The sequence below is a fragment of the Chlamydotis macqueenii genome, chromosome 9, assembly GCF_036417535.1.
Source record: "Chlamydotis macqueenii isolate bChlMac1 chromosome 9, bChlMac1.mat, whole genome shotgun sequence".
Lineage (NCBI taxonomy): Eukaryota > Metazoa > Chordata > Aves > Otidiformes > Otididae > Chlamydotis > Chlamydotis macqueenii.
In genome coordinates this window covers 2,300,276-2,371,130 of record NC_141564.1, presented here as the reverse complement: position 1 = coordinate 2,371,130, position 70,855 = coordinate 2,300,276, and the positions used below count along the sequence as shown (strand labels likewise).

General features: G+C 45.2%; 2 protein-coding genes across 6 annotated transcripts; both read right to left on the bottom strand.

Moving 5' to 3' along the window:
• Positions 1–5,649: 5,649 nt before the first annotated feature.
• On the bottom strand, positions 5,650–29,153 carry WDFY1 (WD repeat and FYVE domain containing 1). The gene is made up of 12 exons (XM_086754925.1): positions 28,927–29,153; positions 22,713–22,780; positions 21,178–21,251; positions 19,923–19,977; positions 18,309–18,459; positions 16,624–16,736; positions 14,188–14,314; positions 12,681–12,786; positions 11,210–11,311; positions 10,336–10,466; positions 9,218–9,326; positions 5,650–8,531 (listed from the first exon to the last, which is right to left on the bottom strand). Exons 1-12 carry the CDS (start codon positions 29,100–29,102, stop codon positions 8,472–8,474), a joined length of 1,272 nt encoding a protein of 423 aa, XP_086611051.1. The 5' UTR covers positions 29,103–29,153; the 3' UTR covers positions 5,650–8,471.
• Positions 29,154–36,371: 7,218 nt separating this feature from the next.
• On the bottom strand, positions 36,372–60,687 carry SERPINE2 (serpin family E member 2). 5 transcript variants are annotated; one of them, XM_086754644.1, is made up of 11 exons: positions 60,623–60,687; positions 46,463–46,739; positions 45,735–45,755; positions 45,154–45,273; positions 43,775–44,002; positions 42,505–42,702; positions 39,600–39,798; positions 39,338–39,438; positions 38,501–38,587; positions 37,897–37,980; positions 36,372–37,053 (listed from the first exon to the last, which is right to left on the bottom strand). In XM_086754644.1, the coding sequence occupies exons 2-11, from the start codon at positions 46,716–46,718 to the stop codon at positions 37,016–37,018; spliced, it is 1,332 nt and encodes a 443-aa protein (XP_086610770.1). In that variant the 5' UTR covers positions 46,719–46,739; positions 60,623–60,687; the 3' UTR covers positions 36,372–37,015. The 5 variants fall into 5 exon arrangements, with proteins under 5 accessions (XP_086610770.1, XP_086610771.1, XP_086610773.1 ...); XM_086754645.1 differs by lacking the exon at positions 60,623–60,687 and adding an exon at positions 56,716–56,844 and having other exon boundaries at positions 46,463–46,737; XM_086754647.1 differs by lacking the exon at positions 45,154–45,273.
• Between the last annotated feature and the right edge of the window lie 10,168 nt (positions 60,688–70,855).

Here is a 70,855-nt window from a genome sequence, read left to right as displayed (position 1 = left end):
AACGGGAACTCCGCGGGCGATCCCTCCTCCTCCTCCTCCTCCCAGCCAGGCGAACCCCGGGCTGGGGTGAGGGTAGCGGGGTGCCCACCGGGACCCTGCGGCCTGTACCCGGCCGCGGCCTGTGCTGAGGGCCTGCCCCTCCCTCCCGCCCCTGGGAGAGCAGCAGAACAAGGGCAAAAGGGTTTGGGGTTTGGTTTTTTTTTTTTTGGGGTTTTTTTTTTTTTTTTTTTTTTTTAGAGAGACGGTACAGTGGCAGCGTGACCTCCCCCGGGGGGGCTGAAGGGTTTCTGGGAGCCCGAGGGCAGGCGGGGGCTGCAAGGGACCCCATCCACACAAGGGGGGTGAGCCCAGCTGTCAGCCTGTACCTGCCGCTCAAAGGGCTCCTGTCTCCCCACGCTGAAACTGGAATTTAATTAAAAAAAAAAAAAAAAAGATCCACTTTACGTTCTGCTCTAGCTCTAGCTACTCCCCTCCCAGGCACTCTGGTAGAGTGATTGCAGCCTGCCTCCATCTGGATGAAGCTCGGATGGTTTAAATACCCGACACGGCTGGGCTCTGCGAACCTGCGCTTTCGGAAGGAGCTGGATGAGACAGCCAAGATGTTGAGCGGCTCTGCCAGCAGACCAGCAAATCCCCGTAACCTCTGGCAGGGATTTGCTGATAAGCAGCCGGTGCCAAAAGAATGTGCAACATCCACAGACTCAGCGCTCCAAGCAAAAGCTCTAAATCCAGGCCTAAGGCTCCTCCAGCTCTCACCAGGAGTCTGATCCAAATGCAAGCTACCACATGAGCATAAAATGAGAAAACTTGTGACGTTTAAGTCTCATGTTTGCAGTCTAGAGGACAGACATCCATCAGCGCACAGCATGCGGCTAGCCCCGAGCGCGGCGTGTCTGGATTCAGGATATGGTTCCCATCTGCTCCAGGTCCACGCCGTACGCTTGCGTCGCTAGATGCATCCGAGTCATCAGTGAGAAAGGGAAATCGGGAAGAGCTCACGGTGGTGTCAACGGCTGACACCAGCGGAACCCCTCTTCCGCCTCTGGCTTCAGCAAAGAGGGAAAGGTCCCTCGGTCAAAAGCACACATGGCTCAGAGCGCAACGGGGCTGAAATCCACTCCCAGTTGGAGATGCTCACTTCCCGAGTACGCATCCCAGGCCGATAAAACAGCACCGTCTAAAACCTCACAAACGTGCTCGCTCTTTACCACACAGCTGTGATGCAACACACACCACACCACGCTGCCGAACAGCGCTGGCCTCGCTGGTTTTGCTGGGGCACCATCTCTGCCTTCAGTGAGGCCGTCAAATACCTGCTCACTGCTATCAGCACCTGAGAAGACGACCAAAACCTTCTACTAGATTCTCCGAGATGGCTGGGATGAGGAAACAGGCCACACCAAGTACTGCAGCAGCCTACATCTTACCTAGCTGTGTCATTTATTCTGATGATGGACAATTACATTTTTTTTGCTTAACAATCTTTTCCCAACCATCTCACTTTTCTATGCAAAGTCCTTTCTTAATTAAGCCCATGAACTCAGGAGGACTAGCCTGCTGCTTTTGTGGTTTTACACGTACATCAGGAAAAAGAAAAAAAAAAAAAAAGAGGCAGCAGCAGTGGCCAACATCAACCCATGAGGGCCAGTCTTGCAGGTTAGCAGGGAGAATTTTGCTGTCCTACAGAAACAAGGCTGCAGATACAGGATCACGCCCAAATTAGATGCTTTCCAGCACAGGAAGCCAGGCTGTGGTCAATGACTGGTTAACTAGAAGCGGAAAGGAGTTGGAATTCCCCCCTCCCCGCCTCTCTGCCACCAGCACAATGTGCTGCATAATGTGGTGATGGAGCAGATAGCTCAGACGTCCCAGGCAGGAATTACTGATGGCTATCAGTGTCAAAGAGCGCTGGGAGCGGGTGGGGGAGCCTGCCGTGGCACATGGTTGTGCCAGGGGAAGCGCTGGGGTGATCTCATGCCAGAAAAATGCCATACCATGGACTCCTTCAGGTCCTTCCCTTAGGCCCAGTTACTTAATCCGAACACAAAAGCTTGCAAAGTAATGCAAATTTCTTTCTCTAGCTCCAAACAGGCTGCAAAAGGCTTTGAGATCTTTCTCTTTTGGCTTCTGTCTCTGCCTGCAGGAAAAGGCAGAGACAGAAGCCTTTCCTGAAATTCCTTTCTTGAGGGCCCTTTGAAAAGGCTTTTAAGTGAGGCAAGCAGCATTTACTGCTACTGGTTATTGCATCCTCTTTGCTTATATCCCACTCTTCTAGCAGCCTGTCACATTCAGAAGCAGAAAATGTTCACACCGAGAGTTCCAGTGGTTTCAGTGAGCCTTGTGTGCCTACAGCTGCTGGTAAGAGCTCCTCTACCTCCTAGGTGTGAGTTTGGACATTATTTATTTCAACTAAGATGTCAGATGCCATGGACTGATGGAGTCCTAAACCAAACGCTTGCCATGTACACTGATTCTAAAGCCAGCACGCTCTCCAGTTTTCATTTTTCAGCACCTGAGCTGAGCTGCTGCCAGGCACACAGAGCCACAGACGACTTCAGGTAGGTAGCCCTGTGCGAACCGAGGAGCTCAGGCTGATGCACGCTCCGCTCGGTGATTTAACAGCAGACCTGCTGTGCAGGTTTTTTTTTTCCACTTGATCCTAGGTCTGTAGGGGGAAAGACAAAACTATAAAAGCCCAGTCTAATTTCAGCTGCAGGAGGTAGCTTTTAATTGCACTTTGGATCAATAGAGAAGCAATCTAACACTTGCTCTCGGTGACTATGCAGGGCTTTGTAATTTTCCAGACAATTTTCCCTTGCTTTTTATATGCTTCCTTTGCCTTATTTGCTCACACAATCTGGATTCTCCACAATTTAAGTGCAGAACAAAACATTCCTATCACCAGAGAACATATCAAACTGTGTATCTGTGCCGCAGATTTTGATACCTTATCAGCAGCAATAGCATGTTGAGTAAGTAGTTCCAACATTTGAGTAGTTTAAAGTACTAGAAAAGCGTCAGAAATAGCAGCTGGACTGAAGTGATAGGTGTACATAAGTACTTACAGGCTGTCAAGTAGCATTTTATTTCATTTCCCAGCTGTATAAAACTAAGAGGAGGCCAACAGGTGGACAGATATTAAAGCTCCATCCAGAATTCTCCTTCTACCAAGAGAAAAATGTGTCATTGTAGCCCTCTTGTGTCCAGTTGGATTAACGGCTACTGGATCCACAGCCTCCTTCCTTACAGCCCGGTAATCAAGGCTTGTACAATTTAAGCATACTGCCATTCAGTTCTTTGCCCTCTCCACCTTCCCTGAGTTTCTTTCACATTTCTCCATCCTGGTTGTAAAATCTAGGCGTATTCAGACCATGCTCTGAAGCTGGTGCATGCAGACTGTAAAAGAAGAAAACTGCTGTTTCAGAGTAGGAGGACTAAAACCTCCCTCATTGCCTGTAAGCATGCTTATATTCCCAGCATTTCTCCTCCGTAAAAGCGCTGTAAAGAACGTCATTTACAGCCTCTTTCAGATAAGTTTTTAACTGCATATCCCACAGACACCATTTAGACATCTGCAACAACATTTCTCTGCCCTTAGGGAAATCGCCCTGACATTCTCCAAAACCAAGTGCTATTGACAGTCCTACTGATATTCCCCAGATATTCCCTACCGATCACCAAGATTAAAACTCTGGCATCCCCCGCTTAGCTGGGACACCGCACAATCAGGATTGTAAGAGGGAGTGGCTTTTACAATATTCTTTTGCAACCTGCAAGGGCTATAGCAAACAGAAGAGCAAGTTACGACCGCATTGCTATGGGTGCTTAATGGAACAGAGTCTTCTAACTGAGGATGAGGGAATGGGTTGCTTCCTAAAAGCTACTCACCTTCCGCGTCTGCTGCCTCAGTCATCCCTAATTCAGCCACCGCAAGACCAGCTCAAACTCTTACAGATCAGGAGGCTCAGGCAAGCAGTTCAGTTGTGCTTCCAGAGCTGCTATTACCTGTCTCAAGGAGCTGAACTCCAACACAGCCGTGCTGCTGCAGAGGAAACCTGGAGAAGGAGCCATAAACTAAGAGAGAAAGAAGGAGAAATGAATGAGAACAGAGAAAAGACAAAAGGGCGGTAGCAGAACAGAAAAACAGCCATGGCTTAGCAGCAACATCATCAAGGAGTATTAGTAAGCAGTGCCCACTCTTGATCAGCAACACAGGAGTGCACTTCAGTTCCCGAAAACTTAAACACGTGCACATAGGTTTTGAGAGCAGCTGAAACCATGAGGAAAACAGGCTTCAGAAAGAAAAAAATCAGTATAAATAGTGAGGGTCATGGGGTCTTTGTTATTTAAAAGACAGCTATCGTAGCAAAGCTAGGAGCAAGTTAAACCTTAATCTGTGTCTTTCCCTATAAACAAGGTAAAGGGGAGAAAAGCATGCACATCCATAACATTTGTTATTGCAAGCCAGTTTGCTGAATAGCAGGGTAATAGAAAGCATTTCAGCGGAAAATTGGAAAGCCCACCTATAAAAATACAGATGGGAAATCCTACAGTCAACCTGCATTCCTACATACATTTATCTTGGTTTGGAGCTGGTTAAATGCTGAGATACCCGAGCCTCTGGGTGTCCCACAGAAAGCCATAGCACACCAGGGCCTCTGTAAACAAAATTGACAAGACTCAAGTAGTAACTCAGTTGTAACAGCTAGATGTAAGGCAACCCGCGTATCTTAAGCAGATAGAAATTCATCATTTTCTGTAGCGTTTGATCACGGTATTTCACTGTTAGCCACATCATTCAGAACTGAGGACTTAATCTACAGAGACAAAAAGCCTCAGAGCGCTTTCCTTCTGCAGTACATAGTAGTAAATCAGATTAACCCGAAAATCTGTCCCTTTCCTGCATCTAGCATATTCTAAATCTCTCCAATGAGTAAAGTCAGCACCATACCAAAAAAAACTCCTTGCCAAGACCTGCAACACAGCTTATCTGACACTTAAATGAAGTTTGCGACATAAGGAACGTGAAAAATGATCAACTATGCGTTCTCATTTAGAAAAATCAGTACATCTACGTCAGTGCTTTCACTACAAGGACACCATTTGCAGTTCTCAAACATTTTCAAACTTAACTTATTTAGAATTCATATGCCTTATTTAAAACATTCTATAAGATGGTCTACAGAGATTCTAACCAGGCTTTTCTGACTACAGAGCAGCAACAGCTTCATTATTCCCAGTCAGTTTTTGTTGGAACTAGCATGACCAAGTATTTCTCCAATACCTCAGACAGGTCCAAGGGATCTCGGGGAAGGGGCTGATCCTCTCATACTCTCTGTTGTGAGAACCTTTGCAGACCTCTGAAGGGGAACGAGATGAACCAGAGGTGTAGACGAGCCGGCAAGCAGGACACAGGACAAGGTTATACATCCCTAGCTGGGACCACACAGCAGGCATTTCGTCTCTCAGCTGAGGGGTTCATTACAGGCCTTTAACCCCACTGCTCCAGCTCATTCAGTTCCAATAAAACACATCTGATAAGCTCTCTCTCCAGCCTAGAATTTGGACATGGGCCACGTACAGGAGCATACAATGGGGGTTGTGCATTCACAGAATGGAAGAAAAGATGGATCATCCAAATAGACTAAGTGAATATCAAGAAATATTTTATTGTACATGTAATCAAAGTTTAAAAAACAGACAAGGAGGAGCAAGGGACAGATTTATCTGGCATCTCTTAACTATGCAGGGTACAGAAATACAACTGGTAAAGAATTAGCACATATCAGTACCCTTTGCTCCCCTTCCCTGCCCCAACGAAGGAGGTTACACAAGCGAGATTAGTAATGCTTCAAATCAAGCCTTCTCAGTAATTGCACGCTTGAGTTGACACAGCTGAAGTATGTTCAGTTTCAGGAGAGAGTAGGTGCCTTCAAAATAGTTGTTTATAAACAAAAACACTACCTCTTTAGTGGTTTGTAAGCATTACTCATTCAACACTAAGAGTATACGTAAATGAATAATGATTTAGCAGCCATAATTGTCTTGTTATATCTGAACTGACACTATCTTTAAGTATATCAAGTATAGAAAATAGATTCCTTAGGTTTAACAATATGTAGTAGAGAATATATCATCTAGTGGCAAAACCGTAACATAATAAGTGGCTGTCAGGAAGCAGAGGAAGTATTCACAGGGAAGCAGCGGAGCTGCATGCTGAGCAGGGGGCACATTGACTGGTCAGAACTAAACCAGCTGAAGCTCAGAAGTGCTAGCTGCAAAAAGAGTTACACCTTGGCATCACTGGCGTAAGTTCCAGAACGTCTAGTTTGAAAAATATGCTATTCATCCCACATCTACATCAATCTCATGTTCTGCCTTACGCGCTGTGAGGAGGAAGGCTTCCGTTCTCTTCCACAGCCAGGTAGGAAGAAGTCTGAAAGTGAATGCAGAGCATTATCAGGGCTTATTTACCCCTTGAACCACTCAGTTTCCTTCCTAATTTACAAGGGTGAAGGCCTTCAGAGCAGAAAGCTGCAACTTTTTTTCCAGTACAAGCCAATTTTCTCTCAACAACTTAGAAATAAGCCTTCACAAAAAACATCAGCTACACAGCATGTAGCAAGGGACAAATCAAATCAGTGTGAGAAGTGCTAAATCTGGAACTGAAGGGAAGACAAGTTTGGGGATTCTGACAAGAGGGATTTGTTTATTCTCCAGTGGCCCAATAAGCCTAGCAAATTAAAAGATTCTTGGCAAAACTTCCAGAGAAGGCCCATGGAAAGGTAGACAAAACCAGATCCAGAATAACAGTACCTAAGATATTCTGGATCCTAATGCCCTTTGGAGACTATCAGGTTTTTGGCTTAAAATGCAAGTGAATCATGACATATTAACGATACCACAATTTGCGCCTATTCCAGTCTACAGCGTGGTCCAGTGCAGATTATTAGTGCCAAGTTACACAACCTAGGACTCGAATTCACTAACACCCCTAGCACTGCTTGATTGTTGCTGTAAATAAAGACAGTCCAACCCTTAAGCCCTCTGCCAGAAAGAGCCTGTTACCTTCGACAGTTGTGCAACACCACCTGTTCTGGGCCAGCTGACCTACCCACATTTTTTTTTGTCCTCACAGATATGTATCTATTTTCAGAAAAATCCCAATAGCTCCAAGCTTAAACTCGGTGACATACTACCTCAACTTTCAAAGTTTCAGAATAAGTTCTCCTTACAATGTTCCAATGTAGGAAATTCACACAGCTGACAGACCAATTTATTGACAATATCTCACTGGTTATTTCCTCTACGTGCCAGCTGCACAGTCATAAAAGCCTCCCAGCTCTCCTTCGTGCTTCTCAGCTTTGAAACAGGAAAGGATCAATACAGGTATCTCAGGATAAACAGACCTAGGTGCAGGGGGGGGAAAAAAAAAAACAAAACAAAAAAACCACAAACCAAACAGCTGTTCGGTACCTCAGGAATTATTGCTCAGTACTTATCCGTTTTAAACCACACCAAGGCAGTATTTGAATTTATGCTGCACTTCAGCAGAGACAGATTCCCTACCATTAAAGAAACATCAGCATTTCCACAGGAAAAAGTCTCTAAAATTTAGCTGTCTATTTTTTTCTTAGCCATTACACTTAACAAGGCAGATTTGCTTAGCTTCCGTTCTAACAGCGTTATAGAGTTGTCAAAGTCTACGGCTCATACCTAGGGCCTGTCTTTAAAGTAGAGCAGCTGGGCTGCACGTTCTCATAAGCGCTACAGAAGTTTATTAGCTATGCTAAAACACTACTTAGCCTAGAACTGTTCTTAGAGTCACCAGCTACCTAAACAGTTGTCCCACAAAAGTGATTTCAATAATAACTGAACTTGAAGACAAACAGTACAAGAACGCCAATAAAGGAAGTCTTGTGTGACCAAAGGTTCTCTTACCATCTCATCCACAAGAAGCTACCTGCCATCTCCTCCTTCCATAGGAATAACCAACATACCTTTTGGAGGCAGTTTAGACAGTGACTGCTCAAAAGTATTTCTACAGAACTGCTTTTTGGAAGAGAAAATAAGTTATTTTACTATTTGCACAAGCTGAATTTACTACACTCATTTTACTGGGATAATGTTTTACCTACAAGGTATCTGTACAAGATATATCAGCAGAGATAGCACATTGTTAACACGACATATGTAAACAGAGAAACAACAGGTCCTTTCATCAGGGTGTCATATTGCAGGTAAGCCATTTTTCGTTCGTCCAGAGGCTGCGAAACTGCACTTCCACACCAAGGAGATTTCCCGGTGAGCCCAACAGAAAAGCCGTGCTTTACAAAGGTGACTGTCCATCCCGGAACAGCAGCAGGAGAAGAATCAAGCAACCAGTGTTTGCAGTAATATTCTTAAGGAGGATTCCATTCGTTCGGTGCATATTGCTGTACATAAGGTGCATAAACCTGTCAGGTATGAGATCAGCGTGAAGAGAAGCCAGTCGCAAGGCTGCAACCAACTACTGGCGTCATGTCCCAGATCTGGAAGAAAATATTGTGGAGAATTACAGAGCATCATTATAAAACCTAAGACGTATTTCTATCAGAGGCATAGAAGCAAATAAAGATCTCCCTGAACACAAGGTAACAAATCCTGTTTCAAGTATACTTGAGGAAAACGTCGCAAAAAGATGAACCAGCCTTACAAACCAGAGGCCAAACTTAGGGGTCTAGAGAATCTTCTACTAGTTCTCTGTAGGTCTGTTTTAAATGTGCTATGCAGTTTGTTACAAACTTGTTCACAGAAGAGCAGGGACAGACTGGAGCAGTCTCAGTTCTGACATGGATGGAGGATGTATAGCTTAACAACAGCAAGATTCTACATCAGTCTGATTGCCACGTCACTGTCACAACCAGGGCTTTTAGTAGCAATGCTCCAAGCCAGGGGGCTCAGAGGAAAGGAAGCCTGCACGTTTCATCATGTCTGCATCTTTAAGGCCGCTGGCAGATTCTCCTGCTGCTAATGCCTGCTTTGTTTGTCCAGGGGACACCAACAGTAACCAGTTCTGGAAGCTAGACTCCATGCACTGGAGTTACAGGTCATTTCCCCATTCAGCTGCAGAAAGAACAGTCTGCAACAGCTGTCAGAAAGGAAAAAAAAAAATAGACAACTAATGTTTGTTGATACAAGTATCTCTAAGAAATGCAGGAAAGAGGTACATGAATACCTTCACAATCCGGTCGCTCCCACAAGTCACCATCAGCCCTCTGGAGATGTCCATGGACATGTGTGAAATGTTGTGTTTTCCTTCATGAAAGGTTGCCAAGGAAGTACGGCTGCAAGAGAACAATTCAAATGAGAGCCAGCTGTCAGATGAAGCTTGATGGCATCATTACAGTAGCGCAAAATAAACGCACAAGAAAATTAAGTTGCTCAAGTACTAATAAATCAGTCCCGAGAACTGCGGTGCCATACTAAAGGGGCCAGAATTAAATTAGCACGTCATGCTAAGGCATTGCTTGTATAGTTATACAGGTGTGACATTTCCTGGCCTTCTGCAGCCTGAGTATTGTTAATAGCAGAGCAGAAGTATGACACTGCATTAGTAGATAATTCTGCTCCTGATTATAAAGTGATTTTTTTTTCCTGCTGGCTATAGTGAGGCAAATAGGGCACAGCACCTCCCTTTTTCAAAAAAAACCAACCAAACAAACAAACCCCAAGCAAAAAAACCCCAAAAAACAACAACAAAAGAAAAAACCTCAAACACCCTAAAATTGGCATCTGATTACTTTGGTCCTTTAGCACTCCAGGTGTCCAAGGAGGTGACAAGACAGTGAAGAGTGAAGTGCAAGTGAAGTTTAAAAGGAGGTTCCTTCATTGCTAAGGAGAGTTTAATGAGACAGCATATGATCTTTAACTCAATTTGCTTGCATGGGGAAAATAATGTCGGGCTGTGAAGAATATTCCTGTAGAAACAATCTACAGGAATATTCTTCACGCATGAAGAACTAACGCGTACACGTCCTGGCAGCGGTGGTGCCTTGTCAGACACCCATTCAGCAATTTTAAGTACAATCAGTAGCCTTTACCTGAACAGAAATCTTGAGACAAATGTTTCAACTCTACATCTAGACTCAAGGAAAAGAAGAAATAAAACGGATAAGAGACATCTGATGCAAATCAGCTTGCAGAGCCAGTTGAGAGATCTCTGCCATTGCAGTGCTTTGAGTGCCCAAGGCAAAGATGGCCTGTTAGCAGTCAGCTTGGTGTATTTGTGTAGCAAGCAGAAGTGTTTCTGCATCTCCACAGTATTACTTTAATTTCTTACTCCTTAATACTCACTCCTCATCCTTGATTGACTCAAAACAGGAATCACAGACGCGGACCTGGAACTCAAATCCCATGATGGGGTAACTTGACCGTTTGGTACTGCACTTGCCACACACGGCTTGCCCACATTTTCTGCAGTGATGCTTCACGAAGAAAGAAGAAAAACACACACATCACTATATTGTGCCTCTTGACCAGCTTATCAAGTGTTCACTGAACAACAACAACAAAGGTTCTCATTCGTAACCTGTTAGGAAGCAACCTCTTACTTCAAGCAAAGACCAAGGACTCAGTCTTCTTGGCCGTTCATGGATTTACCTCCATATTCTCCTCTCCTTTTGCAAGCTCCTTCTGGGAGCAGCGGAAAAAGAGGGCTGAAACAAGCAACCAAGGAAATAACAGTCTAAGAAAGCCAGGAACAGATTAGTGTCTTGGTGCCTGTTCAGTCCCTCCAAAAAAGAAAGCTATCTGGAAAGCTTTCCCATTCCAGCCCAGTAAGAACAGGGCCACCACTGCTTCACTGAACTGAGTACCTGACAACGCGTTAGGCTACAATTTGCTCAGTTACGGGGCATTGTGTGCCGCCTCACACAACACTTGAGGATTAGCTGTCCACAGCTCCAGCATATAAAAATATTCCGAGAAATCCAACAGAGCACTCCCAGTACAGCCTGCTTTGCCCTGTGACTGAAGTTTGATGCAACATTTTCCATAGAATTTGGAAATTTCTTAGTGCTGCCTAGAAGCTATGACCTCTCAATAAACCCTCACTTCAAAGCAGAATAAAAATACCAACAGTTTAAAAGATCTAACCGATTTAGTGGTTTTCTGTTTGCACTTTACTTAAGTGCTGACAGACAGCTAAGCACTCAAACCATGATCTCACCTGTCTCAACCCTAACGTCTTTGTGTCCCACATTTGCTTTATATTCCAGAAGAAAGGTTGTTCACACTTCTGACAGGAATCACTTTCTAGCCATTGAGGAGCCTACAAAAGGGCAAGAGATGCAAACAATCAGAATTATTTTTCCTCATACAACAGCCAAGGAAGGTTGTTTTGAGAACCTAAAGTAAAGTTTTACTTGGAAAGATGCCCTGTCTCAGCTCTGGATATTACAACAACGGATTGCCTACGGTAGAGCACACAGGAAGTGCAAAAAAAAAAAAAAATCCAAACCCAAGACTACAGTTATTTGTTACCTACACATCTCCTAGACTTTTTAAGCCCAGAGCAGTATGTTATGTTACTGCCTTAATAAGAAAACTAATTCAAACATCTAAGTTACTAAACTTGCTGCAGGCGTTCAAAGACTGCTGCTCCGCTTGCCTAGATGATTTAAGGACTAGTGTAATTAAAACTGTAGAAGCTATAAGGCAGTCACCCCCTTTTGCAGTTTGAAATAATTAAGAACTCATCTGCACTTTCCATCCTGCCCACATCTTCATTAAGCATCCCTTCTCCCACAGTTGTATATTCTGTACAACTTTATGCATCTGATGGGGGAGTCTCCCTGAAACTCAACAAAAGCTGGGGGAAAAAAAAAAAAAAAAGAGGAAAGCTGGAACAACAAAGAAGCTTTCTTCTCAATTCACTTACATCTATTGCTGATAGTAATAAAACAATAGTATTGTCAGTTGCATAAAACTGTATCACTATGAATATTTATTAATACCAAATGTCCAGTTCATACCTCTTCAGCCTTGATTGCATCCCCTTCCTTCCCCCATGCTAGTGGAAACATATCATGTAGGGCAGTAACAAGTCCAGCATGGGTGGTGGGGAGGAGAGTAGAGGAAATGAGTTGCCTCTCCACCAAGTGAGATATCCCATGTTGCTTCTTTCAGTTACTTACAATAGTACTTTTCACTTAATAGCATTTTTGAGAAGACAATCCACTTTCTAACTCCCTCTAACAGAAAAACGGGATATCTTCTATTCTTTTCATCTTAATTCCAGGCATTAAACACGAGGTAAAACCTGCCAACACTACCAATACTATTACCAACATACAGTTGGAACTGCTCAAGATCAATAGTACAGCAGTCAGTGGAGTTACCATTCCTTTTAATCAAAAAAGTCTGTCTTCTAGTCTTATGTGTGTTAGCGCGTATTTGAAGACACCTTATAACATGACTGGCTAGCTAATACTTCTGAGGCAGTATGTTCATAATTCTTCAAACATTTAGTTTCCTTGCTTTCGGATTGGGTTTGATTATGTTTTTCCAATCAGTTTTGAGACACCACAGTTGTTCTTAGTTAACCAGAGAGAGAACTGATTAAGCAAAGCCACAACAGCTTCTGAAAAGAGGAAAAAAAAAAAAAAATTAAAAAAATTCAACCCAGGACGTGATCTTACCTCTTCTCGGCTGATATCCATGTTCCAAACAGCAATTCCCCCATCAGCTGAACAAGACACCAGCTGCCGTGTCAGCTGGAGGTAACAGATAGCCTGCACCTTGTCACTGCAAACAAAGTAGACGCTATTTACCCACAGGTATTTAAACAAAGCTTAGTTTCCCAGTAAACACCAGTTTATGCTTGTAAAGCATCCTAGGAAGCCAAAACTGATTTCCAGACATTTTGCTAAGCCTACCAAGTAGAGCTATGGAGATGAGCAAGCAGATGTTGTCACCTAAGCACTACCCCAGCATCAGGACGTTGCCTAGAACAGCGTTGACCAGAATACCAGAGGTACAGTTCCACGACAACATTAGCTGCCAGTAAGTGTGACAGTGAGCCGAGTGTCAACTGACTCAGAGTGTGCGTGGCAAATGCTCTTCTGTGTTGGCAAGGAGAGACAGTTATCAAAACAGAGACAACTGGAGAAAATAAAGAGAAATATTTGGTTTGGGATATAGCTAGGAAGCAGACAGAGCTTCCACCTTTGCTAACAAATCATGGTAAGTCAGTCTGTAGCTGCAAAGCAAGGCATGCATTCACAAGTAAGACCGTTTCATCCTAAATAAAAAAGAGTCATGGCAAAATATGCCTACCCTAAAAACTAAACAAAGGATCTCAACAGTATTAGACTGCTCTGCAACATCTAAGTTGAACTTTAAAAAAGCCATTCTGCTTCTCAGAACTTACTTTCCCATTCAGTATGAAGTTTGATGCTAAGTGTGATGTTTGAAGAGAAACTAACAGTGTTTTAAGTCTTCACCAGGACACATGATGCAGCAGTAACAGCAGTATAAAGTCATCCAGTCACTGACTTCAGTTACTTTTTTATACCCAGTACTCTATTCTTAGTTCTTTAGCCATAAAACTAATCCTCAAGGTTTAACAAGAGTTCTAGGGCTAAGGCTATCAGTCTTGATCAAAGGTGGATGGAGGCATCTATGGAATTAGACAAGAGGAGAATGCACTATACAAATACATCTTTACACATAAACAAGATCTCTACTACCACTGTGTTTCTAAGGAGGATACATCTCCAGTGGTGAACTGCCTGTCAGGCTGAATTAAGGCTCTAGATTTTAAAATGGCATTATCCACCTAGTTTCTAGCCCCACCCACACAGGCCACTCCGTGAAGTATTTACAATACAGAAGCATGCAACTTTTACATAAAGTCCAAGCAAAGTGATTTAGGATGTTTACCCATCTCTTCCTATAATCTACTTTTATGTTATCTTCTTATTACCCATGGTTTAGAAGTATCAAATCTTTTTTTTTCCTCATGTTTCTCTGTAATGCTTTCCTAGTACTGATTATCACTCCTCCCCCTCAAAGTCCTCAGGGTTCTGCACAAGTTATTTTCTCCATTATTCACAAACATTCAAATATCTTGCCATGCTCTTTAGTCTTCCTGAGACTCTGCGTTCATTACAGAAGACTTAGGAAAAATAAGACACTGTTACATACTGATGTCCCTGGAGCAGCAGTGTTCGCCCCTTCCTTCCACCGATATCCCACATGATAATGCTGTGATCAGAGGCACCAGAGAAGAGCAGTCGTTGAACGGGATCCCACCACAGGGAAGTAATACTTCCTAGGAAAGAAAATTCAGTTAGATCTGAGGGACACAACGATGCTCTTCTGGGCTATAAAGTGAAACTTGAGGTAGTCCCTTACTACAGTAACAGATATTGAAGGCCTTAAGGCACAGGACAGCATGCCACAGCAAGATATAGTCCTGCTGGAGAGGCAAAGAACATTTGACAACAGAATAAAACACCCCTAAGATGAAAGTTTAATGCAAAGAATAAACTTGCCAAGCAGATACTAGTATCTACAGTAACGTCCTCGGTCAGTGGTTGCAGGACAGCACGCAGCGTTCACAGGTAAACCAACTCCCTTACATCACCATTTACAACCTTAAAATGGTTGGAGTAAGAAATAAGCAGCAGTTTCATTGCTGTTAGCAAATCTGGCCACTACTATCTGTACTAAATCACAAAACTGTATTTCAGAAGGCCCAACCTGGCTGTGCACCTCATTAGTCAGACAGAGAAAGAAACGAGCCATCTGACAGTGCTTGTCTTTCTTATACTAAACCCATATGCATGGTAATGTAGACAGGAGACTAAAGAAGTAGTTTTGTCACTCATGCTGAGTGCATGAGTTGCAGGAACATTTTATTCCCTTGCAGACACCCTTCACTTTAAAGCATCCTCCCATTGCTCAGTTCTTATCAAAAGCCTTGTTAGTCTGAAAGCAAGACGAAGGTAATTACAGCCCAAATCAGTCCTTTCCAGCTCGCATGAGCAAAACCTTTTTATTGCCTCTTTCAGGGCTACACTGTTTCCAGAGTGACCCACTGGGGAACAGTTGTTGCTGAGAGAACAGTGACCATCCGCACCGTAAGAGGCAGTTTGAGTATTATCTCAGCATTGCACAGAGCAGGCTGTTCAACATGGAGAATTTTGGAAGCTGCTGGTGAAGGACAAGTTCTGAAACTGCAAATCAAACCCTGCTTGCTTCTGAAGTCACTATCAGGCAAGAGCTAGAAAGGAAACAAGATGAAGTCAGACTTTTGAAGTCTGGCAAACACAGCTCCACTCAGAGAAGAACTAGATACCATTTAAGTTTAGAGTTACGAGGCCTTGAGAATATTATGCATATACTGTACAGGAAAAAAAGGTTACACGTAACCTGTTTTGATTTAAAAACAAAAGAAAAAGGTGAAGGAGCTACTATTACATCAATTGAAGAAAAATCTGTTTCTGCCCCTCAAATTTAATCAACTTCTATAGCAGATCAATTCTTGCTTTAAGGATCACAATTCCCTTCGGGAACTTGCATATAAGCAAAGCTGTCTGCTATGTGGACAGCACTGCTGAAGCTGGTGCCTGGAAACCCACCGCAACTCCACAGATGGAGGCATCTCTTGTTTGAAAATCTCAACTTGCCTCTCATTCAAAGCCAGCTTTATCATTTTACAGTCATCTGTACATCGAGTCCACCCAGCTTTAACAAAGTCTGCTCTATACTTACAGCTACGAAACAAGGCAGCCTTTTCCAGCGGGTCAGAGACTTATGACCCAGTAATTAATCTCTACCCAAATGCAAACTATTCTGCTGATTTGAAAGTTGCCAGTGCCACATGGGAAGAGACATGAAGTCTTGTTTATTTCTGTCAGCATATTATTAAATTACATACTCTTCTGTGATTTGCATTCTTGCCTGACTTGTTACAGCAGAGAGCAGCTCCATGTCAGCTTACAGACTATTTGGTTCTTCATCTGATAAGGACTTCAACTGCTCTACTCAGGATGAGACATCTGTCTTTGACTAGACAGTTTTGATTCTAAAAGGCTCCCTAGATTTCCGGCATATAGCTTAGTTTCAGCTAAACATAGGAAATTGAACTAGAGTCTCATAAAGACTGATCAGAACATCAGTCTGCATTGGGAAGAACTAAGTGGCTTTTTAGAATCTAGATTGGGGGTCGTTAGAGCTGCTTTAGGTATTATTGTAGTACTACAAGGTCTCTAGAAAAAAAAAAAGGAACACATTCTAGTCCTTTCTTTCCAATGTTAAGGAGACTAAAGTTTATAAAGGTGGCCATCTAGTGGCTAATTTGTGCTTAATTGAATGTATATGTTTACCTTCATTTTCCATCTAGAATAGAAATATCTGTCAGTATTTATAAGGCTAAGATTTCCCCTCAGCAAGAACGTGTCTGTTCTTTAAGAGATGGTCATATGTACAGCTTTGAACAGCTTTTGATAACTACTACTATTTTTTTATCCAATATCTGTCCTTAAGAGGTAGATATCCAACTGAATGCCTCATCCTGATTTACAAAAGGGTACTATAATCCGGGTCAGGTGGAACGAAGAGGAAGAGTTACTTTACCTTCATGCCCTTTGAGTGTTGTGATAACCGAGCATGTATTCTGCTCAAGCTTCAGGAGAGTGATCTGTCCAGAATAATCACCAACAAATGCATGCCGAGTTTCATAATCATACCTGAACATCAGTGAAGGAGAAGTCTCATTTGCTTTTAAGGGTATTTTATGGGTTGGAAACAGATAGCACAACTGTCAGCTACAGAGTCTAAACAAATTGGAAAAGAACATTTCAATATACCAGATAAACATGCACATAACTACTTCTAAAGGGGCTGGAGACTAATTGTTAAACCTTTTCCATTCCTCTCTTCTCCTCTCCCTTCCCTACATGTGCAAGTAAGACAGTACAGAAAATAAGAAACATTTTAGAAAGCTACACCTCTCTCTGCACTTTCATGTTTACTGATGCAGACCCTTGAGCATGGTATCAAAGGCTGAACAGTATTTCAGAAAGGGTTTTGTCATTTAACATCGACATAAAAGCCACACCACATCCTAACACGGGATCTACTGACAAGGTGGCATTTTTGGCAAAAGCATTATACATCATAACGATTTTCTGATATTCAGTTTTTGTCACTATGCAACTACTGTCTCCAGAAACTCAAGCATAGAGAGCTCAACGGGACCAGATCATCTGCCACCTTTAGAAGGCTTTTGCTATTCAGCATATAAGGAAGAGCTACAAAAAACCCGTACAGCTGACACCACATAACCCAAGAGCTGTGTATCAGCTCACCTGTCCTCCTGGAGCCACAGGAAAACACAAGCAGCAGCTAGCAAAGTAGCCTATTTCTACACAACAGAAAAGACTAACTTTAAAAAGTCAGTGTACCAAAAAGCAGAGGTTTAGCCGTCTGATGACATTCTGAAATCTTTTAAGCCTTCAGAATCTTCAGATAAACAATTCACTTTCAACAGATCCATTAAGTCCCTGAATATGTGATCCTTTTGTCATCTTGGAAGTTCAGGCTAGCATTATCTCCACTAATCCAGTAAAGAACAGGCACTCCGCTGGGATTTTTCGAAGCTTACACATAGGATCATTAACAAATAACTCCTAAGGAACCTCTTGATAGGGAGATAGGGAGAGCAAGCACCTAGTGCATACACCAGAAAGCTAGTTCTTCCAAACACAAGCCCAAAGGCAGGATCAATTACAATGACACACACACCAGTATTAACCCAGTTTTACGCTGCATTCAGCTGAGGCGAGCTGAACATGAAATATTTTGTGGGACACAAGGCCCCTGAACTCTAAAACAAGGACAGCAAAAAAGAGCAACAGTACAACAACACAAACCTGCCCGCTCTTCAGTCAGATGGGAGACCTCAGAAGGCTAGACGTGCTGCTGGCAACCAGTTAGCCTTCTTCCTAGTTTTAGCACCGCACAGGCATATAGCAATTCTTCTTTTTCTTTTTCAAGAGATGTAGTTGACCTCTTTCAGCTTTTGAATCATGCGACTTCTACAACATGACTGCCATTAACCCTCATACACCAACCAGTACCTCCAACTACTGTTGGGCCACATCAAAACTGGTAGGTGCCACATCTAATCAGAATAAGGGTTTGCAGGCTTGCAAGAGATTTAATTCCAGCTTTTTACATTAAAAAGAGGGAACAAATTCAGCTGAAGGAACAAAGTACTCATCCAGTTTCAGGGTACCGATGATTTTTTCAAAGGATACTGTAGACACGAAGCCCAGGAGGTGAAGTAATGCCTCCCCAGCATACTGCCGCTCCTGGTGCACATCCAGCTGATACACTTGTCATGGCCAGTGCTGATAACCCACTCTGATGTCAGGCAGAAAGTAATAGCAGACACTCGATTCTGATGAGCTGTGGGAAGAAAAAGATTCTGTCTTGTTTCTCCTAAAAAAATCAAAGTGATGTGTTCTTATGTTCTAATTCAGAGAGACATAGGTTGAAGATGGTACCTAAGCAAAGCCCCAGAGAGACATTTCTACCATCCTATTATGCTCGCCCCTAGGCTGAATTAAAAGGTTAGCATTGTTCTGTTTGGTATTTGCCTTCTGAATAGCGTTAAGTGAACCAAACATGTCAGGCAGCTAATTTAAGCTTTTCTCCCACAGAGAGAGAGGCTGAGTTCAGCCCAGATACCCAAGACGCTCTGGTTAAGAAGCAGGCAAACCCTCAGCTTCCTCTAGTTAGGCCAGGACTTCTGGGGAGAACGTAACACACCTAAAAACCTTAATTGCTTTCTTTAAGAGCCTCTTTTCCTGACCCCAGGGGAGCTATGCTAGATGAGCAACCTGATCTAGTCAGCGATGTCCCTGCTCCTTGCAGGGGGGTTGGACTAGATGACCTTTGAAGGTCCCTTCCAACTCTATCCATTCTGTGATTCTATGCTCAGATTCACACTTTTAAGCACCTGAGAGTGTATCTAGTCCAGGGCATTCAAACTGCTGCCTGTGACAGCAACAAAATCCCACCAGCCTTGTTTAGAATGCTGCCACTAAACAAGAAGCTACATGAGCATTAGCAAGCAGTCCCTTCTACCCCCCAAGATGCATTACTTCCCTCGACTGATCTGTCGAGTCATCTTCCTTAGGATAAAGGGGGTTTTGTTGCTTTAAGAACAGGGTCTTTTTCTCCTAAGCAAGAACATTGCTTCTATCAGTGTCAGGGAGTCACAAAACAAACTGTACTTTGTTTCGCTGCATGATCTGCAGTCTTTAAGAGCTTCCTTCAGGCCTTTCACATTAATATTCCAATTTTAACCAGCAATCGAGTTTTGTATTTCTTTTAAACATGTGCAGACAAATGCTGAAATTACCATCTCCATTAAACATTAGAACAATCCCTATTCCCCATGTACCAGAAAAATAAGATCAACCCTATTGCTCTCCTAAGATGACAGAGAAGACAAGGACTCTTGTCTTCAGCTAGAAGCAAGCAAGCCCAGTGATTACAGAAAGTAAGGATGGAAATTGCAACTACCAAACTACCTTTAGAAAGCTCTTACCCCAACGTTCATGCAGTATAACTACTCCACTTGAAGAGCAAAATCTGAACTCACTAGTTCTGGCTCATCACGCTCACAGGCTAATGACGTCCTGAACTTAATGATGACTACAACCTAGACTCGGCTGACTGGGTATTACGCAATAACAGAACATGTATCTTCTGGCAGTTAGCCCCATCCAAGTGACAACTAGAAGGTCAGTCAGATTTAAAGCGTATTTGGACTTGATTAATCTGTGACAGTGGCCAGTTTCCCAGGCATTTTAGATGCCTCCCCTTCACACAAACGTTAGTGTAGAGACTGGTTAACAGTTTACCTGGGTAGGTCTTCACAAAGTTCATCTTATTAAAGTCCTCTGAAATATGAAACTCCTAAAAGCAAAGTGGAACCGTTAGAAAAGATACCACAGTGACATAAGCAGTATTGATACCCAAAAGAGAGCAGTAGCCTCAAAGGCCAAAATTTGCATAGCAGCAATGTATCTCACAAAAAAACCTAGCAGTTTCTCAGGCTGGAGCATAGCACACTGACACACCAGCTGTAAAAATTAAGGTTATTAGTGAATTTTCAACAGGGAGCATCCTTTCAGAACAGAGATTGCTGAAGAGAGATTAGAGGAAGAGGTAGGATCTCATTTGTCCCCAGCAGGAACAAACAAGACTGTATCTTGTAGAATTTAAGTATCTGAGACGTCACAACGGACAGATTTAAATGAGAGTATTCTCTATTTGATCCATTAGGCTTACTGAAGTCTTAAAAGTCTCAGCTTACAATTTTCAAGTAGTTATCACTCGAATCATTGTTCTATGCAGTTCTGTGCATGCTATTCACAGTAGTTATCAGTAGAATCTTATGACACTCATGCAATACCCTGGCTCCTGACAGGAGGGTTATTATTTTTACCTTATTTTCATCAAGAAAAGAAGCCATTAAAGCATCTGAAAGTCACAAGATTCCCCTCCTTTGCCAAGAAAAGAGGGAAAGAATACAGACTCACTTTCTGTTCTGCTGTACATATCTGCTCTTCAGGAAAGGAAGAACAATTACAGCAAAAGTATAGAAAGACAGAAGGAAGACTTCCCAGAAAAGAAACAAAATGAACCCTGCCTCTCGTAATTTTAGAGCTGGTGTTGAAATTTCCACGTCGTAAAAAGATCTCCAGCAAGAAAATTCAGAGACATGTGCATGGCGAGATACAGTCAGATCCACACTTCTAGCCAGATGCAAGCCAGTTCATAACCCCTGTTAGTGCACCACCACGGCACTCTGCCCAGCTTAACGTACTCCTCAAAATAATTCCTTGACGAAGTGCAATAGTTTGGGCCCACTGCTACGCTAATGGTTCAATGACTTCCTGAGGCTAGTTGGCTCTCACCTAGCCAGAACCCTTGTTTATTTGCAGTCCTCCCATGTACATCTCGGATGAACTGCCAAAAAGTTCAGCCACTTAGCAGTAGCTGCATTCCAAACAGAAGGGAAAGAAAAATTATCAGCTGCTAGCAACACCTGGTGCTCACAGACAATCTAAGCAATTCTAATCTGCATTCTGAAGGAAAGGCACAGCAACTTACCATGATAGCTCCGTTATCCTGGCCTACAAATATTCGTCTGCTGTCATGATGATAAGCCATGGCTGAACATGGTGCTGTCAGAAAAAGCAAGCACATTACAATGATTGAAATAGAGGCATTAGGACACACATGACTTATTAAAACCAATTCTTTCACTCAGGACAAAAGCTGTTTAAGTAGCTTGATAGAAATTAGTCTGCATAGATAATATCCCTTGGTAAGACAGCTAAATTCCTTTGTGCGAAGCTGAGGAAAGGTACAGTACTACAGTAACTCAGATATACCGCTAGGAACCATATGCATACGGAGTCATGTCTCAACATCTGCGATTTCAAGGAGACTTACCTTTTTGAGATTACATACAATCTCTTTTAAAAGAAAATTTCAAAGAGGAAAGTAGCTCTGTAGAGGCTAAGAGCTACAAATAGATGTGAAAAGCAACGACAACAAGATTACAATAAAGTGTCTTAATGAAAATTTTGCAAAAAAATTTCACTGAAGAATGTCCTCGTTAAGCCAGCAAATTACAAACACGAGAAGCATACAGCGTTCTAAACTAACACCTTCTTCTCCAAGACACTCAGAAAATGTGGCCTTGAAGGTGTTTTTAGAAACTTAAAGCCAGACAAGACAGTCTGGAGCATTACAGCAGTCATACTGCATAGGGACAAGTCCATCCCTTGGAAGTACCCACAGGCACACTTTATGTTGTATGAACCCTTTCAGAGCACAGTCTGAAAGGTCTATTTAAAAATTGATAAATGAAGTAATTGCTGTAATTCAGACCAACTGTTAGGAAAAAAAGATTACAGTTGGCATTCTAATCTAGATCCTAGGCTACTGAGCTTGCAGCTGAAGTGCCACAGAACATCAAGGATTCCAATGCTTTGGTCTTCATTTAAGATTTGTGTACAAATTACTTCAGAAATTGTCATTCCAAAGACTATACTTTGTATGACATTTAATTTTGTCATTGTATTTCCTCTTTTTGTATGTGGTATGTGTCTAGGCAGCAACTCTACATTAAAGAAGTTACAGCAAGGCAACCAGGCTGAATGATTTTTCAAAATCAAAGTACACTGACACTCAAGATCTACGCAGCACTGAAGCTGCTACTCAGTGTTGCTTCTTTAGTAATCTTTATGTTTAAAAAAAAAGAAAAAAAAATAGATGCACACCTTGGAAAGCAGAGACTATTCTTATGTCTGAACTTTCAGCCAGTGGTTTGAAAAACTCATTTATTCCGCAGGTGAGTTATTTGCCAGCATTTGAGACATCTTCAGCTGCAGATCCACACAGCGATTTACTTGGTGAAGGATCTGACTCCCGACAGAATGCTGCCTTAGATCTCGCTCGCTATGCGGCTAGTTTGAAATTAAAGTCTGAGCTAGAGTTGCTGCAAAGTTCCCAAATTCAAGATCATCGAGTGAATCTGGCACTTGGGGAAACGGGAAGGAGGTGTTCCCACACACAGCACAGGTACAAAACCCATAGTGTGCCTGGCCATCGCTTACCATCTCCAGCATCGTACTTACATGACATGGTGTGGTAGATGCTGGGCCAGTATTGTCCACTGTCTCTCTTCAGCCATACTCGTATCGTCCTGTGTCGTGGGAAGAGTGGGGAGAAGAGACTTGTAAGCGCGCGCAGCGTCCCTTGCGTCTGAACCAGTTCCTCACTTATACGCCAGCCCCAATCCTCTTAGCTTTTGTGCCACTCAAGCATAGCAGTTAGAGGAACAACACAGTACAAATAACAGTACTCCAACAGCCCTCTAACGTAACAAGAATAACAGTACTAAGGATAGGCACCCTCGGATTCGGAAGAGTCTTCTTCAAAACTATTTATATATTGAGTTTCAGTAAGCATGAAGCAGCAATACCATTTCAGCTCACCTCAGAAATTGCTACATATCATATGCCTTGAATTCCTTCTCCTTCTCCAGCTGATTTAAGTCAAATTCAGGTTGCAGGAACTTTCCTGCTTTGGCAGAGCAAACCACAGCTTGTTTTATAGCAGAATAAGTGTTTGATACATTTCAAAATATATATATAATCGCAAATAATTTCATTATGGAGGCCTGAAGTTTTGAGTTTTTATTATTTCCTCTAAGCCATGCCTCTACTCCCTCATGTACAAACACAAAGGACAGTACCACCACTCCTCCAACCTAAATCAGAACAGGATTGATTAGCCAGTCAAATGGGAATTGAAAGAAGTTGACAAGATGACTTGGACAGCATGCTAAGGCTCTGCATAAAATTGGTTTTAGTTTGTAACCTCTCAGAATCAGGCCTTAGAAGGAAAGGAAAAATGGTCTTGGGAACATTCAGCATTATACTGCTGTCATGACTCTCAAATCCTGGGAGGAGGGATATGAGAGAAACAGCAAGGAAGTGGAAAGTTACCGTCAATTAAAAACATTCCTACAATAGGCACATCTGAAGGGAATCTACACCAAGAAGCTAAGAGCACACATGTAAGGTTATTGAAGTCCACTTGAAAGTTCCTCTCCAAACCATTGTTTGCCTTCTTACTGTTTAAATCCAGCTTCCTCATTCCTAAATGGAAACCGAAATGGTCTATAAAAACGTGTATCTGGAAACACTGTCAAGAGACTTCAAGGAGATGAGTTGTTTATTATTTTTTTTTAAGCTAAAAGTAAAGACCTGGTATATAGAATTTTTAATAAAAAACTAGGAGATAGATTTGCTAAATATCATATAGGATTTCCAGTGAGAGTTTCACAAGAAGAACGCAGGAGGGGACTGGTATCTTGCTATCTTGCAACACGACTAGAACTTTTCAGGTTGAAGATATGAAGGCAGCATTTTAATTTTGAAATCCATTTAAGGGCTTTTCATTAAAAGACCACTCAAAAATAAAGCAGACAGTGCCCACCCATAACATACCACTTTTCTAAAACTTGAAATCGAGACAGCTGAGTACACACTGCCTCAAAACAATGATTTTCAGCTTTTGAATCAAGTCACTTTTCCACCAGTCCAGTGGCAAATGCACATTATTCCAGCCCATTAAATATTTTGCATTAAGACTGTCTCTTAAAAGCTATCAGTTCCTCTTTACAATAATCCACACCCTGCCCCACGGTCAGAAAGTTAACGCTTCAGAAGAGCGGCTTGAACTAATTCACCTCTTTCATTTCTAGCCAAACTCATGTCATTATTTTTGATACAAAAAGACTAGGAGTTATGATAGGGATTGAGATCACGCATGGCTCATTTTCCCAAAGCGGACTTTGTTTCCTCTCAGTATTCTGGTCAATTACTCCAAACTGGGAATTAATATAAAGGAAGCAAGGATTTGCTTTTTCTAAGCAAACTGATCATCAACAACAGAGTGCCTCACTGAAGTGGAGAGCCTAAGCAAATAGCTGCAAGAGTTAGCAAAATTAACTTCTAAAAGCTTCTTATTATTCTTATTATCTCACTTCTCCTCGATTCTCTCTCCTACAGAACCGTTCTGGTGGTGCATCTCCTTCTGTTAGGACAAATTAATTAGTGAAATACCAGTTCTAGCTTAAAGCGCTAGAGTCCTCCAGTAGTGTCGCTTCCACAGTCTCCTACCACAAAACCGTTTTATTACGAGAACCACCAACCCCAGAGTCTTTAGAACTCTTCTCAAAACGTGGTCTTTATTTAACGAGGAGGCCTGTGCTCAGAGCCTGAGAAGAGCTGGCTACGACTCACCGTTCTTTAAGCAGTGCCTATGAAGGGCCTAGAAAGACGCAGGTTTGTTTGATGGCACTCTCAGTAAGGATGTAAAAATGTTAAAACTCATTAAGGAGCATCCAGAGATAGACATATATATTTAAATTACAGTAGACTCCGATATCTGAAAGTAGCAGGAGGAAGTAAAACAACATTTAAGACGACCTCCAAACTTCCCTAGCATTGAGTATTGAACCAGAAGTTGCTTTCAGCTGGAAAGTGTGCACATTTATAGAAGAGTAATTCAAAGGGTTTTTTTTTTAATTTGGTTGGGTTTTTTAATGTAATATAAAGGAACACACACAAAAGGCATCTTTAAACAATACAAAGTGTGACCTTGGCAATTTATAAGGATTTTCATTGTCCTCAAGTGCTGTTTCTTTTACAGAGTGAGTAAGCACCCAACAGGGCAGGATAAAAAAAAAAAAAACAAACAAAAAAGGGGGTTGAGAGGAGAGAAAATCCTTCAGCATTCTGATAGTATTTGTGCTCCCGCCACATAAGATGCTCCCTAAAAGCCAAACACTTCTATGTCAGGGAGAAAGAAGTGATGAAAGATTAGCAGGCAAATCCAAACTTGTTACAACACAAGCACTACTGTGAGTACTACGCAGCTACATTAGGCGCGTTCCAAGCACTGCATCTTCCAAACACCTTCAAACCACCAACAATTGCTTTCCTATCTGAAATCAATCACTAACAATTCTTTTCTTAGCAAGAAGAGAAGACGGCATTTTTCTGGTAGTCAAAATAAACCAGAAGTATTTAAACTGCTATTGACTGTGTTCCCAAAACAGCATCAGGAATCCGGTTTAATCACAGCACGCTGCAAGCTCAAGGACACAGCTTGCTTTTCATCAATGTTCTGCTCACTAAAACACTTGTTTTGACCAGTATTTAAGTTCCATAATTTAAAAAAAAACCCAATACTGCAATTTAAGCAGCAGTTCCAATGCAACAGCAGCTGCTGACAGTGACAAAACACCAGGATTCAGATGCGCTAGTGACTCTCGAGATCCTGTTAGCCTGTGGTAAGCCTTCATCTCGCATTTAGCGTTTGTATACCAGCTTATCATCCCCAGCTACGGCTGGGAAGTGCTCATCTTGCCTTCCGTTATTTGTCTGCTGAGAACAAGGATAATAAGGCAAAGTCCTGGGATTTGACTGTGTCACAGATCCGTGCAGCCCGCACTGACCCATCTCAGCTCCGAGAAATCACGAGCCAGCCTCGAGCAGATGGATCTGACTCATAGCTGGTACCCGAGCTGGCTGCCCAGGCTGAAGGGACACACGGCAACAATTCCAAGCGTTGCCTTGGAGCCAGGGTCAGGCAAGGTGCCCATAGGGACACAGAGTTAATCATCCTTTCTAGGTAAGTTCTGAGAAAGCTTCACAGATAGCAAGGATCCTGCCAAAAATTAGATTAGGAAAGCGAACCATTTAACTCCTGCAGGTACTCTTGCGTCAAAACTTCTTTAAAAAAGAGCTAGATTTTAATTGGTATTCACAGATCTACTATGGCATCTTTTGTACCCGGAAAAAAAAAATAGAACCGTTACTTCTCATTCTAAGAAACATAATTTAAAACAGAAAGAACTAGAGCTCCTCGAAGGAGAGGATAATCTACACCATTCCTGGAGAATGTTTGTGCACCAATGTTTTCCTCACTCCTTAACTTGTAAACACATTCCTCTGACTGGTTATTATTAAATACTTGACAGATTTAATAAAAAATATTTGGCCCTACTCTTTTGATACACTGTTCAAAGGGGTTGTACACAGCAGCTCTTTCGCTTCTTGAACTCTGTACCTCGCTTGCTGCTAGCGGCATAATTGGTTATGCAGTATTAACACCTACGCTCCATTTTTAGCGAACAAACAGGAGAGCAAGAAGTTTGGCAACACGTTAAACTGTAGGCGATGGATACGTGAGTGAGTAGGCTTTGATCTAGAGTAGGAGGTATCCCAGATTAGAGGTAATACAAGTGCAACACTTTCTGATAGTTTAAAGACCATCAAAGCTATAAAACACACCTAACACATCCAAGTGTCACTGCTTGCAGCAAGCCAGGTACAATTAGTGCCACGGCACAGCAAGGAGCCGTATGTGCTACTGCTTCAAGGGTCAGGGTTTAAATCCTGCTGCTTTTACACAGGCTTTACTGTAGTACAGGAAGTCGTTTACCTCTTTGCCAGGCAGGAAATTGCATTTTAAACTTTCAGAAGTTCTACTAAGTTGCAAAATCAAGCTCTGAAGAGGCAGGTGCTGTTCTGTGGAGTTAAAACATTCCATTTCCCTTACATACCCACCTTTCAGCGCACACATTGCACAGCATGACGTCCTGCAATCTGAGAGTATAAAAATATTTAGTACTTCAGTATCTAATTGTACAGTTTGAGAAGCACATATGCCTTGTATCCTCTGATCCTGCTAACGCTGTGCTGAATGCTTCCAGCACCCAAAACTCCAGCATTCTGGAAGCTGGGGAGAGACCACCAAGTTATCTAGCACATGCTAGAAGTTGGTAGCGTAACCCTAACGCTAATATTAACGCACTTAAGAGCACTTCTTTGACAGCCTATTACCCAATCTGGCAGCTGAAAAAAATATTTCTGAGTGCTTCAGAAAAATGTTTTCAAACAGCCTTTAAACAACATAAGGAAATCTTTGTCTTCGGTTACCCCAAACTTAGAGCATTTGTACTTCAGGCTTTTAGAATTCAGTGAGTTTATATCCTTTGCACTTGATCTGTTCCCCTTCCCCCTAAATCCTGAATGCCTTGGCTAACAGTAACCTTATAAAGTTAGCATGTTCTGTTGCTAGCCAGTCTGTTTGCTCTTTTTGACCTAATAACAAATGACAAAAAAAAAAAATAGTTTACCAGTTCAGGTAACACACCATGGCTGGGCTGACTTTCAGCACTCATACCCTACTGTTTCTCACACAGTCAGGCTTTTCAAATGAGGACTGATGCAAAAATTAATGCAAAATCAGTTTTAAAAGCTTTATATTACAACAGTAAAGTTATCCCTCCACCAAGCTACCACTCAAAGAATGCACCTTCACTTAACACGCTCCTTTCAAACACTGCTGCAGTTTCTGGACAGGAGCTCTCAAGAAGCATCTCCTACTCCACATTTAGAAGTCACCTTCCACCTAGCACTGGGGAAATACCCACTCTCACCACTACACTGCAGACTTCTCACCTCTGTCTTAGTCAACAACCCTCTGTGCTCTTTGCTTCCTCGTTTCCACTTTCATTTGGTCTGAATAACTGCTTAATGACTTCACCAGCTTTTGCGACCGATGTTTCACACGCCATGCCAGCCAGTGCCGAGGATCAGGATTAGACTCTGATTTTCCCTTCCAACCAGAAACCATTGTTCTCAGCAGCCCATCACCACCTCTCCCTCGGATCTGCCAACTCACTCCCCGAACTGTTTCGGCCAGAACAAAGCAGGTTTGAGACCTTCGGACTGAGCCATCAGAATTGGGCTTGTTTTGACAGAAGCAGCTCGAGAAGCTCCAACTCTCCTTACAGAAGAAGCAGCAACATACCTACAAGTAATTCAGCCAGGGAGAAGGAAAACATATTCCCACATTTTTGGTTCTGCTCATACCCATTGCAGAACCCTGCAGGACACGAACGAGCTGTGCTTTTCCATCTGCTTTGTTCCTAAAAGCCGGGAAGCCGGTTGATGTTATTTCCCTTCCCTCGAACTGCAGCTCCGGCGATTTCCTCACGCCTCCAGGCAAAAAGTCATGGCTGCCTGCCTCCTAGCAAACTTATAGCGTACAAAACTGATTTTTTTATTCCCCTCCCCCCCCCCGCCCCAACGCTACGCTTCCCCAGCTCAGGCCTTCCCCTGGGACCGGTTCCGGGGGGCTCCGGGATCGGGGAGCCCCGCACCGAGCGAAGACAGGGAAGGGGAAGGGAGCGGACCCGACCCTCCGCCGAGGGGCCCGCCCGCCCGCCTCCACCGCCCCGGCGGGGAGCGGCCCGCGGCCTCCGCTCACCGGTCCTCGCTGGCCGTGATGACCCCGTCTTCCTTGGGAATGAGGAGAGCGGCGCTGACCACGTCCTGGTGCCCTTCCACCTTGCTGAGGAGCACGGGCCGGCTGCTCTGCGGCCGGGAGTGGATCTCGGCCGCCATGTTGCCGCGGGACGGGACCGGCCCGGCCCGGCCGCCCATCAGCTGACGGCGCGGGGAAAGCCCGCCGGGCCCCGCCGTAACGCTGCGTGTAGCGGCGCCGCGCCGAGGTGCCCCGTGTAGCGGCGCAGCAGCGGCAGGCTGACGGCGCCCCCGGCGTAGGGCGGGCCGGCGGCAGGCGTATTCTCTAGAATAGCAGAGTCGCCGCGGCCGTATTTCGTAGAAGAGCCGGGAAAGATGATCTGGCTCCCAGCCTGCCCGGTTTTGGGGAAACGCCACTTGGGGCCTCCCCAGGAGGAGAAGGCGGCCTTGGGCTCAAAAGTGTTTTCCGTGGGGCTGGCCGTGCTCTCCTCAGGGGGGAAAAACGCGACTGTTCCACAATTACTGCCATGGCCCCGAGGAGCCCAGCGCTCACTGCCCCTGCCCCGCTGGCCTGGGGCCACCATAAGGCAGCGAAGAAAGGGATATTCCCACCGGAGTCATCCACGGGCTGAGGAAGGATGTGTGGTCACAGGAAACGTGTTAACTGGTTTCTTTATGTCCTGTAAACTAGAAGCAGCTGTAAGCCTTTATCCTTTAAGTTCTTAACCAGCTGGATTGTGTTGGTCCTTGCCTTCGCGTCCCATGCATGGGAGCGTTGTCCGCGTAGCTGGTTAACCAACAGCAGAACTCCTCCCCTTGGTGCTAGTTTTTCGACCATGGCACTGGTGGTGCTCACACCTTTGAGTCTGACCTTGAACCTGAGCTCCTGCTTGTCAAGACCAGCCAGGGACTGGCGGAGCGGTTACTGGAGCTGGCCAGGACCCTCCTCTGCGAGCAGGGATGTAGTTTCTAATCCCAGGTCTAGCAAATACGTAAATATTTCAACAACAACATGTCTGGATATAACCAACACACACCCCGAGCTTGTCCACAGGGAAATGTTTTCAAGAACAACTATCCAAAGACTCTATTTGATGACTGGTGGTTTTAAAAATCTTCCTCTTTTTTTTTTTAACCTTCCTTTCTCATAATGTAAGACATTCCCTCTGGCCTCATCATCTGGTACTCATCATCCTGCTGACCTTGACTTGGGATTGTGGTGGGAATGCATTTTGGCTCGGAGGTACATCCTCCTTACCAGCTCTTCCATCTCCTTCTGAGCTCCTCCGCAGGAGCAGGGGATATGAAAATACCGCGGGTTTTCCACCTCCAGAATCACAAACTACTGGATCCTCCTTGCTAAACCCTTCCACTTCCTACCCCCATTCTCCAGCTTGCCTCCTATACAGTCACAAAATGCAGCACTGTCCTTTCTCCCCACCCTACAGAGCTCCACACATCTCTCTTGTGGTGGCATGCCGCGATGGTCAGTCTAGTTTTTGAGGGTTTTTTTAACCTCTTGTTCCAGGTAAGTAACGCCACAGCCACATGGCACCTGGCACTGCAGCAGCAAGATTCTCCTTTGTTGCTCACAACACTTGGAAAGGTTCTGTGCAGACCCATTTCTTCGGCTGGATCGTGTCAGCTCTTCTCCCCACAGCAGGAACCTAGCAAAAGACGTTATTTTGTTAGTAAAGCTTCCCTGAAAAAAACATGTTTGTATTGCTCCTTACCTGTGCCGGCCCTCGCTCCTCCTCCTGCTTCTGCCTCTCCGGAGGAACGCAGCACAGCACACTTCATCCATCAGCACCTGGGAAGGGCAACGATGCCCAGCCCTTCAGGGAAAGCGAGCAGGCGAGGGCTTTCCCGGGGGATCCCGGCCATCGGCACCCCGCTGCGGGGCTCCTCGCTCGAAATGGCGGCCTTGGGGTGAGGGAGCCCTGCTCTGAGCTGGGAGGAGGAGGAGGCCCTCCCAAAACGGCTGGAGAAGCAGCCTCCCGGCCTGGGAAGAGCAAGAGGTGAAGGAATCGGTGGGGAGCGTCGCCTGTGCCCCCCGCAGGTGGGCTTGGCCGTTCTGGGGGAAATAAAGGGGGTTTTGGTAAAAAAGGCGGGAGGCGCGCGCGGCCTCAGGCCTCGGCCGCCAGAGGGCAGCGCGGGGCCGGGCCCTGCCGAGACAGCGAGGCCCAGCGGGGAGACGTAACGGGGAAAAAACGGCACAAAATATCCAAATTCCATCATTTCCCCCCTCGCAGATTTAATTTTTTTTTTATCTCCCCTCACAAATTTATTTTTTTTATTACAAAGAGCAGCGTTGAGAGTGGCACTGCTTCTCAAAGGGGCACGCGCTGCCCGCTGGGGACGGCAGCCAGCCCAGGGCCGGGGGCATTTTGCAAACTTTTGGGAAGGTGGAAGAGCAAGAGAGATAGGGCTGGCTTCTCCAGTCTGCACCACCAGCCAGCGAAAATGGGTCTGGAGGTGAAAAAATGGTGCCTGTGACCCAGGCAGGCATCCCCACCCCTTGGGTCTGGAGTCAGGTGACCCACAGCCAGTGTAATTAATAGATGGCCACAGGCTCTGGGTGCTCTGTGCCCCAAAGGAAAAGCATCGGATTCCCTCTTCCTTGTTGCACAAATCCCTTCGGGAAGCTGGCAAGCTTAATTACAGGGAACTTTGGAGCCCAGATCCAGCATTCAAAGGAGATGCCATGGCCTTAGCAGCAAGGAAAGGCTTGGGGAAGGTGATCCTTGGCTAATCGTGCATTGGAGGTACATTGGAATGGAAATGTCAGCATGTTAACACACATGCATGTTACACACATCCCAGACAGCGTCCAGTCTTCCAGACTGTATTAGTTATCACCATCTCAGCCCTGGAAGCAAAAATGGCATCCCTGAGAACAACGTGATCTGAAGGACGGAGGGCTGAAGGCAGCGCAGCACTGAGGTGGCGGTGTTACCATGAGCTAACAGTATCCACCCAGCGTGACTCCACGTCCCCACAGCACACAAAAAGCATCGTTAGTCAGGAACTCACAGAAAACAGTCATCTGGTAAGTGAACGGTGCCCGCTTTTCTGCGGCAGCAAGCCTAGCAAACTGAGAGCAAGGAGATCTGCAGTCTGGCATCAGCTTCAGCACCAGGCTCCTGGGGAAGAGGGAGGACTGCATCACCTTCAGGTGCCTCTCCTGCCTTTGGCAGGGGCTCGTCTCCTCCTGAGTGTCACATCCAGCACACGAGACTATCACAGCCTCCTGGCACCACAGTAATCGTGGAAATTATTCATGTTAGACAGGTTTCAACCACTGCAGGTAGCAGTAGCATTACTAATACATGCAGTTTAAATTGACGGGGCTAAGCTAAAGGGCTTTCTCTCTCTTTGAAGCACAAGGGAGAGTTTTTACAACATTGCTTGCAAAGATTTATTTGAATTTCTTTCTCAGCTTTATTAACCTGCTTTGCTGCTAGGAGGCAATGCAGCCATGGTTTTAAAGGCAAGGCTGCTGTCAGAAGAGGGCTGCCGGCAGGGAATTCAGTGTGATGTCAAGGGATAAACAGCAGTTATCCCTTTACGTGGGCTGAGGGTCTGCCCCCTCCCTACTCTGTCCCACAAACAACATTTAAAAACCTACAAAGGGTTAATGAAATGTGGAAATTGTAAAAGAAAAATCAGCTTTAGAGCTCTCTGAAGTTACAAAAACAAAGTTGAGACACCGTTTAGCAGATTAATAGCCTGCTATTTTTCCTGTTAATTACTTCATAAATAACCACTGTCTTCATTACAAATCTGGCTCAGGAAACATATGGCAAGCTTTACCAAACTCTTCCTCCCTACTTAGTCTCCCTACCACTAAAGCAATTGTGACCACAAGCATTTTCCATGATCATTCCCTACCCAGGGCTTCAGTCTCATGTTACTGAAGAGCTAGCAGTCTCTCTGGGCTTTCCACCTCAGAAAAGCTTACGAAGGCTGTGTTAGCTCCACTTTTAAAAGATGGAGAAACTGAGGCTGACCCAGGGAAAGCAGCCAGTAACAGCAGATAGCGAATGAGATCTGAGCTGCAGTTATCGTCCTGCTTGAAGTTACCAATCTATCATTAAGTTATGAGCTTTACACATTCAGTCTCCGTTCCTCCTCGATGATAGTTCCTCCCCAGCCCTCCTCCTGCCCTCAAGCAGGGTGCAGGGCTGCCTGCCTAACAGGGGCTCAGGAGCCCAAAATCACCTCAGCTTTTCTGTGGCGCGAAGACAAAGCTCAACTGCGAAGCAGTGGAGAGTAAAGGAGGAACAGATCAAAGCAGACCCAAGCAGCGCGAGCCTTCTCCTTAGACTTGATATTCCTGGAGACAAAGATTAAAAAAAAAAAAGTTAACAGACAACCTCTGCAGATTGCAGGCAGATTCCCCAAAGCCTTTCAAGAGCAGCTAACAGAGTGCTATGGTAAGGGTTAATAAGACTACAGCAAGCACAGGCCCAGCACTAAAACATCACACTGAACTCTAGTTACTCCGCTGAGCGGGACTGGAAATCTGATATGAATCAACTCCCAGGACTGAAGAGCACAGACTGTTTTTACAGCATTACTAAAAAGGAAGTTTTTAGCAGCTAACCCAGCCCTCTCCTTCCCAGGCTCTTGTTTCACTTCCCTTCATCTTGATCTCCTTTACCCAGCTTGTAGGCAAATACCAGCAGCATCTTTGTTCAAATCTGTTTTTGTTAAACTTTTCTTTCCCAGCACTGAAAACAAACAAACAAACAAAAAATACTGCTTCAAAGCATCAGAGCTGAAAACCCCTTTTTCTGGGCAGTAACATATTTCACCCACATACTGCAGAACCCTGAAGCTCCCAAGTAGCCGCTGCGTGTGACATTCCCCACCAGTTTGCTCAGAGTCCAGCTTGGCCAGGTAGTTCCAATGCCATCAGGCTGAATAAATCGGCTCCCGCCTACCAAGCCGCGCTCTTCGTCATCCAGTTTTGGCCTGGTTAGGTGAAAAAGAAAATACCCACAGTTACTCTTTGTTCAGTGCTCTAAGCAATCATCTTATTTCGCAAGTTACTTCAGAATGAACAGAAGGGACCAACAATTGTTTACAGAGAGACTGTGCTAAGGCAAACCTGAAAGCTTATGCCACTGCATTTTAGTTTTTTTTCTTGCCCAAATCCAACCCCAAACCTGCTTGCTGCGCAGAGCACACGCTGCTGCTGTGTGCAAGTCGTGTGGGAGTTCAGTCTGCATGCCAGCCCCTTTATATTTGAATTCTTACCACCACCATCAACTAGAAGCAACTGGAAAAGTAATTCTCATTAGAATTTTATTTTGATATCAAAATAGCAATACTATTACTCTGAAATGCAATCCCAGATTTTTCCAGAGCCCTAAGAAGGCACCTTGCACCCCAGCAGTCACTCCTCACATACATCATGCTTCCTGGAGGCCAGCTCAGGTCCTGGCTATATAGTTTCCATCAGGGAACATCTCTCCATTTTTGCAGGAGAAACCACACCCAAACGATACCCAAGCCAAGCCAGTGCAAGTGTTATGAGTTTTGTACAATCACAGTGACAATTCTGTTATTACTTCTGCTCCTTACCTCCATGAGATGTAAGGAGTTGAAGGCCAGCCTGGCTAGGCTCACCAGGACAGCTTTCCTGCTCAGCACCAGAATCTTTAGTCACACACTGAGGAGGTTTGTTTGGGTTTTGTTTTTTTTTTTTGTTCATTTTCCCTGCCTGCATGGTTCACTTTCTCTTCAATGGGACAGGAAGAAAAGTAGATCACGCTAGTTTCTCCATTCACCTCTGAGTTGAGTGCTGGAGACCAGTACCACAAAAAAAAGCATGCAGCAGGAGCCCTTCTCTTCCTCCTTAGGAGGATTGGGTGGTAGGCAGCTAATACATCCCATAAACGCCAGCGCCAGTTCCTGTGCTATTATATTATCTGTGGCAGATCCTGGGTTTATGTACTGGGTTAGGACTGGACATCCGTGACAAATTCAGGTCTTTTCTGCTGGAAGCATTTTCACTGTGTCTTGTATTCTTACCTGACAGAAAGGATCAATGCTTACTCCCCTTCAGCTTCTGGATCCATGCAAGAGTCATCTACTTACAGCAGGGCTGAGTCTGTCAAACACAGCGGGACTTTCTCCCCACAGACCACCCTCATCCAGCCTCCTCTCACTGCAGGGGTGCCCTTAAGAGAAGCAGCTGATATCAAAGATTTACCTTCCTCATCCAAATCCCTCGGCTGCCGCAGGAGCAGTAAAACATCCTTGCAAAACAAAGAGCCATCTGTGATAAGCCAAAGGGATTTACTGCTTATCTTTTGAAGTTTTGCACTTGAGAGTCCTGCAAGGGGCTGAAGATACGCAAATGTGCATACAATCTGCACCATAGGGAGCAGGAGGAAAGGGCCAAAGGTGCATCAAGATGTCCTCCCATGGCACTTGTAGCAGTTGTTTTGGCACAGCAAATACAGAGTTTGCTCTTCAGATACTGAGCCTATGGATAATTCATCAACAGCAGAATGACTTCAGCAGAGAAAGTAAGCAGCAGCAGGCAGTAAAAAAAAAACCAAAACAAAACAAAACCAAAAAACAACCAACCGTAAAACACCTACAAAACATCACCACAACAATAAAAAAAATCTCACAAAACTACTCTTTACAGAATCGTTAGGGTGGAATCTGTACTTACGCAGCCCATTACTGAAGAGTTAATACCCTGCACCTTATTAATGATAGAATCACAGAATGGTTTGGGTTGGAAGGGACCTTCAAAGCCCATCCACTCCAACCCCCTGCCAGGAGCAGGGACATCTCCAACCAGATCAGGTTGCTCAGAGCCCCATCCAACCTGACCTGGAATGTTTCCAGGGATGGGGCATCCACCACCTCTCTGGGCAACCTGGGCTCCACCACCCTCAGTGGAAAAAAATGTCTTGCTTATGTCCAGTCTGAATTTGCCTCCCTCTATTTTAAAACCATTACCTCTCGTCCTGTCACACCAGGCCCTGCTGAAGAGTCTCTCCCCACCTTTCCTGCAGCCCCCTTTAGGCACTGGGAGGCCACTATCAGGTCTCCCTGGAGCCTCCTCTTCTCCAGGCTGAATAGCTCCAGCTCTCTCAGCCTGGCCTCACAGCAGAGCTGCTCCAGCCCTCTCATCATCTTCGTGGCCTCCTCTGGACCCTCTCCAACAGCTCCACGTCCTTCTGACATTGGGGGCTCCAGAGCTGGACGCAGCGCTGCAGGTAGGGTCTCACCAGGGCAGAGCAGAGGGGCAGAATCCCCTCCCTCGACCTGCCGGCCACGCTCCTCTTGATGCGGCCCAGGATGCGGTTGGCCTTCTGGGCTGCAAACACACTTCTTCCACCCTCCTTAGAAGTAAATCTCAAACAAGTACTTCACAGTGCTCTGCACCCACATACCCATCAGCACATCCATGATGCACACCACTCACTGTTCATAATGCAGTTTTATTTTTTTCCTTTGTACAAAAACAAATATAAAATTTAAATCCAATAGAAAGTGTATACTAGCAATGACAAGTTTACATTACAACAAGACAGGGCAATGCGATGTGTATCTAACACCACATTCGTTTTAAAACTCTCAGTGATACATGCACTATATAAAATAAAAATTGCTAGAACTTTTAATCTATTTCTACCAAGAATATCCAGGTACCAAGATACTCAAGAACCAAAAGTAGTCTTGATAGGCTGTATCTACAAAATTAGACCTTTTCCACACACAAGAAACCAAAATTAATAGAAACGTTTATCATTCTTTGTTAAAATCCTCTCACAAGAGCCATACATAAAATTCTTAGTAGATACAGAAAAAGCTCAAAGGTTTGTTAGCATAGGTAACCATTCAGTAGTTTAGAGAATCTTTTAGACATTTTGAAGAGATACTGTAGTTTTCAATCTGTATTTTTCCCCCCCAAAGCCAGAACTACGTCGACTCCTGTTTCAAAACCTAGCCAGTGGTCAAAACTAGCTCTTGAGTGAAGTCAAAGAGTAGTGTACAAAATATTTAACAGAACAGGGGTGTGTCATATGAACCTGTTTACTTCTTGGAGACAGTCTTTTCCACATTCAAGGTTTGTTTATTTGTCCCATAAACAAGATTGTACCTGAGGGATGAAACGAAAACAGGGATTACCATAGTCTGTAAATACACAGTTCAATTTCTCCATGAAAGCATAAAGGCCCACAGAGCTGCACCTCGTTGCAGTCTCGTCCAGCCTCCCTCAAGTTTGTGAGCCCAGGGTGTGTTTGGATAGGCGACCAGCTCCTGTTTCTGGAGACACACAGTTCTGTCGGTGCTCCGTGGAGCCTCGGGATGGGGACTGCTGCCAGGAGCCTACTTTTCCCCTGGTGCTGGCAGCTGCATCTTGTTCCCTACCAACTAGCATATCCATCATCCACACGTCACTGCAAGGAGCAGATGAGTTATTCCAAGTATCTGGGGCAGCTCTGCCCTAGGAGAGTCAACCCACACTGGAAAGAAACCACGATCGCCATGTTTTAACACTCACTTCTGTTCACAGCAGGTTGGGGCAACTCCCTAGATCCCTGACCCCCCTATTCTAGCCTTTGCCCGAGCACTACTTCACTGTCCATCAGAAAGCTGCGTCCTAGTCACCAGTTCACTACCAGTAACTGTTATTTCCACTCCACTCAGGGGAACCACAAGTATTTAAAGACTGTTCTTTTGTACCCATGAACCTGCCATGCTTGTTGCTGTTAACTTGGCAGCCAATACTTATATATTTTTTCCTGTTCTAAGTTGTATTCCAAAGAAAATAATCTAATATGAAAGGCATGAAAATACACTTGCAGGATTTTTTTTTTTTTAAAGCAACAGTTATTCAGTACCCCCAGACTTCTTTTGTCTCTATTGGATAGCTGATACTCAACTTCTAAGCCAAAAAAAAAAAAAAAGAAAAAAAAAAGTGCATGCAAGTGCTGCTTACCTGTAGGATTGTGCCGGATGAAAAATACGAACGGCCTGTCTACTATGAACCAAGGAGGGGATGATCTGGCTATTAAAATTGCAGCTGGCAAGAAAGAGAAGGTTTAAAGTTAGACAAAGCAAGTACCACAACACATTACATACCCTATCAAAGTGAAGTTCCCTAGTGTATATGAGAAGCTTGCACAGGTAGAGATAAACACCTAAAGCCTACCAACTGGGACATTTAAGGCTGCACAAGCTACATGTTATTCTTATAGGAACCATAAAGACCACACAAGACCCACAGGAAGCTGGAAGTGAGTTCTGGGTTGTCACAAAGGATGTAGTAGCTTAGTCCTCTTTGCCACCTGGACAGCCAGGAACATTGCATCAGTAGCCAAAATGTTGGCTAGGAGAAGACACTTCTCTAGAAGTAAATCTGTTTATATTTCTTAGAGTATACCAGTAGTCTGATCAATATTGGCAAGCTGGGATTTTCCTGAGAAATTACATAAAATCCATGAATTGATCTGACATCAGTGCACATTCCTGCAATGGTCTCAGAGCGGGCTGTCTTTGCTTAGCGGTACGGCCTTCTGACAGTTATCAGTACAGTTACTTACTCGTTGCTGCAGAAGCTTTGGTTCCATCTTCACTAACTTCAATTTTTGTCTTTTGCAGAACATGAGATACATGAAGACCTTCTGTTCCTGAAAAACCCAAGGAGAACAGCACTTTTAGTAAAATGAGCTGCAAGAGTCCTGAAGTACCTCGTAGCTAGCAGGTATGCTCACACGGCTATGAATAATGAAAGCTGCTACAATCCTCCTGAAATCCTGAACTTGTAGTGAACACCACTACTGGGAGTATCTTTGAATACAGTCACTAAGTTTGTAATCACACACACAAAAAAAAAAAAAAAAAAGGAAGAACCTATCTTACTCCTCCCTCCACCCATTTATTAGGTTCTTATTTGATGGTTTATGTTAGAAGTGTTCACTTGTGGTTTTAGTTTTAAATAAAACAGTGGCTGAAAAAAAATAAGCTGAATTTAAGTTACACTCCCATTTATCTCAATGTCAGGGGAAAAGTAATACTTCAGGGAAAAATTAAATACTACACTTGCAGTATGTGTTACAGCCTAAGGTATGGCATTTTGTTAGAAGTCCTGCTACAGATTTTAGACAATGCTTGAGACCCTCAGGTTGTCATATCAAATCTTAAGCAGCTGACCAACACGGTTTACTGCTGTAATGCAAGACAAGGAGGGGGGAAAAGCCACTGTGGTGTTAAATGGAAGCAAGCAGCCATACTTGGCTGGCTACAAAACCAGAACTTTGCTCCAGCGTTATGGTAACACTTATCCAAGACAAAACAGACAACTGCATTGGTAAAACAGCGCTTTACTCAGTGCCAGAAACTATGAATAAAGGCCACCATGGATAAGAAAAAAACCTTACTTGTTATTTTTGCAAAGTTTGCCTTTGACTGGTCAAACATATCTGTAATGCCAAGTGCTTTCAGAGGGTCCTTTAGGTCTGTTTCTGCCACTGCTGTAAACCTAGTTGGAACAAAAAAAAAACAACAAAAAAACCAAAAAAGAGCATTAGTATTATGCACAACAGTTACCTTAAGCACTCGTTTCTCCTCTTTCAGAGGAGATATACCTACACGACTCCCGAAACATCCCCCAAAGGAGAAATGGATTATATTAGTACTTACTTAGGTAAAATAACCTGCACTCTTTTTGCTACCATGGTTGTCATCCAGCTTCCTATTGTTTTTGTGCTGATGTGGGGAATGATCGCAGCAAGCGGCGTTGTGCTTTCCGTAGGCAGAGCAATCAACATGCTTATCATTTCACCATGGTACGGCAACTCTATGATGTTATACCACAGCTCGTTTGGAGTACTTGTGGTGCCTAAAAAAAAATAAGCAAAGCTAATGAGCCATGCTTCTTCCAGCATTAAATCTCTATTCTACCATTAGACACCTACTGCTGTAAAAGTCTGTTAGAGGGAAGTAGATTTGTATTAGATACTAGGAAAAAAATTTTTACAATGAGGGTTGGGGAAAACTGGAACGTGTTGCCCAGAGAGGTGGTGGATGCCCCATCCCTGGAAACATTCCAGGCCAGGTTGGCCGGGGCTCTGAGCAGCCTGATCTGGTTGGAGATGTCCCTGTCCCTTGCAGGGAGGTTGGACTGGGTGGGCTTTGAAGTCCCTTTCCACCCAAACCCTTCTGTGATTCTCTCTTAAAACTGATTCTCAAGAGTCTCAGACTGCCTGCTTTCCTTCTAGGCAACCCTTCAAAAGTTGCACAGAGTCTGTACATATGTTAGTTTGACAAAAAGCACAGACACGATGATGCCAAGAAGCAAAAACTCATTTGACTTTGATATGCATACTGTTTCCTAAACTTCATCAGCCTGGAGTGATAAGCCACCTAGCTTAGAAATCACCAAGTCCGAATCAGCTCGATCTCTGCCTCAGGTCTCAGATGCACCAGAACTGACTGAGCATGAAGGAACAAAAAGCAAGAAAAAGCAGACTAGCTATCCAAATTGAAGAGATCTTGCAGACAAGCTCTTCTTCCTCCAAGTGTTGTTGGAAAAGCTCCTGTTTGAAGTTGCCTCCTGCATTTACTTATTTTCTTGCTTAATAAGGATCTCATTAAGACGCAATTTTAAGTCCTTCAAGGTAGTGGAAAGCAGCCACTTGGAGACAGTGCAGGAGGCCAACTAGATGAGGAGGAGTGACATAGCAACGCTTCCCCGAATTACAGCAAGTGCTGAGAAGACTGTCTTGGAGCAACCCTCTCCTCCAAGTTCCCTTTGGTTACTGTGGGATTTCTGACATGTGACTGGGAAGCAAATGCTTTTTACAGGTACTTCAAGTGAAAACTTGTCAGTTTAACTACAGACAGGGTTTCTGGGAAAGTTTTTGGATAGCAGCAAGATCTTATTATCTTTTCCCTTTCTTCGTTTAAGTCTGCACTCGTCAGTCCAAGCCGAAAATCTGCATCTTCATTAGAAATTTCATCTTGTTGCCAGGGCCATGCAGCCTGCCCTGACTGAGCTCATATTGCTAGAAAACTGGTAGTATTGTACTTATTTTGCAGGAACTGTGTCAAGCTTTGCAGTTTATTTCCTTTTATGATGACAGTGGTTCTCAGACTAGGCCCTACAGATCAAAATACTAGTTCAATAAGTCAGTTACAGAACAGTAACAAAAGGTAAACTGCCCAACAGTGAAATATTACTTTCCCGATCTGCTACATGCAATTATCATTACTACTGAGGCATATCAGGCAAGAGGCAAGTTCATTTTCAGTCAAGTGATGGGATTTAAGATGCTTAAACTTTTAAAGATTCCCTCTGGATATCTAGGAGATACTCAACCTGAAAACAAGACCTAACTCAGCAGGATTTCTCTTGTTCCTTTCCAGCCTCAATAGCTTTTCTAGCTTAAAAGACAGGCCAACACAATGGAGTTTTTCACCAGCATCAAAAATCAAAAATCTTCAAGATAATAGTTTTGCTAAAGCCCATTTTAATTTATTAACCTCTTTCAAGCTCCGCAGATGAGTAGTGTACACTGCGGTAGGCTTCCACACCTCCCCCAACTCACACTTTTCAGCAGTTATCTCAAAGTGTGACATTGCATCTGCTCTGCGTGGGTTTGGGACAGAGTTACAGCTGTTTACTTTAACACAGATCTAATATTAGTTGAGCACTACTGACAGTAAAACTAGGCATTTAAAAGCACAGTGGGTCTTGTTTTTTAGATTTATAGCAAGCTGTATTCCCAGGCCTGTTTCTGAGGCTGTATTTAGCACACATGGAAGTGGGTTCCAGGCAACACTACTCTCTTCTTGGAAGGATACAAACAGAAGAGATTTGTTTATCAGAGCTTCAATCTGACTTTGACCAGTAAAATTCCCCAGTAAAATCCCCACAGGGCTGCAATGTTCTGAAGTACGCTCAGTTGCACTGAGCTGCCCATGTCGGCTTGGAGAGTCTCTGACAGAAGTCTGGCTGAACCTGCTGAACCTCTTCTCACTTGTGATTCAATCTGAATTTGAAGAGCAGCTTCACACCTTGAGAGACAGAGCCAACATACCAGCCCTGCGTTCTTCTGGCCCCCACAGGGCTGGGGACTGTGCAAGTCCCATTTCTTTATTATACAGTAAATTATATAAGTTATATTGATACTACTCCAATCTTTCTTTCATACACAGCTCATCACCAAATAAGCCTCAGGGTTCTGCTTCTGTTGGCAGTTTTCCTTTAATCTCCCCCCATAACATAAGGATTTCCTCTTACTGAAAAGCTTAAGTAACACACAAAGTTCTCAGCTTGGGCACTTCCTTTCCCTTTTGAAGGCAACAAGATAGGGCAAGTACTTTGACAGAGTATTCAAACTCAAGCCACTTAAATCCCTTGCACAGCAAGCTCCTCCACACCTCAGTACGAGACACTTCTGTAACACAAAGCCTCATACATCAGCTACAATAAGCAATACCGTTAAACACCACATGTACAGCAAAATTGTTTCCGTTTGAAGGAAAAGAGCAAATTTCACAGCCCTTGTAGGTGGTAGTGGGAGCTACTGAGCTTTGAGCTTACCACAGCGGAAGATAGATAACTGGGACAGCATAGGAACTTGGTAGGTCTTCCCATCAGCTCCGTAAAATGGACGTTTCTTTGTATTTTCAGGTCGAAATCGTGATTTCCATAAGCCCTTGAAATACACAGCATTTACTAGGACCAGTCTGGTCAAACTGCCATCGATATCATCTGGAGCTACAACCTGATCGATCATACCTAGGAGAAATAAAGAAAGGCTGAGTATTTGCTGTCATAACGCTGGCCAACTGTTCAGTAAGAGCCTGAAGCATGTATTAGTTTAGGCCTCTTGATCTGCGAGCGTGTCAACTCCTCACGGGGCAATACATGTGAGGTTCATAAAGCCAACAGTATTCTTTGTCAAAAAGTAAACCTTGGGGATAATTAGAAAGCCAAACACCTTGCTAATCGATCGACTGACATTACAACTAACAGGGCCTTACCCTTTCCAGCACATGAGCAGATCTAAGACTCAAACTGGGCACATTACAGTGGAAATAGTTTCAGCTGAAGCACTTCCTCATTCACACACTGCTAGCAACATTGCCATGCAAAACCAGTCACGTGGCAGAGAAAGAATTTGACAGCCTCATTTCACAAATACCACATCCAACATCATTAACACCACGCTCCTCACATCCAGGAGGCGCTGGTTTTAACTCCAAGAGATACCAAACACAGAGTTCACCTAGAGCATGAATATGTCGCAAAACATGATCTCTGGCTTTAGTATGTACAAGCTTGACAACCAGGTGCCAAGAGGTTTGAACCGTGAGTTGTGTCAAGGCAGGGTTAATTAAAAATCCTCCGCTAAACATGACTCCTAAGAAAGAGGCCCTATCTTGCAAGAGTCTAGGGCAGTAAGGGCAAAAGCTGAACTGCTCCACAGCTTTCCACAAGTCTGATTTACCGAGTCAAACGTCTGAGTTACTTGAAAGCATCTTTTATGGTTGAGAAAGCACAGCTCCAAGAGAAACTCTGCTTGGATTTCTCACCAGTTGTATGAAGGCAGAGAGCAGCAGAAGCTCCCCTGATCCCATGGGCAGATGGACACACGCACACTGCACATATCCCTCAAGGCCACCAGATAGGCACATCTGCTGGAGCAGTGGGACTGCAGATTTCTGGCCCATCAGCTCTAAAACATACCAGCTTAAAGACAGTTTTCACCTAAAAGGCACAGTTTTTTCTCCCTCCCTATTTTTGCCCAGAATTCGAGACATCTCGGCCACCACCCCGCCATGCACAAAAAGCCCGTGCGAATACTCACCCCTTGTTTCATTTTTCACCCACTGGTTGATGGAATCACATGCTGCATTTGGGTCCTCAAAGTCCACGCTCTTGACACTGCACTGAAACACCTCTTTGTTCCTTGTAACAAAAGGCACTTCCATTTTAAAGCCACTCTTTGCAAACACTGCATTAGCAATTGTAACAATGTCTTTATTCTTTTTTGAGACTATGAGCCTGTTTATCTTCTTTAACGCTTTACCAACTCCTAGTCAGAAAGAACAGCAAGTTTAATTTAGAATAAAATGATGAACAAACGGTTACTTTACATGCAACTATTGATGACATGAGAGGTCAGACATTTTAAGTGCTGGACTAGAAAAGGAGACTAGAGCAGGCATTCTGAGAGGCCTTCCAAAATAACCACTTCTGATGTCCCATTTGAAGAACGCTCTTTTCCAGCAAAAACATGGCCTTCGCTGTGATGCCTGCTGCCCCCCCAGTTCTCTGCTCAGAATGCAGAGAGAGACAAGCACAGGGGAGAATACTGAGGTTCAAGTCTTAGTGTGGAGCTATTAACCAAGCTCTTCCTGAGAAGAGACTGTTCCAGAGCACGTTTCGTATCACGTAAGCCCAAGTCACCTGTCAGTTCTGTGACAGTGACAAAGTACATGGAAGGCTCAGCCTGCTTGCTCAGAGCCAACACATCTGCAGGATTATGCAGGCAGTCTTGAACCCCAGAGTGCAAAGCAAAGGTTGTTTTCTCACCATCCTTCCTTTCCATTTACTGGAGAATAAAGGAAGCAGTCAAGGCTTAGTCTCCTTAAGACCAGGTCTTGGCCTAAATCAGGAGCCAATCCCTTAACACATGAGCTTGCCTTTAAAAAAAAAAAAGGGAGAAGGGAAAGCAGTAGGTTCCAGTGCCTACAGTCAAGATCCTTAGGACCTGAAAGCAGCTTGTATCGAGTGCTTGCTAGCTCCTTCACTGTATGTGAGAGAAGGCATATGGCAGCACAGAAGAACTGCTATGTTCACCATACCCAGTTCTCCCCAGCGTTACGGCTTACGAACAAGCACTTGTCTACACAGGGAAGCTATTGCCAGGCAAGCAGCTTCATGCTCAACCATTATACTGAACAGGATCCTTGGGTGGCTGTTCTTACAGCGGTTATTCATGGGCTCCCTCTGTTTCCCAACACAATTTAGGCAGAAACATTTCCAGACTGCTTCCTTATGTAGGCAAACGTAAGGGATAAGAAGGGAATAAATTAGTTCAGAGTTATTCTCTTAGCTGCATGTAAGAAAAAACCTCAGATAGCTTTGCTGTTTCACGTATCATAAATACTTTAGCAGTACCAGTTGCACTCATTTCTACACGTTCTCTCCAATATTACAGGTGAATTCTTTTGGAGAACATACCATAACAGAGGTTCTCAAACTGTATCCTGTGGACCACTGGTGGTCCACGGAGCACTTGCTGATGGTCCGGGGAGAGCTGGCTGGTCTCATGATGCTGGCTCTCCTCTTTGCTTCCAGCTGCTAAATTGCATTAAAAGACAGCTAAAGATAAATTCAGTACTTTCCAACTACTACCCTTCCAAATAAGCAGTTGCTGTAGTTGCCAAAGGACTGCAAGGCAATCACGGGTAAGAGCAGAGATCTGTGCGAAGAGATAGGTAGCATCCCATAATGAGTCTCTACAACAAGGTACTGGCTACCTTCTAAGAGTTTGAGAACCTCTGTGTCTCACAGCTAGGATTAGAAAGTACGCAGGCCAAATAAAACCAGTTGATGCAATCCCTCAAAATTTTTGCAAGTTGAACATTCAGATGTTCCTAAGATTGGTTATCCCATGAAGATACTTCGATCTACAAAATTTAAATCTTAAGCTGACAAATCATTTGGTTGTACTTTAAACCCAGAATCAAAACAGCAAAGCAAATGAAGACAGGACAACGTGTTATAGGACAATACCGCTCAAGATTTAAACGTGCACCTACCTTTCGGAGGGTTTCCTGTTCCTGGAAGGAAAGCAGAATGCCAGCACTAAGATGTTAAGTCTTGCTGGCAAATGCTCACAAAAAAAAATACTCAGCATGCAAAAATAAAGCAGCAAGACCCTTCTGCCTGCACCCACTTGAGGGGCAGACATTGGCAGGGAAACATAAACAGATGCATGCAGCTGCAGGCACAGAGACAAGCAGAAACCGTGGTTTCAAGAAGAGGGCACTACGAGAACTACAGATTCAGGATCCTGCCAGCAGAAACAAGTGGACAAAGCTGAAGAGCAAAGCAAAAGTATCAATTGTAGGGGTAGAGTTTGCATTGCTTTCAGTGTGACGACGAGAAATATTCTCTTCCCCTGTTATTTAAGGAGAGGTACATAAAGGGCTGCCCAGTACAGCCTGAAATGGGACAGCACAGCCTTCCTGCATAGTGCTAGCCCTGGACCGCCATCCACACTGTTCTGGGAAATCAATTTTGCAAGGATGAAGGCAGCTCCTAGCCAGGGCCCTGGAGCCAGTAACCAAGCTGCTTATAAGCCAGTTGGAGTACACGTACACGTCCATACTCAAATTGCCAAACAGCTTCCAGCGTATCCACTTTGTGCTTTGGTAAACAGAGTTAATTGGTGCATGATGCAATCTACCACACTTCAAAAGCCATCTCGAACCAGCATGAAGATTCTGACAAAAACACACCCCAAACCACCTTAGGAACCACTGACCATTTACGCTGTATCTCATCATAGTCGTGAGCTGCTTCTTGGTCTTGCCATCAGCACCCAGCTGCAACACCCCCAGGACTGATGCAATCCCATGAGGAGAAACCACCACATTGTCCTGAGGCTTAGCTTTCACTATCTGGTTGAAGACCTGTATTCCAACATCGGAGCTAAGTTCCTCCAGAGGATAAAAACTGAACTGGGAACATACAGATGTTAAAGTCCCAAGAACAAACAGAAGTGGGAAGTGCCAGTTCATGATTTCTGGCTGGAGACACCTGTAAGAGAACAAGAGGGGAAAGTGAACTTTCACAAGCACAGCATTTTTATTTTCAGCTTAAATTTTTACTTACCTGATGAGCAGACAAGTCTCCCACACGCTCTGCACACCATGCACAGAGCTCTGTCAATGGGACTCACACCTGCATTTTACTGCTACTGTATTTTAGGTCCAGGTGTTTCCAGAAGCAGAGATAACCACAAAATAGCTAGATATCAGTGACTATAGAACAGGACAAAAGCCATCAAGTTGGAAGACCACCTCCCACCACGCACAAGCTCAGTTGGTTTCGTGTTTCAGTTAAATGGAGTCTTGGCATTCTGTTGAAACTGCCCTTTAGGATAAATCAGTGCTAAGAAGCTTCACCGTACGGTCCTCGCCCACTAAGATGTGATGCACAGCACATTTAATAGATCATTTTCCGCAGTGAACAGAAGCACGGATACATAACGCAAACAGACCTTCTGTTGTGGGAATTTACACCTGCCTAGAATAATAAGAGTTAGCTGCATAACTGCCATTTTCCATGACACGAATATAGAGGAAGACTTTTACATCTTAAATGCAAGGTTAAGTTTGGATTTGGGGCTATTGGACCTGTACTTTTCCATTTAAGAAAAACCCAGCAGCTAACGAGTACAGAAGGGGAGGTTCCCATTCCCAGTGGGCCAGTCTTCACCTGCAGATCTCACACCTCACAGACCTCAGGACCGTTGCACCCATGACCTCCTAGGAATCCAGGCACAAGCAGCAGCAACAGTTTGTTCAGGACCTCTCAGCAACTGATTAGAGAACCAAGCCCCATTCTTAAACACCGGGTACTGTACCTCCTAGGCTGTATTTCCTCCTCATGGAAGCGTATTCAATCCCTTTTTTGTTAGGGCAAACAAATACTTAGATGAATAGTCACACAATAATCTCCTGCTCCATGAAATTAGGTTTCCTGCTCACCTTTGAGAAGTTCAACCACAACATTTTTCTTTCAAGGCATTTCAGTAGCACAGTCCAAGAGCCCTGACTTCCATTTTCAGACCAACAAGCGAGCCTGCTGCCCCACTGAGCTTGTCTTTGGTGCTCCAAGAGCACGCCGAGGTGGTAAGTCTCTCAAACATGCCAAGGACTTGATTAGTTCCCTGGTTCACCGAAGGCTAATCGGACTGTAGAAGGTATACAACCAATTAAAACATCATTTGCATACCACATGCAAAACCCAAAAATAGGTCTCCCCTCCCCTTGAGCTCTCTGCTCAGCCCCGGAGCTGGAGGCCAGCAGAGCCGGAGCGTTCAGGCGGGGAGAGCGTTTTGGCGGAGGTGTTGTTCACAGCCGCCTCCCGCTCACGCGGAAGGGCAAACTGCACCGGGGAGCTCTGCCATCGCACGGCCTACCTACGCTGCAAGTTCAAACCACGCTGGAGCACTCCGTTTCCAGAAAACCAGCTGGTGTTTGCACAGATTCGTTTAATCATCTTTTAATAGCATGTACTTTAACTGTGCTGAAACACTTGAAAGTAACAAATGCAGCTTTTCCACTTTCCTCTACACCATTTCAGGGGATGGAAGTGGCTTCGTCCAAGTCCACCGTCGCAGCACAGAATAAACCCCAAATGCTGAACATGAAATAATGCAGAAGTCGAGACATCTTTCTCCCCTCAACCCAACTGCTAGGATAGCTGTGACCAGAAGAACCTGTTGGACTGTTTTAAGTTATGCAAGAAAAAGTGAAAAGGCTAACAGCCCGCCCACTAATTACCAGTCTTTCCCATCAACCTGCTAATGCCTCAAGCCAGTTTTGGAGTCACGGAAGTACAAGTCCTTCCAAAGGAGCTCCACACCAGCCACCAACTGGTACTCCTCAAGCTTACTCTGAAAACTAGACTGGATTTGGTGGGCAGCAGCCGAGACCTGCAGGAGGAAAACCCTTTATTTTAAAGAAAAATCTTAAGATTTCTTTGAAGAAACCAACCACCCCAAGTCTCCAGGTTTGTTCTTAGGGTGAAGGCTTTCTCTCTCCCAGGCAGCACCTCCACACCAATGGCAATGTGGCTTTGCAGGAGCCAAGCATGGCCTGCCACTCCAAGAGACGCTAGGTTTTGGTTTTAAGGGTTTTCTTTGGTGGTTTGGTGACCATCTCTTCTCCCTACCAGGAGATCAAATCTACAGTTTAAACAAAAATTCTTAATCCCAATATTAATCAGACTTTCACCTTTATCTATACCTCAGGAAAAAAAAAAGCCACAAAACCCACCACTACTAGAGATTCTTAGTAGATGTACTTACAAGCAAGCAAACAGTTAATAATGGTGCAGCACAACCTGTCCTACGTGGGGATAGCGACAGACAAGGCAGACAAGGCAATCAGAGCACACAGTTTGAGCTGTAATTGAAAAACCATGCTTTCAATTAAGGCGGCTCCACCTGATCCAGCAGGCAAACCAGGAGAGATGGGGCTATTTTGAGCGTATCTCCCCTTGACACATCACATTGCCAGTATATTATGAGTGCAGGCAGGAGCGACACTTCTATGAAACCAAATAAAACAGTATTTCATTGCCATTTATGCACTGCATCTGTACAAGCCTAACATTTCTCTCTTCTTCGCCGTTACCACAATACATTGCAGGTCCCAAGGTTTCTGGCGACAGCCCCTGCCAGACTCAGAGTGACAGCTACCAACAGCCCCGCATTTTCCCCAGGACATGTGCGGAAAGCCTTGTCAAAGCCACCCGACTCTGCTCCCAAGGCCACAGCTGCAGGATTTTATTTTTGCTCTTTTTGTTTCGGGGGAATTAGTTACAGAGCGGTCACTTCTCAGCCCTGCCATGCCCACTGCGTAGCTTAAGCAGCTAACCCAGGAGTCATTCCACCTCTGAGCAGGGGTGGCATTCACGTTATTAATACTTCTGCCATGGACTTCAGTATGTTTAACTTCCACGCAGTTCAGGAACAAGAACTGAATTTGCATATCCTGAAAGAAAGAAACAGTTTTAAGTACAGCACAAGAAAAAAAAAATTCCAAAAGGATGTAGGATGTGTAGGATGGAAAATAGTTGGCCTGCTACACAGAATACCAACAAGCTTTCAACAAGCTTTCATAATGTTGGAGCTAAAAACTCTGCGATAGTTAAATTTGAATCTAATGCTTCAGAAAGCCAAACAAAAATACAAGCTAGGCATTTCTTTGCCCATGACCTTTATATTTTTACAGAGTTAACTGAGAAGGAGGAAGGTGTATAAGCAAATTCATTTACATAAGTGTGGGCTTTTGAGTGATGCTGGACTAAAAAAAAAAAAAAAACACAACCCCATCCTCAAGGTAGGCTGCCCACTTGGTAGATTGGGAACTTAGAGGAAGGACATCTCACAACTTGACCTTCTGAACAGACAACAGAAATACTGACAGTGACCCAGAGAAATGCATCTAGAGCATAATAAAAGCCTGAACTCCAAATTTTATTTGTTATGTAAATCCAGTACTTAACCATAATGCTGAAGTTTCTGAACAAACCAGGTGACAGTGTCATGCATTCAGCTGTAGGAGGGATGCCTTGTTGACGGCAAGCCCACCAAGGACTCCAGTGCTCCACCTGCCTCACTGAGCAGCACCACCTGTACCAAGTCCTGTACAGCATGCCAAATTATTCGTTACCACCCATACCCAACCGCAAAGCCCAGTTTAAGCCACCGTGTATTTTTAGACAAATTGTCCGGGCACAGAGCTCCGTAGAAGGCAGGAGAGGAATACCACAGTGTGTAGTTTTGTGTTGTTTTGTGACAGATGACAAAATGTCTTCAGGCTACCAATCTCTGGCTGACCTCAGCCTCCAGCCAGTGTTGCAAATGCTAACCCTCATGCATACTAACAGCGGGTAGCACACTCAGCTCTCACTGGGCTCAGCCTATTTGGATCACCCACATAATGCATAGTTCAAGTTTTTGGTTGAAGTTATTACGGAAGTATTTATGTCAGCAAAGAGGACACGATGCTTTCAGCCTGCATTTACAGAATGCTTGGTACAAAAGCAGACTGTGTGATCTGGGTCTAGGAAGGCATTTGGTGGAGCGGGTAGAAGTTACATCTTCAGCCCCAGGCACAAAAAGCTGCTGAGCTCGGAGATCCTCCTACAAGAAAGGACAGCTTAGGAAGGACCTCACCTTCAGAGAGCCAGACCGAGTTGCTGCGCTCTTCCTGAGAGGAAACAGAGAAGCTAGCTTGGTTCAAGACCAGAGGCAGGAACATGAGCTGGAAACATACCCAGATTTAAGATGTTAGTTGGAGAAAAGACCTGTCCCAGAAAGCCTGAAGAACACTTTGAATTGAGGAAGAAATAGTGAACTGTGCATAGATATTTTTTTTAGATCTCTGTACTGATTGCATTAAGTACTGTATATATGTTAGCATCCTATGAGACTCCAAGTGTTTATCTTGAAGCCAGATTTCAACAGCAATAAGGTATAACCCATAAGGCCCATTCCTGAGGCCCCCAGACTTCACTTCTGCAAATAGCTGAAACCAAAACAGCAGCAAGTACAGCTGAAAGAGCAAAACCTGTCCTTGCAGCATCGCTGGGCTCACCGTACCCAACCCAAAACGCTCAGAGCCCCCGAGCCCACACGGCAGGCACTGGGCAGCCCGTGTGCCCAGAGAAACTCAGCCTGGGACTTCTCCAAGTTGGAGACGTTGATGTTTCCTTGTCAGTGCCATCTGTGCTACTAATTTAAAAGTCTTATTTCAGCTGACATGTGAGCTCCAAGCAAGCAGTTTCACTTCAGGCATTTAACCAACTCTCTCCAGCAAGACTGAATAAATACTGAACCAAACTTGTTAACAGTCATTGAGGAGCTGGCTGAGCACGCAGCAATTGTTTCCCCAAAGCAACGAGACCACTCTGGTTGCAATGGGAAGGTCACATGCTGGGTCTTGTTTTCCAGATGATGCACGCTTGGCAGCGTATGAAAACACTCAAGCCTGTTGGTAGGCTTCTCCTCTCCACCTCACAGGTGTTCACAACTCCCCTTCTGTGTAAGCCTTCAGCTTCACTGTCTTCTCCCACCATGCTGCTTGGCCTCTGCTACATCTAAACACGCTTTCCGGTCCAGAGCAGCAGGACCCGCTGTCTGAACGCAGGAGAGTTCAGAAGTGGCTTCTTCCACACAACAGAACTGTGAAGTGTTTCATCCTCCTCCAGGTTTTCTGGTACATCCTGGCTTTTCCCTTTCATCTAACAACTCTTCCCAGTGCTTCCTGCTTTAAAGGAGCAAGGAGGAACCCCCCAGACATCTCCATAGATACAAAAATAAAAGCCATGTCACATCAACATGTCAGGTCACGGGACCTAACACAACACAACAGATTTTTATTACTGAATACCCGGAAGGGTTAGTGGATGAAGAGCGTTACTAAGAAAGGATGATTGCTAGCTTTTAAACGCTTGTAAACAGCTCAGCACTTACATTGCTCTGAAGAGGAGTACATTACCATCAACATAAAATAAACATAACTTGTACACATAGATAAGCTGGAAGTTTTATTCGAAAAAAAAAACCAACATTTTGTATGCTGAGATACTGGTCTGACTTCAGGCACTACAGCCAATGCCGCACACAAGTGCAAAGGGCACAGTGCTGATTCTGAGGCTCTCCTCTCAACCTCCATCCTTTCTTGGCTATTTCTAATTCTCCCAGTTTGTTAGCGCATCTGTGTTTTGAGATGGACCGTCTCCATCTGGAACGCCTCCCTTTCAAGCCGTGTCCAGCCAGCCTCCCCTGCCAAGGGGGAATTTCCCAGCAGAGCATCAGCTTGTAGAACTGGCTGGCCTCAGATAGGAACCATCTTTGTCCAAGTGCAGCTCCCACGTGAGCAGAAAGTTAAGAGTTCAGTGCTTCTTCATGAAAAGCCCTGACCACCACTTCTCAGGAGTTTCCTTTTAGCACGAAGGACAGAAACAAGCTCCATTCAAAGCTTTCTGTAGCCTCATGACCAGCGTTCATAAGCCAGACTGGTTTTCTCACTGGTATCTGTCTTCTACAGCGTTTGGCAGTGGGTAGTCCACAGCCTTCTCCAAGATCTATTATCAGGTCTTACAGTATCAGGAAGATTAAAGAGAATTGTTTTTAATTCACCGGTGTCCCTTTAATAAAGAAGTGGTTTTGTTGATCTTAAGTTTTTTAAGCAATGCGGTTATTTTAATATAATGAAGAAACAGCACAGGCCAGTCAGCCCATCATGACTAATGTGGCAGAACCAGTTTCCCCAAAAGGACGCAGCACGATAGTGTTTCACAACACTGCATCCCTCTTGCTCTGGATTCACCCCAGTAGAGGGAATGACGGGTCAACCATTAAAGCATTTGCCTAAAACTTAGCAGCAGGTTCGTATCTAAGGCTCCCATTTTAAGTTTTTGTGGAAGAAAAGCCTCATGGAACCACAGTTCCCACATTTACTGCACATTAACACCACTCGCTATACAAGTACAGGCTCATTAAGAGCCAAAGGCAAACCTACGGGTTGCAAGCTGCCCTCTGCTCTGGTGAGACCCCACCTGGAGTACTGCATCCAGCTCTGGAGCCCCCAGTGTCAGAAGGACTTTGAAGGTCCCTTCCCACACAAACCCTTCTATGATTCTATAATTAATAAGGTGCGGGGTATTAACTCTTCAGTAATGGGCTGTGTAAGTACAGATTTGTGAAGTCACTTCACAAGGTGCTAGGTGTCATGAGATACACTCGGACCTAGAAAACCATCAAGCAAATGGAAAAAAAAAAAAATCTCTGTAAAAAATAACAAAAGCTACAGATACAGAATCAAGCCCTCAAGCCAGCAGTGAAAGTTTCAGCGGAGCTTTGACATGGCATGCTAGTTGCTGCAGACTAGAAGACAGCTTGTTGTTTGCCTTCACATTTGCACCTTTTTGATTTAGTTTACTCTACAGAAGCACTTGTATTTCCTATTGAACACCACCCTACCAAGCCCCGTTCCCGTCATTCCACCCCCTACAGTTCAGCCTGGGTTTACAGCACAACTGGAAATAGGGTTTTCTAGGGAGCAATTATACTTCTCGGAAGTTAGGAGACAGTGAGACGTCTCAGCCACGTGATATCTAACCAGAGCCTAGACACGCTTTAGAGATTTTCAACCAGTAACAAGAGACAGGCTCTCAGCCTTCCAAGTAGCCGTTAAGAAATCCCACTTGTGATATTGAATTAGTTGCATTATTTTTACTTATTCTTCCTCCTACAAGAGGTAAGGCTTTGGCAATAACAGTGCTGGCAGTCCTGTAAAGTTACACCGTTGTATTTGATCACTCGTTTCACCATAAAAACCTGGAACTACTCCAGTGTACTCTGGTCATAGCAAGAACTTCTGTAAGAACTTGTACTTACACAAACTCATTGATAGCCAAGACCTGAAACTTAAAGCATTGGTATCTAGGGTTTACTACCATCTGACAGAACAGTTGGAGAGATCAGCAACATTGTTCTAACCATTTACTTCACATGTGATTGGAGATCTGCAGAGTGATAGGTGACTAGCCTTTTATTTATTAATCATACCATACACCACTTACAGAATCACAGAAGGGTTTGGGTGGGAAGGGACCTTCAAAGGTCATCTAGTCCAACCCCCCTGCCAGGAGCAGGGACATCTCCAACCAGATCAGGTTGCTCACAGCCCCGGGCAACCTGGCCTGGAATGTTTCCAGGGATGGGGCATCCACCACCTCTCTGGGCAACCTGGGCCACTGTGCCACCACCCTCAGCGTAAAATTTTTTTCCTTATGTCCAGTCTGAATCTGCCTCCCTCTATTTTAAAACCATTACCCCTCGTCCTGTCACAGCAGGCCCTGCTGAACAGTCTCTCCCCACCTTTCCTGCAGCCCCCTTTAGGCACTGGAAGGCCGCTCTCAGGTCTCCCCGGAGCCTCCTCTTCTCCAGGCTGAACAGCCCCAGCTCTCTCAGCCTGGCCTCACAGCAGAGCTGCTCCAGCCCTCTCATCTTCATGGCCTCCTCTGGACCCTCTCCAACAGCTCCACGTCCTTCTGATGCTGGGGGCTCCAGAACTGGACGCAGCGCTGCAGGTGGGGTCTCACCAGAGCAGAGTAGAGGGGCAGAATCCCCTCCCTCGACCTGCTGGCCACCCTCCACTTGATGCAGCCCAGGATGTGCTTGGCTTTCTGGGCTGCAAGGGCGCATTGCCGGCTCACATTGAGCTTCTCATCCACCAGCACTCCCAAGTCCTTCTCCTCAGGGCTGCTCTCGATCCACTCTCCACCCAGCCTGGATTTGTGCCTGGGATTGCCATGACCCATGTGCAGGATCTTGCACTTGGCCTGGTTGAACTTCATGAGGTTTGCACAGGCCCACCTCTCCAGCCTCCAGCACACTCATGGCACCACACAGCTTGGTGTTGTCGGCAAAGTTGCTGAGGGTGCACTCTATCCCACTGTCCATGTTGCCAGAGATGTTGAACAGGGCCGGGCCCAGTACAGACCTGAGGAATGCCACTGGTCACTGGTCTCCACCTGGACATTGAGCCGCTGACCACCACTCTGAGTGCAGCATCCAGCCAACTCCTCATCCATCGAGTGGTCCGTCCATCAAACCCATGTCTCTCCAGTTCAGAGAGAAGGATGTCGTGTGGGACAGGGTCAAATGCCTTGCACAAGTCCAGGTAGAAGACGTCAGTTGGTTGTCCCTTATCCACCAACACTGTAACCCCATCATAGAAGGCCACCAGAGTGGTCAGACATGACCTGCCCTTAGTGAAGCCATGTTGGAAGCTATGTCACCAGTCACCTCCTTATGTTCCATGTGCCTTAGCATGGTTTCCAGGAGGATCTGCTCCATGACCTTGCCAGGCACAGAGGTGAGGCTGACCGGCCTGTAGTTACCCGGGTCTTCCTTATTTCCCGTTTTAAAATTATATGTATTATAATCAACAGCTTCCTATTTGCAAGTGAATTTAGAAACTTTATTCTCATCTGAAGTACTACATAAGAAATGCAACTCTAAAATGTAATGTAGCCAAGGATCAAAGTTATTAATACTTAATATAGAAAATCAATGTTTTTTTTTTTTTAAATCTCTGGAACAGCATCACTGAAACAAGGCTTTAACTCACAGAAACATCAGACCCTAGTTTTCTAGCAGCCTTTCCTCAGCCATTTCAGAACTAGCTAGAAGGTTGCTCAAAAAGGATAAGGATATTTACATTTTTCTTTACAGCAGAGACATTTAGTTATATAGTCATCTTTTTCCCCTCCCTAGCTTCATCAGCCAACCACAACAGCATCAGAAATCAGAGGTGCTGTAGGGATGCAGGGATCGCATCCAGTGAGGATGCAGGAATGAATCCTAACTGTATACTTGGACACCTCCTCAGAAGACTTCAACTAGTTAATAAGAGAATCAACAGCTACTTAGAAAATCTTATTTAAGAAAACACACTTTTCATTAATCTGACTTCACTTCTGATTAATCTCACTGGCTTTACTACAGAATTCTGGAAAGGCAAGCCCTAAATTTCCATAGGAAAAAAAAAAAAAAAAAAAGGATAACTGAGTATGAACTATGCACAAGACTCCTGCAAGAGCACGTCGTGACCTGGTATGTGAAACCATCTGATTCAGTTCAGATGGAGAGTCCGTAGGCTGAGTTGTGAGCTGCGTTGGCCGAGACGCCTCCGCACAGTCCATCGCTATTTCTGTCAGGCAGATGACGAACCAGAGGAAGTAGGCAATTAGCTGGGAAAGCAGCCTCTCAGGCTGAGCTGCCAGAGCAGCTGGAGGCCTCGAGCTTCGTTGCTGAGAAGCTATGTGAACTACTTCTGGAACAGGAAGGTATACAGCAAGATGGAGACATATAGCTAACATAAATCCACCAACTTCTCTATAGGGTTACTTAAGGATGTAAAGCAAGAAGATAACAGAATGGAAGAGGAAGTGTTAGATGTATGTTTGGTTCTTCTCTTGGTTTTGTACCTGTAACCTGTCAGAGACTATGACAGAGGCTGCTCCTCGCCTTCTGAAACCTCAAAAGCCACTCACAGCCTTTGGCCAGAAGCTTGCAGTTCAGACCAGATGACCCAGCCATCTCAGAAGCAGGCATCGCATCCACAACATGCCCTTCTGCAGAAATAGATGTTCAAAGTTCAAGTTGTTCAATCATAAGAAAAGCATTAAAGAAAACAAAACTTGGTCAAAACTACATAGCCAATGAACATGAATCCATCTCATCTGCGCATCAGCTGAACTAAGACGTACCAACGTTTCTCAATACTGCTGCTGGAGACCCCGGTGTGATTTACAACTGTACCCTACAGCCTGCTGACAACCAATATTTCTCACAAACAAACAAGTTCTACCTGCGTGCCGAGGCCACTATATACACACAGCCTTGAGCAGGGGCCTTCAGTTCAGAATGAGCTGTAATCAGCCTTGATGCCTTCCGTAGTCGCTCCCATGGTCCTAAGGTACTAAAGAGAACTTCAGGCCACTGCTTCCAAAGCCTGGGAGGAGAACAGGAGGCTGCCTGAAGCACGTGGTTTACATCACGTTGCTGAGTATGCTCAGCAAGACTGAGATTTCCACCACGGGGAGATCAACCCACAAGACGGATATTTCATACTTAAACCACTTTGTGGCACAGTTATCAGACCTCAGCATGAGTCAGCTCCTGATTTCAGCCTGGAAATATAAGCAAAAAGCATCTTTCTGGCTCTTAAAGGTGAACACCAGACCACAGACAAGACACAGAAGCTGCCAAAACTCATGTGTTTCCACAGATACTGCTCGAGGAGAGGTGCTAAGGGATAAACAGACCATCTCAGTTAGCACTTCAATGTCTTTCAAGGCCATGACAAACAACTCAAGAAACTACGGTGTACACTAGCATTGCCACTAGATTGCCCCATCCTCTTCCCATCCACGATGGAGTTCAGTAGCCAACTAGATTCTGCTACTACAGAGGAGACAGGAAAAAGCAGAACACAGGATGGCTTTTTTCCCCCCCATAGCATGCCATTCTAAATATTTCTGTAGCTCCAGCTGTAGGATGCTACCAGCGTCATTTCAATCTCTTTCTGGTGTTCTCCCACTCCATCATTTTAACCATCGCAGGAGACACATCTGAAGATGGTTTCCCATATTCAGCTTTCTTGTTGTTTCACACAGAGATGTTATTTACTTCAATAAAAAAAAACCTTTTTTGTGTTTTCACAGCTCTCTAGTTTACCCCGTTCATCTTTAAATTCGTACGTAGGTGATTGGCTACTCCATGCTACCTGCTCCCCAAAGCTAAAAAGAGGAAGTTCTTTACATCGCTGTCCTTTATTCCGGAGCTGTTTATGGTTCACATCGGCACACTGAATTCCGTGGTACTCACAGGCTAGTACTTTGCTGTAAACACGATTTGTCAGTTATGTCACAGGTGATTGGGAGGATGCCCGCAGGCACGCAAAGATGACTGCATCCAGCAGCGCTTTACAGATTAGCGATGAGTAATTCACCTTTTCCCTCTCTTCCCATGAATAAAACCTTTGACCCTAGAGAACAGCAGAACCCAGTTAAGAGACCAGCTAACTGGAAGTGTTTTGATGATTAGGCTGGATTTCCCCCTAATTACTATTACAAAAGTGTGCTCTCTCATGCATGCTTGTGATTAAGCAATCCCAGTGATCCAGACAACCCTACCTCGAGCTTCCAAGAAAAACCTTCCACGGAGCCTCAGCCTTTTTCAAGCGTGAGCGCCACAGTTGCCTAGCGAGAACCAAAAACTGCAACCGGCTACAGGAGCCAAGTAGATACGGAGCCCGCCGCCACCAAAGCAACACAGATCTCCAGCCAGAGCTCCCTCTGATCCATCCCCTTACTGTAGGGGTACGCGATTTGTACACGTCTCCATTTTAATTCCTGGCAGTAAGGCAAGGTGGTTATTTTTATGTATTTATATACATACACACACTTCAGTCTGGTCTAAAAATGCCTGGTGCAACTTACTGGCCTCACCGCTGGACTTTTTTCTGCCGAACAGCACACTGCTAAGAAGCTTTAGGACTGGAACATGTTTCTGGCTGTGCAGCTTAGAGATCCACACTAAAGAGTCTCCGCATGCCACCGCAACGTGCTATTCTCCTGGTTGTCAATGACAACACCAAACAAGCTTCAGCACTTCTGTACACACCTTGAGACAAAAACCCACCGCTGATTTCTGTTGTTTTCTTTTTCGTACTGACATGAGTTGATGGCAGCTCTCACATGAGGTACAGAGCTATATATAGGCAGTTGTCTATAGCGATGGCCGTGTGGCCATCCAAAATAAAAGAGTTTTTTCCTAACATCGTGCTCCCCAGATAGCAGATGCAAGAGTAACGTCCAGATAAGCAGTTTTCCAGCAACATTTGCTGACAAATTGCCTGCCATACAACTCACCCATCATCTTCAAGAAACTGTAGCCTAGCATTCATTACTCAGTTACTTCTGGCCCAAACAGCTGCTCTTCTCCCAGGTTTAATCACACCCCATTCAACGTTAAAATTCCAAGGTGGCACCTACTTAACCATCCTGCCTTTTCCTTTGCGTTCATCTTCCCCCTCACACGCTTTAAAGGTGCATCTGATCACTCAGCAGGCAGCTGCTTTTTCCCTTTGCTGGTGGATTTCCGCAGCTTCTCCCCTTTTTCAAAGCCCCAGGACAGCTTACACCTACATATGTTTTGCGAACAATTCCTACAAAACCGGGTTTCTGTGGAAATCCCGTGGAGAGCAGGGGGTAAGGCGTTACCAAATGCTCACACAAGAGAAAGTGAAGGGAGAAGAGGAAGTCATTTCTCAGCGCTGTGAGAAAATAATCAGTCTCCCAGGTTTCTCTTTCAGGAAGTTGCCCAAGAATGCTATTAAAACCACAAAAACCAAACTGTGTTTCAGAATCATTCGCAGGCATGAGAAAAGGGGGAGAGAAATAAATCACACTGAGGCCTCTAGTCCATAAGATACTCCCAAGTTTTAAGGGAAATCTGTCATTTGAACACCTAAAGAGGTATCTCCAAAGGTTTTATTTCTCTGTCACGATCTCCCTGGGTTGCAGAACACCGAGTCAAGATGCTGAACACCATTTTCACCAGCAGACAAAAGGCTTTTCTCCTGAAGCGCACTGGGCATTTCCCAGTTCTCCCAGAACTCCGCACACCAAGCGTGCTCCCACATTATCCAAAAGGATAAAGAGAGTTTCGGGGAGCCAGCCCTCTGCTTCCACGCGGATCCAGTGCCACCAGCACCAGCTAAACCCTTTTCAGTAACAGAATACTCACACCCTTTCCTCCCCAAGCCACAGTGGATGTAAATATTTAAATCTCACTTCTCCATGACGTGACAGGCAAAGAAAATATCAGTTCCTAGATGATTTTTTGTTTGTGGTTTTTTTTTTAAAGTAGAAGAGCAAGCTCGCCCTCGCAGCAGACAGGAGACACTGGGCGAAGTGAGCAACTTCCAGTTTTCAGGAGGATGGAGCCCGGGAAGCGACCCCGCCACCCCGCGACGGAGCCCACGGCGCGGGTGGGGTGCGGGGGGACACCAGGCGTTCCCCACCCGGGGCCGCGCCGGCGCTGGGAGAACACAGGGCTACTCAAAACAAACAAACAAACAAAAAAAACCACAGCAAGAAGAAGAAACTCGCCACGCCAGGAGCACCCACGCACCTCGTGGGTGCGGGTAATAGGCGGAGCGCACCCACCGAGCCCGCCGTAACGCGTCCGGATCGGCCACTTGCGGCCGGCGGGGCGTCAAGAGAGAAACTTCGCTTCTTCAACACCCCCCCCCGCCCCTCCTCTTCCTCCGGGCCCGCCCCGCGTCCCCCCCTCGGCGGCACGGCCCTGGCTCGGCTCACCTCCCCTCGGCCTCGCTCTCCCCTGCTCCGCTGCCGCGGCAACCGCTGCGCTGCACCGCACCGCTCGGCGGAAGCGCGGCGGCGCCCGGCCTTTATAGGGCCCCGCGGCCCGCCCCGCCCCGCCCCGCCTCGGGGCAGAGCCGCCCGCGGCCGCCGCTGCCGAGCGGGGAAGGAAGGGGGCGGGAAGCGGCGGGCCGGTCCCTGCCCCAGCCGCTCCGAGCCCCACGGGCAGCTCTCGCCCCTCTGCCTGGGGCGCGGGGAGAGGCACCGGCCATGGCGGGGAGAAGGGGCGGTGGAGGCGGCTGCTGTGGTGCCCCGTGGGGGCAAAGGCCCAGCCTGGCAGGCTGATGGACCAGGGCGCAGCCAGGGGACGGAGACCACCAAGGCTCCCCGACACCACCAGGCCCCTTCCTGGGAGATTCGAGGATTTTAGCCGAAGGGGCACCTCTCCTCTCACCGCCCTGGCCTCTGTCCGCGCTCCCCTCCAGCAGCAGGGACGCGGAAACATGTGCCGGCGGCCCGGGACCTCGATCCCCAACGTGGCGCTTGATTTTTTCCCTTCAAAAACTCTGTAATTGGGGAACGCGAAGGAGGTGAGCTGCTACTCCAGCGTAACGGTGCGGGCATGGCAGCGTAATCCATGGAAGCGTAATCCTGGGAAAACACATGTGAATGTTAACGCTGACAGACAGCCCCAGACTCCTCAGCTGACAAAGCACAATTTCCACTATTCGTACCAAAACGCTGCTGCTGACAAGCCCGGAGAAGCAGGCGGCGCGTTGGTCCGGCAGAGGACAACGCTGCCTTGTGAAGTCATCCTTTCTGCGCCAGTTTTCCAAAAAATTTCTCATGCGCGGCACAGTCCAGCTTTGAAGAAACAGGACAAGTATGCAACAAACCACATTTCTTCCCTCAGGAGTTTGGACTCTTCTGGATGAAAAAAACAAAAAACAAAAAACAAACATCTCCTGGCCAAAACGGCGGCGGCCGCTGTTGGTCTTTAAGGTGGAGAGCTCTGTGTCACCGAGGTGGGCTCTCTCTGTGCCGAAACCAAAACGCTGGCAGGCGGGATGAGGGAGGTGGCACGGCGTGGCAGCGCGTGAGGGCCAGGAGCTCAGCCTCAAGCAGGGCAAGGGGAATTTGGCTGAGAGAAGGTGCTGGCACCGGCAGGCTGGGCTGTCGAGGAACGGTTTGTTCACGGGCAGTGCCAGCTGAGGTGATGTTTCTCAGGCTATTCACTAGCTAGCCGTTACTAACGAGCTTCAATTTGCTGTTTTAATTTTAAAACGTCTTATTTTCCTCTTCCCAAAAATTCATACCATCATTTCTACAATCACAGGTCCATTTCTGAGTTGAGAATAGAGATGAATTAAAAACAACAACAACAAAACCTGCCTTTTGCATAATTTTTCATATTGGCAGGGACAACCTTTGAGTATCCATTTCTCTCACGGCTGAAGACAGAAAGCTATGTAGACCATGTCAGATCTCCTGCTCAACTGCTTAACGTTGTGAAAAACCACACGGAAAAATGTTATTGAGTGTTTTTTAGGAGCCTTTTGTACAATCTGGCGTGTGGAAAGGAGGCAGAAGAGCCAGACCATGACTAGCCAGCTGCACCCAGATCTTGGGGCAAGACTCTCGTCCAAAAGGCCGAAGACCAAAGTTGACAGTCAGGCCCCCAAATGCCCTCATCTTGGCTCCAAACTCAGTCTTTGCAGGTGCAAATTTTGTAGTCTATCTTCGGTAGAAAGAGGGCAGGGATAAGGGAAGGTACGTTCCAAACCAATTACCGTGAAATAGGCTGGGTTTTGATTACACCCAGCGTGGACAGCGTGGTTCCAACCCAAATGAAACCAGAGCCGAAGAGCTGCAGCCAGAAGGCAATGCTGTTCCTCCCCTTTCTTGGTGCCACATAGGCCACAGCCAGAAACTGAAGGAGCTGTGGGCAACCACCTCTCACTCGGGCAAGAAATCACTGTTTCTCCTCATCAGCAAATGGTTTAAGTGATCAAATTTGAGCCCATTAAACTGTTAACACTTTTTGGAAAAGAGTGCATCGCACCTATGAAGCACTCAGCATCAGCAAAGGACTCGTTTGTGGAAATTCAAGCATCAGGCAAAAATAGTTGAGGTCAGGAGGAGTTTGGGGTGAAACCGCATGAGCTTGGCCCACCCAGCCTAAGAGCTGCCAAAAGGGCAGTGCTACCATCCCCTCCTTTCCCCCTGCCCTTCCGAGGGTCTCGGAGCCTCACTAGCTCTGCTGCTTGCCAGAACCCTGTGTGACCCACCTCATCCCGGCAGGGGAAAAAAAACCCCAACACTGAGCTTTTTTCCCCTGAATTTTTAATCTGAAGGTGGCTTCTGAGGGTCTTGCTGAATGCTGGAGCCACGGGAACAACAAAGCGGCCAGGCCCGAGGCAGCCAGGAGCAAGACTGGCTTTAAACTGCTGGAGAAACTCAGCTACAGGAGGCATTGCGAGACCTGGCGTAGATTCCTTTAGGTGGGTGCATGTGGGATACGCGTGGTTGCCACCGGAATTAATTTCATAGATAAGTACCTGTGCGCAGAGATTAAGGATGCGTACATGAAAGCAAAACTCCCTGACACGTTGCGTGTGCTGCAAGGCTACGCTTAAAAGCACGGAGGTTCTTCAGATGGTATCTCACCTTGGAAAGGGCAGATTTCAAACCCTACACCGAGCTGCTAATGAGGATACAGGAAATCTCTTCCATTTTCTCCACTTGAGGCAGAACATCTCTTCCCACAGAGGGAAATGTCGATGTTTCCCTGTATGATTTAGGCTTACAGAGGAAGCTGACAGGCAGAAAGTCGTGGCGAAAAAGAAAAAAAAAAAAAAACTGGCTCCAGCGCAAACAAGCCTAAGCTTGACAAAATAGGCTGTAGTTTTAACAAGCAGCTTAGGAGAAGACTAAGGCGGAGGCCCTTAATGAAAACTACCGCCTTTCGAGGCCAAAAATTTGAGAGTCCCATTTCTCAAGCAGTTCGGATTGGAAATCCTGTCTAAAAGTAAAACAAACTTCACAGCTCCCATGCATGTTTTATAAAGCCAAAGTGAAAAGTTAGGGTAAAAGCGATAAGCCTATAGAATTTATTGTTTGGTGTATGGGTTTGACAGGTTGCCAAGGGAATGGTGCTGCTCTATGGAGAGTGGAAGAAATGACATTTTCTTTGCTTTCGGTTGTTATAAAACTTTCAGTGCTTTACAAGCCCCCAGATGGTTTTTATAACCCCTTCAGGGGTTGCAACATATTGACTGAGAAATACTGATTTATACAGCAAACGCCGCTCTCTTCTCGTTGCTGGCAAAAATTACTGCTTTGTATAAGTGTATACACAGAGTGGCTGGGTATAAATTAAAAACCCAACAAAAAATGAGATCTGAGGCAAAAATCCACCACCTGGCAGTGCATTAATTCGGAGGAAATTTCCCTAAATTTACACTGGTGTAAATAAGAGGAATAGCTGGCCTTAAATCTTTCAGGTGAGCTCTGGATTGAGGATTTAAAAGTTTGTACTCTGTTTTGCTCTGCAAACATGGCAAATTGCTGGCTGCTTTTACTGGTGACAGGAATGAACCGTGATTTATTGGCTGTCGCTGTGTTAATCTGAAGTGGTTTCACTAGAAGGTGACCTGGGTGCGATGGGCACACCACAGCAGGTGTATCCTAGCATCTCAGGAGGAGCGACTCCGAAATGCTTTGCCTGTGATGAGAAGGCAGCTGGAATAAACAGCACGTCCAGTTTTTATTTTATTTTTTTTTGGAAGAGCACTGCATTTGTCTATATTTCATATAGTCGGTTGGGTATAAGACAATTTTTACTGAGCAGTGGCTTCCTAAAGTGTGTTGAAATCCAGCGGTGGACCGTGAAGCGCTCACGTGCCTTGTGTGACTAAACCTGCCCTTTTGCTCTTGTCCACAGGTCCTGCACCATCAGGCTGGCGTGTGGGTCGCCGGCTCACCCGACTCTGGCCACCGCTGAGACCGCCTGGGTACCACCCGCCGCGGTACTTGGTGCTGTGCTCCGAAGGGGACAACGCTCCGTTCGTCACTCACCTCAGGCATTAGGTGGTCGCTCAGAACGTGGTGAGTCCGATTTTAAATCCGTCAAAGGCAGGAGAGTTGCTGGTCTTCCCAGGAGAGGTCTCCAGCCACCCTGTCTGAGGCTTTTCTAGAGCAAGGGAGAGTTCTTCACCTCTTGTGTTGGTGCCTGCCTGCTTTGCATTAAAGAATTAAAGATGCGTTTGATCAGGCAGAAGGAAGGGAAGAGCACGGCGCCGTAGCTTGATATTAAGTTCTCCTTTGGGAGGGTGGAGGCTGCAGATCCACCCCCTGCTCGCGAGGCAGAATGCTGTTGTGTTTTACATTAATCAGCCGGTGAACAAAATCCACGAGCAGCCCTTAGGCCGGGCGGAAAATTTAACTGACGGCCTTGTCCTCAGCATCTCCTCTGCTCCTTTGCATTGCAGTACCTCGCTTGCTCCTTGGAGCTGTGCCCCGTAGCTCTGCGTAGGGAAAAGCAGAACCGCTGCACTAAACTTTCTGACAGCTTTCAGTATGCAGATGATAAAACCTGGAGAGCACAAACTTGCTCTGACAAGGCACACACACAGCTCCCAGCTCCTTCAGCCCCCATCTCAGCTGGAGCTGTCTGACACTAAGGTTAAGAGAAGGTGGTGAGCTGCTTCCAGATTACCCTGGATTTGTGTGGATTTGGGGCTAAGCCCCACCAGCGAAGCTGCTGCGTAAGCTTCTGGATGCCGTGTTCAAGTTGTAGGACTCCAAGTGACCAGAGCTGGCGCAGTTGTGGTGTTGGTTCAATAATTTCTGCTCCCTTGGACAGCTATAAAAAAAGAGCAGGCAGCAGAACAGCTCCAGACCTGAAAGAAGGCAGCGGAGCAGACTTGGCAGAGGGAAAAAAGCAGGGGCAAGTCAGAGGAACGAGCCCGAAGCAAATGGCAGCCTTGAGGCTGGCCCTGGCAGGGCAGAGCTGAGCCACCGGCCAAGGCATGGCCTGCTTCCCAAGGCTGAGAGAGGCGTATGCCAGCAGAGAGGGGTGATGTGAATGAACGCCGCTTTTGTTTTGGTTTGGTTTTTTGGGTCTGAAATTTGCCTGTTACTCCAAGCTGGGAATGCTACCATTTGCTATTGTAGATACCCTGTTCTAAAACACTGGCTCTTGGCGCTCGGGCGAAGGACAGAAGATCTCATCCGCAGCTCCTTAGCGCTAGGAAAACATGGTGCTGCCGAGTCAAGCCTGAATTACCTTCTCTTGGTGTGGGCAGGATGCAGCCCTTAAACCCCCTTGACGTGCATTTCCTAGAAGCAAATGGCAATTCCCTCTGTGAGCCATCATTTACTATCTCCCTAAAAGCAGGAGGAGATGATTAGAGCGGGGAGCTGCCCTGCCCTCTCTGCTCAGCCTGTAACATTTTCCTATTCAGTTGTAAATAATGCTCTAAGGAGGGGAATAAAATGGGGAATAAAATGAAAATCGAACTTGGAGAAGTTGCTGTAGGAAAGCAGACCAAAAAAATTAAGAAAAGAGAGCACAGGTCCAGAACACACAGGAATAAGCCTTCCAGTTGGGCTTAAAAGCAGAAGGCGGCGTTAGTGGAACGCATCCCACCACCCGCCCCGCTGTTCGGAGTAAAGCGGGGCTGCAGCCTTTGGGGTCTCCCTGCAGAAAGCCAGATAAATCAGTCCTCCTGGCTGGCTCCTTCTGCCTGGCACCTGCCAGCGCGGTCTGACGTGAGGGCTTCCAGCGTTGTACCTCAAGGAATTCTCACATTTATATTTCAAAGAGCACCGGGAGGCCGCGCATATTTCTTTTACATGTACATATTTAAATCTATTCCAATCTGTTCCTCTTCTGAATCATCGCATCATCATGAATCATCGTCGGGACTTATTAGCTTAAGCTCTACACCATACATACTTGTAAGGAAAAATACAAAATGTAGAGGCCTTGAATATTCCAGCGGTAGCTGGACGCTTTGCAGCAATAAATAGGTTTTTCTAGCAACAGCCTTAAGAGAAGTGGAGTTATTCCCATTTTATGGAAGAGCAGTGGAGGTAACGTGGTCAGTCCATGGCTGTTCAGGAAGCCTGTGGAAACGACCCCAGATCTCTAGTGTTTCAACATAATTGCTGACCCATGGGACCAGCTTCTTCTAAAACCAGATGGAAAAGCAATGCATAAAGGAAAAAAAGAACAAAGAAAGGGGTTTGGTTTGGTTTGGTTTGTTGCCAGTGAAGAGTAAAAGAAGAAAGGCATTAACAGAGCATTTTCCCATGTAATTTAAATTAAGGCAGCCATAATGGCTGAAGACAATTGTGTTTTTATTCTTTTTTTCAGTGATATTTTCAAATTTGGGAAAGTTTCTGTTGTTGTTTTGCCGTTCAACATCAGTAAGTTGAGTTTGGTGCCCACCACCAGCATGACTCACTGCCCTAAAGAAGTTCAGAGCATCCCCAGCAGAGGAAACACATTACTGAATTGTAAATCTGAGCCACATCAGTACGGATTTTTCTATGCTGGGAAATGATTCCTCTCTGGTCTGGAGGAAGTGCTCAATAACAAATTAAAAATTAATTCTGTATTGGAAACTCCATTAGGTTCACTGGGGTTTTTTTTTCAGTAGTAAGGAATGAGTGAAAATAAACAAACAAACAAATCCTTTTGGATAGGAACCAAAAAGAGGCAAAAACCAGTAGCTGGGCTTTTAGCCATAAGTTACTGGGAGATTTATGGTCTCAGGTGAGTTTTTGGTGGTGTCTTCAGGAGGTACACAATACAGGGTTTATTCAGGATAACAACGATAACAACTCCAGGCATTTTGGTAACGAGCTGTAGGTTTCTTTCTTACTGACACGTTCTTCTGGAAACCTGGCCTTGGCTCTGCATCCTGCCTGAGCCAGGTGTTTTGAGATTTTAGTTTCTTGGGTTCTTTCAAACTGAAAAAGAGAAGAAAGGAGGTTATTGGGAATATTTTTAAAAAATAATTTAAAAATTTAACACACAAGATTTTCAAACTTGACATTTCTATTCACTGGTTTAGGGCTTCTTTTATCTGAAAATTCACAAAATTTGATTCTTAAAATAAATATTTCTAAAACAAAACCTTGCAAAATGTGTTTTCCTGCCAGCTCCAGCGAATGCTTTCTGACGAGCCATTTTTCTGAGGCTACGCGAGGTGTTTTCATACCCTCAGATCGCGACACAGTGTGTTGCCTTCTCCGAGGGCCGTCAGCTCACAGCCTGGATGAACCACCTTGCATTTGATTGAACGGAGTTCTGGTCTGTTCTTTTCCGTATGCTGAACGCTGGGATACTTATTTGCATGATTTATTTGTGGGAGTAAACCAAAGAGCCTAGAAAGGACGTTCCTTGTGATAAATAATGGGAAGTTGTAGAGGTGGGGCGGTTTGGAGTATTTCCTGCGTTTTACTGATAGGGAAACAATAAAAAGCTAATATTTTACTCCGAGATCTACAGATGAAGACTCTAGATTTTTGCCTTTGTGGTTTTTTTTTGTTGTTGTTGGTCCCCGTCCCCCCCTCTTTGAGTGACTTTTGGGGCTAACAAGTACTTTCTATCCTCTGAGGATAAGGTCTAAAGAGAAATTCTATAATCAGCCCAAGAATAATAAATCAATTTAGATGACTGTTCTCTTTCAGGGACCTGCGGCGATGAACAAGGTTCAGGGTTTTGATTTCTACCTGCTTGCATGAACAACCTGCCGCTAAGCCTGTCCAAGAGACCACGCTATTGGCCTGCTCAGCCGGTAGGAAACACCCAAAGTACAAAGTTAAGAGTCCAGAAGAGCTTTTGACTCCCCAAAGGTTCAAACCACTGTCTGAAATGATTAGCACTTGCCATTCAGGCAGGAAGGAAACTCAACGGCAGGCAGCCAAGGTACAACATGAATGAACCTTGCTCCTACCTCCCTTCTCCTAAGCGCAAGAGCTCGCCCCCAAAAGCCGGCCTTCCAGCCTCCTACCGGAAGAAACTTCCCTCATCACAAGTCAGCTAGACCTGACACCATCACTAAACCTCACCACCTCAAGTTACCTTGCCTTTTCTCAAAACAAAGGCTAACTTCTGAGGTCGCAAGCTGGAATAATACTCACAGGAAATCTCTCTCTGTTCATTTTGCCGAAATGTCATAGAAGGTGGCAGATCAGGCAGTCCTTGGCTAAAAGTAAAGGTTTCTTGCCTTTCAACTAATTATCGTACTTCAGGTCTTGCAAATATTTCATACTTTCCTTCTGGTCTCTTTATTTTCCTGCCTGTGCTTAGACTGTGATCGTGCTAATGATCTTCAGCTTCTCCTGCTTCTGTCATGCTTTTCCCAAGCTTTCTAGGTCTCTAGGGCTTAACAATTAAACACTCCAATCTGGTTAAGTTGAAGTTTTATATATATTTTTAAATCTTTTTTTATATATTAAGTGCCCATCACCATAGAGGTGGTGGATGCCCCATCCCTGGAAACATTCCAGGCCAGGCTGGCCAGGGCTCTGAGCAACCTGATCTGGTTGGCGATGTCCCTGCTCCTTGCAGTGGGGTTGGACTGGGTGGGCTTTGAAGGTCCCTTCCAACCCAAACCGTTTTATGATTCTATATTGATGAACATTCTTTGGAAACACATTTGGTCCCTTTTTTTATTTTCCCAATTTATTTCTCCACTCACCACCTCTGCTGTGTTTGATACCTCAGTGTCTTGGGTTCTTCCAGGACTGGGATGTCCTCTCTTCTTGGTAGGAGAGTTTTGGTTTAACTTTTCTTGCCTATAATTTAGTCCAGACATCTCCTAGAGTCACTTTGTGCTGCAACAACAACAAAGACAGGATTAACTGGTCCAAACTTCAAGAATTAAGGCATATCACGATAATTTGAGAGATGATGGGAAAGGTCCTTTCCCCTGTCCCCTTCTCAGAGCTGGAGATCAGGCTCACAATTTCTTGATTCATAGTTTCTGAAGGTTTTGAAGTTTCACTTTCTGAAGGCAGAAGTAGACTGAAGGGTTCACAGTTCAAACCCATTCTTTCAGAAAGGGGTGGGTTTGGTTTTAAGAACGCCAGGCTAATTTGTGAATTCATGTCTCAATTTTGTGAGGCGCAAAAGCCAACTGCTTTAGAGGACTGGCTGACAGTATGTTAAAAAAATATATATGAAGACAAACAAGTCAAATTCTTTAAGATTTAGTTTCTTTTGTGCACTAAGACTAAAAGATCAGCTACGCACTAGAAGTCTGTAAGAAACGTTTCATATATTTTTCAGGGCATTTCAGATTCACTTAGAGGTGTCTGAGAAAGCTCTCAAAGACCAAGTGGTCCATGAGAAGGGGACAGGCACTAGCTGGCCTGGGGTTAAACAAGCCCAGAATCAGATGCCTGCTTGCTGTGTTGCTCCGGAGTGTTTGCCACATGATGATGCCACAAGGAAAAATACAGGGAAGGGGGATGGACCGGATGCTGAACCGCTTCCCAGGCGTCAGCAGGGCCATTCCCATGGGCCGTGGGCATTGTGGACAGATGTAGCCCATGCTCTTCCCCTGTGGTTAGCCTCCACCACAACTTCCCATCTGTTTCATTTATGTCTGGCTCTTTTGGTGGCAATGCCACATCAAGCCCTGGCCGACTGGCCGAGGCCAGGCCCTGCTGTGTTCTCCCTTCTCCACCAGCACAAGCTCCATTTCTTTCTGAGGCTTCAGCAGATGGATCCATCCATGAGTCCTAGCATCACTAGGAAAGCTAAGGAAGATGTTCAAACTGTCCCAAGCTGGGAACCTTTCACCATGCCAGAAGTTAGGAGGCTAGAGAGTTACAGCAGCCAATGGCTCCTTCTAGAAGGAACTAAGCACACTTGTGTCCACCGTTTGCATTCTGAAACCACATGTAAGCTGGTGGGCTTGTGGGCTAGCCTAAGAAAACCTCAGCTCCTCACCAAAGTCTCTCTCTCAGGATCTGCCTTGGGTCAGCACCTTTTCACCTCAACCACACATAGCCCACAGCAGATCAGAGATCAAAGCTGTGCCTTAACCAAGAGAGGACACATCACCTCCTTCTAAAGGGAAAACAAACATGACTTCTTTTTTTTTTTTGTGCTGACCAGACAGCTCTGCCTTCCCCACCGTGTTTCAGTGTCACAAGAGGGAAGATAAATCAATGTCCAAGCTTCCCCTGGCCACACAAGAGTCGCACCATTTGGGCC

Excerpts from the sequence above, each read along its gene's own strand:
- SERPINE2 (XM_086754644.1), bottom strand. The coding sequence starts at position 46,718 with ATGAACTGGCACTTCCCACTTCTGTTTGTTCTTGGGACTTTAACATCT. Across the intron at positions 42,703-43,774 it reads GGTGAAAAATGAAACAAGGG|GTATGATCGATCAGGTTGTA; the intron begins GTGAGTATTCGC and ends TATTTCTCCTAG. Across the intron at positions 39,439-39,599 it reads GTGCAGGTTATTTTACCTAA|GTTTACAGCAGTGGCAGAAA; the intron begins GTAAGTACTAAT and ends TGTTCCAACTAG.
- WDFY1 (XM_086754925.1), bottom strand. The coding sequence starts at position 29,102 with ATGGGCGGCCGGGCCGGGCCGGTCCCGTCCCGCGGCAACATGGCGGCC. Across the intron at positions 19,978-21,177 it reads AGGATAACGGAGCTATCATG|GAGTTTCATATTTCAGAGGA; the intron begins GTAAGTTGCTGT and ends CTTTGCTTTTAG. Across the intron at positions 14,315-16,623 it reads AACACTCAAAGGGCATGAAG|GAAGTATTACTTCCCTGTGG; the intron begins GTAAAGTAACTC and ends TTTCTTTCCTAG.